Here is a 72,089-nt window from a genome sequence, read left to right as displayed (position 1 = left end):
GAATGAGAGAGATAGAGAGAGAGAGAAAGAGAGATGGCAGACAAATATATTGAGAGAGAGATGGGCAGACTGAAAGAGAGAGGCAGACCGAGAGAGCGAGGCAGAGAGAGAGAGAGGCAGAGAGAGAGAGAAGCAGAGAGAGAGAGAGGCAGAGACAGAGACATCTATCGGCAAACCAAAAGAGGGAGAGAGAGCGAGAGGCAGACTGAAAGCGAGAGGCAGGCCGATAGAGAGATGGGCAGAATTAATTATATTGAGAGAGAGAGAGAGGCAGAGAGAGAGCGAGAGGCAGAGAGTGAGAGGCAGAGAGCGAGAGGCAGACCGAAAGGGAGAGAGTGCGAGGCAGACCAAAAGAGTGAGAGAGAGAGCACGAGGCAGACCGAAAGAGAGAGAGAGAGCGCGAGGCAGACCGAAAGAAAGATGGGCAGACTGATTTTAAATTGAGAGAGCGAGAGCGACCGAAAGAGAGAGAGAGAGAGAGAGAGAGAGAGAGAGAGAGAGAGGCAGACCAAAAGAGAGAGAGAGCGAGAAAGAGCGAGGCAGACAGAAATACAGAAAAAGAGAGAGCGAGTCAGATCAAAAGAGAGATGGGGAGACTGAATTATATTGAGAGAGAGCGAGAGCAACCGAAAGAGAGAGAGAGAGCGAGTGAGGCAGACCAAAAGAGATAGAGAGAGCGCAAGGCAGACCGAAAGAGAGAGAGAAGGCGAGGCAGACCGAAAGAGAGAGAGAGCGAGCAAGGCAGACCAAAAGAGAGAGAGATGGGCAGACTGATTTTATATTGAGAGAGTGAGAGTGACTGAAAGAGAGAGAGAGAGCGAGTGAGGCAGACCGAAAGAGATAGAGAGAGCGCAAGGCAGACCGAAAGAGAGAGAGAAGGCGAGGCAGACCAAAAGAGAGAGAGAGCGAGGTGGACCGAAAGAGAGAGAGAGAGACTGAGGCATATCGAAAGAGAGCGAGAGAGAGCGAGGCAGACAGAAAGAGAGCGAGCAAGGCAGACCGAAAGAGAGCGAGAGAGAGTGAGGTAGACCAAAAGAGAGAGAGAACGAGGCAGACAGAAAGAGAGAGAGAGCAAGGCAGATCGACAGAGAGCGAGAGAGAGTGAGGAAGACCGAAAGAGAACGCAAGGCAGACCGGAAGAGAGAGAGAGAGCGATGCAGACCGAAAGAGAGAGAGCGAGGCAGACCGAAAGAGAGAGAGAGAGCAAGATGCAGACCGAAAGAGAGAGAGCGATGCAGACCGAAAGGGAGAGAGAGTGCGAGGCAGACCTAGAGATAGAGCGATGCAGACCAAAAGAGAGAGAGAGAGAGCACAAGGCAGACCGAAAGAGAGAGAGAGAGAGCGTGAGGCAGACTGAAAGAGAGAGAGATCCAGGCAGACCAAAATAGAGAGAGGCACCCGGCCTCACCCTACTAGAATCTGAAGTCAAATGTCTACAGTTTTCTGATGCTCTGGGGCTTCTGTCCCAACCAAGGAGGGACAAAAGCAGAACCTAAATCTTCTGCACAGATTCTGTCAAACCTGGGTCCTTACAGTAAATCTCAGTAAAACTAAAATAATGGTGCTCCAAAAAAGGTTCAGTTGCCAGGACCACAAATATAAATTCCATCTAGACACCATAGTCCCCCTGGAGCACACAAACAACTATACATACCTCGGCCTAAACTAGAGGTTGACCGATTAATTTGAATTAATTAGGGACGTTTTTTCGGAAATCGTTATTTTTGGACACCGATTTGTCTGTTTTTTTTTTTTTACACCTTTATTGAATCTTTATTTAACTAGGTAAGTCAGTTAAGAACACATTCTTATTTTCAATGACGGCCTAGGAACGGTGGGTTAACTGTCTCGTTCAGGGGCAGAACGACAGATTTTTACCTTGTCAGCTCGGGGGATTCAATCTTGCAACCTTACAGTTAACTAGTCCATCGCTCTAACCACCTGACTACATTGCACTCCACCAGGAGCCTGCCTGTTACCCGAATGCAGTAAGCCAAGGTAAGTTGCTAGCTAGCATTAAACGTATCTTGTAAAAAACAATCAATCAATCAATCATAATCAATAGTTAACTGTCCTGCCTTGCATATAATCGATGCGGTAGGTATCGTTGCTCCAATGTGTACCTAACCATAAACATCAATGCCTTTCTTAAAATCAATACACAGAAGTATATATTTTTAAACCTGCATATTTAGCTAAAATAAATCTGGGTTAGCAGGCAATATTAACCAGGTGAAATTGTGTCACTTCTCTTGCGTTAATTGCACGCAGAGTCAGTGTATATGCAACAGTTTTATTATGTTATAACTAAGTCTATGATTTGATAGAGCAGTCTGACTGAGCTGTGGTAGGCAGCAGCAGGCTCGTAAGCATTCATTCAAACAGCACTTTCGTGCGTTTTGCCAGCAGCTCTTCGTTGTGCTTCAAGCATTGCACTGTTTATGACTTCAAGCCTATCAACTCCCGAGATTAGGCTGGTGTAACCGATGTGAAATGGCTAGCTAGTTAGCGGGGTGCGCCCTAATTACGTTTCAAATGTCACTCGCTCTGAGACTTGGAGTGGTTGTTCCCCTTGCTCTGCATGGGTAACGCTGAGTCGAGGGTGGCTGTTGTCGATGTGTTCCTAGGTCGAGCCCAGGTAGGGGCGAGGAGAGGGACGGAAGCTATACTGTTACACTGGTAATACTAAAGTGCCTATAAGAACATCCAATAGTCAAAGGTTAATGAAATACAAATGGTATAGAGAGAAATAGTCCTATAATTCCTATAATAATTACAACCTAAAACCTCTTACCTGGGAATATTGAAGACTCATGTTAAAAGGAACCACCAGCTTTCATATGTTCTCATGTTCTGAGCAAGGAACTTAAACGTTAGCTTTCTTACAAAATAGAAATAGATTTTATTGATGTATTATATTAAGTTAAAATAAGTGTTCATTTAGTATTGTTGTAATTGTCATTATTACAAATAAATAAAAAATTATCGGTATCGGCTCTTTTTGGTCCTCCAATAATTGGTATCGGCATTGAAAAATCATAATCGGTCGACCTCTAGCCCAAACATCAGCGCCACAGGTAACTTCCACAAAGCTGTGAACAATCTGAGAGACAAGGCAAGAAGGGCCTTATTTGCCACCAAAAGGAACATAAAATTTGACATACCAATTACGATCTTGCAAAAAATACTTGAATCAGTTATAGAACCCATTGTCCTTTATGGTTGTGAGGTCTGGGTTCCGGTCACCAACCAAGAATTCACGAAATGGGACAAACACCAGAGAGAGAAGGAGAGAGAGCTAGAGGCAGACCGAAAGAGGCAGACCGAGAGATAGAGAGAAATGGGCAGACTGAAAGATATTGAGAGAGAGAGAGAGAGAGAGAGAGAGTAAGATGGGCAGACTGAAAGCAAGTGAGATGGGCAGACTGAAAGCGAGTGAGATGGGCAGACTGAAAGGAGTGAGATGGGAAGACCGAAAGAGGGATGGGCAGACTGAATTATATTGAGAGAGAGCTAGAGCAACCGAAAGAGAGAGAGCAAAGAAAAGAGTCCCCTCATCCAACTGGTTCACAGACCTGTTCTACTAACACACTGAATTAGGGCTGGGCGATATGGCCAAAATCTCATATCCCGATATAGGTAATTTCATATCCCGATAACGATACATATCACAATATAGCACATTTTCTGTAAATTCAATGAATAAATAGTTTATATAAAATGACCACATGTAAAGGCCTATTTCTTATTACATTTTGAATTCTACTCAACAAACTTACACTTACTCACACTTGATTATGTCTCCTTTCATTTAGAACCTTTGTGCAAATTTTCAATTAAGCATGTAACAAAATATAAAATATGAATGTTTAAAATCTTAAAAGGTAAATAGAAAACACTTCAACTATAAATAAATATTGGCCTAAAATATATAATATCTTTTTTTAGGGGTTTGCCTGTTTTGCATGTTATTTTGGCATTAATACGTATCACATATCAATTTGCATTTGGCACCTTGGGTCGAGTGTTAGCACCAACTCACGAAACCCCTGTTGCTCGACCTCGTAAATTGGGGCCATGTCTTTGCAGATGAAAGTGGTAATGGCAGCTGTTATCTCCTTCCATCTTCGTGATACTTTGCCATATGGTGTGCCGCGGGCAAAAGCCTCTTGCAACGTATGAGTCGTGGGTTTGTTTTGAGCACTCAACCGTACTTTTTTGGGTCTCATCCGTTGACTCTCTTCGTACTGTTTCACAGGATTCTTGCGTAGGTGGTAAAAGAGGTCAGTGGTGTTTGAGCCTGTTGTCAGGACCGGCCTGCGTTTCTGGTCCGTGTTAGACTTTTCATACCCAAACCACATCCATGTGACCAAAGTAGCCCGTCTTTTAGGTACGGTCTCCGTGCTCTGTGTCGCAGTGTGGAAGAACGCAAAGCGGCATCCAATTGACAGAAAATATTGCCGTAGTGTGTGATTTGCAACACAACAAAATAAACGATAGAGCATAATATGAAACAATAGACGTTTTCCTATCGTCACACGATATATCGTCAAATCGCCCAGCCCTACACTGAATCCTCAGGAACAGAACATCCAATCAATCAGATCAAAACGAATTACAACACAGTCAAAACAAAACTACATTACTTATTGGGAAAAACAAGGACAAGCACAAAGCAAAATGCAGTGCTATCTGGCCCTCAATCGACAGTACACCGTGGCAAACTATTTGACCATGGTTACTGATCAAAACACTAGAAAAACCTTGACAAAGGTGCAGGCTCAGTGAGCACAGCCTTGCCATTGAGAAGGGTAGACAGGAAAACGTGGCTCCCTGTAGAGGAAAGGCTGTGCAACTACTGCAAGACAGAGCTGCATTTCCTGATGAAATGTAAAAAAATATAAAACAATTAAAGAGTGTAATTTCCCCAAATTTGAAACCCTTACTCAAGGTTTCAAGACCTCTCTGATGAGGACGCAGAGAGCTGTGGGTTGGCAGCGCACTACATTGCTGACTGCCATAAGATGAGGGATGGTGTCTGACAGACCAACCAACCTGCACATGTCGTCTATGCTTATTGTTATTGTTCAATGTATGGTTATTTTGACCCTTGGTTATTGTTGTTACTGTTGTCCCGTTGACAATATTGATTATCGTTATTATTTATGTTAATATTTTGAATGTACAAAGTAAGTTTTGGCAATATGTACAATGTTACATCATGCCAATAAAGCAAATTAAATTGAGAGATTGGCAGACTGAAAGAGAGAGAGAGAGATGGGCAGACCAAAAGAGATTGAGAGACAGAGGGAGACAGAGAGACAAAGCACGCCTTTACTACTACTAAGTCCTCATATTTTACACAGAGGTAATTGATAGGGCCATTTGCCGTATCAATAACCCTACATTTCCACAGTAAAAAACATCTGATGCCGAGTGAAAAAGTTTCAGGATATAACCTATTTTTGTTTATGCGGCCTTGTCTGCTGAGTACAGTTAGTGTTCGTCTCATAGGGGATTTATTTCAGGAAATAGGACAATTTAAAGGACTGCATTTCTGGAGTGTAGGTCAAAGCTTTGGACTGCAGTGGCTAGGTTGATTTTGCACAAAGTGGTATGGTGATTTGGACCAGTAATTAGTAGATTTCTCATTAACATCACCCCCCCTTTTTGTTGCCTTACTAACTAGAATTCAAATAGATTTACGGGGGTTTGTATCATTTGATTTAAACATGTCTACTACCACTTTGAAGATGCAAAATACGTTTTCTTGTGAAACAAACAAGAAATAAGACAAAAAACTGAAAACTTGAGTGTGCATAACTATTCACCCCCATAAGTAAATATTTTGTAGAGCCACCTTTTGTAGCAATTACAGCTGTAAGTCTCTTGTGGTATGTCTCTATAAGCTTGGCACATCTAGCCACTGGGAGTTTTGCCCATTCTTCAAGGCAAAACTGCTCCAGCTCCTTCACGTTGGATGGGTTCCGCTAGTGTACAGCAATATTTAAGTCATACCACAGATTCTCAATTCGATTCAGGTCTGGGCTTTGACTAGGCCATTCCAAGACATTTAAATGTTTCCCCTTAAACCACTCGAGTGTTGCTTTAGCAGTATGCTTAGGGTCATTGTCCTGCTGGAAGGTGAACCTCCTTCCCAGTCTCAAATCTCTTGAAGACTGAAACAGGTTTCCCCAAGAATTTCTCTATATTTTGCGCCATCCATCATTCCTTCAATTCTGACCAGTTTTCCAGTCCCTGCTGATAAAAAACATCCCTATAGCATGATGCTGCCACCAGCATGCTTCACTGTGGGGATGGTGTTCTCGGGGTCATGAGAGGTGTTGGTATTAGCATTTCCCTTGATGGCCAAAAAGCTCAAATTCGACAGGAGTACCTTCTTCCATACGTTTGGGGAGTCTCCCACATGTCTTTTGGCGAACACCAGACATGTTTTCTTATTTTTGGCTTTTTTTCTGGCCACTCTTCCTTAAAGCCCAGCTCTGTAGAGTGTACGGCTTAAAGTGGTCCTATGGACAGATACTCCAATCTCCGCTGTGTAGCTTTGCAGCTCCTTCAGGGTTATCTTTGGTCTCTTTGTTGCCTCTCTGATTAATGCCCTCCTCGCCTGGTCCATGGGTATTGGTGGGCGGCCCTCTCTTGGCAGGTTTCCATTTTTTAAATAATGGATTTAATGGTGCTCCATGGGATGTTCAAAGTTTCTGATATTTTTTTATAACCCAACCCTGATCTGTACTTTTCCACAATTTTGTCCCTGACCTGTTTGGAGAGCTGCTTGGTCTTCATGGTGCCACTTGCTTGGTGGTGCCCCTTGCTTACTGGTGTTGCAGACTCTGGGGCCTTTCAGTACAGGTGTATATTGAGATCATGTGACAAATCCTGTGACACTTCAATAAAGTCCACTTGTGTGCAACAAACTAATTATGTGACTTCTAAAGGAAATTGGTTGCACCAGATCGTATTTAGGGGCTTCATAGCAAAGGGGGTGAATACATATGCACACACCACTTTTCCGTCTTTTATTTTGTATAGTTTTTTTAAACAAGTTATTTTTTAAATTTCACTTCACCAATTTGGACTATTTTGTCTGTCCATTACATGAAAATACATTTAAATTACAGGTTGTAATGAAACAAAATAGGATAAACCCCATGTGGACACCCCTTCAAATTCGTGGATTCTGCTATTTCAGCTAATCTCGTTGCTGAACGGTGTAAAAAATTTAGCACACAGCCATGCAATCTCCATAGGAAACATTGGCAGTAGAATAGCCTTACTGAAGAGCTCAGTGACTTTCAATGTAGCACTGTCATAGGATGCCATCTTTCCAACAAATCAGTTGGTCAAATTTCTGCCATGCTAGAGCTGCCCTGGTCAACTGTAAGGGCTGTTATTGTGAAGTGGAAACATCTAGGATCAACAACGGCTCAGCAGTGAAGTGGTAGGCCACACAAGCTCACAGAACAGGACTGCAGAGTGCTGAAGTGCTTACCCTGAAAAATCGTCTGTCCTCAGTTGCAACACTTGCTACTGAGTGAAAAACTGCCTCCGGAAGCAACGTCGTCAGGTGCTTCATCAAATGGCTGAGCAGCCACACACAAGCCTAAGGTCACCATGCACAATGCCAAGCATTGGCTGGAATGGTGTATAACTTGCCGCCATTGGACTCTGGAGCAGTAGATACGCGTTCTCTGGAGTGATGAATCACGCTTCAACATTGACAGTCCGACGGACGAATCTGGGTTTGGCGTATGTCAGGAGAACGCTACCTGCCCGAATGCATAGTGACAGCTAGTAAGTTTAGTGGAGGAGGAATAATGGTCTGGGGCTGTTTTTCATTGTTTGTGCTCGGCCCCTTAGTTCCAGTGAAGGGAAATCTTAACACTACAGCATACAATGACATTCTAGACGATTTTGTGCTTCTAACTTTGTGGTAACAGTTCGGGGAAGGCCCTTTCCTGATTCAGCATGATCATTTATTTAAAAAAAATGTTTTTTAACTTTATTTAACTAGGCAAGTGAGTTAAGAACAAATTCTTATTTTCAATGACGGCCTGGGAACAGTGGGTTAACTGCCTTGTTCAGGGGCAGAACGACAAATTTGTACCTTGTCAGCTTGGGGATTTGATCTTGCAACTTTTCAGTTACAAGTCCAACGCTCTAACCACTAGGCTACCTGCCGCCCCAATGCCCCCGTGCTCAAAGCGAGGTCCATACAGAAATGGTTTGTCGAGATCAGTGTGGAAGAACTTGACTGGCCTCCACAGAGCACTGACCTCAACCCCATCGAACACCTTTGGAATGAATTGGAATGCCGACTGAAAGCCAGGCCTAATCGCCCAACATCACTAATGCTCGTGGCTGAATGGAAGCAAGTTCCACAGCAATGTTTCAACATCTAGTGGAAAGCCTTTACAGAAGAGTGGAAGCTGTCATAGCAGCAAAGGGGGGACCAACTCCATATTAATGCCCATGATTTTGGAATGAGATGTTCGACGTGCAGGTGTCCACATACACTACATGACCAAAATGATCTTGATCTTGGAAAGAGATACAGTTAATAAGCTACTTTAAACACCTTTTCAGAACTAGTTCCCAGATCCAAAGCACGTTTGAGTTCATTTTGTGAAACAAGATTAGGGTTAGGGTAGAGACCGGTCTCAAAAAAGCCCCACTGGGATGTAAATCCATGATTATCTGAAAACAAAACATTTTTTGTCATTCAAACGTCACACACTACAGTATGTAATAGCATGTTCTAAAAGAGCCATCAACATGATTCTAGAAAACATGCTGTTTAGCTATAGTTTGAGTTAATTTTGTAAAACAGGGTTACGGTTATGGTTCGAAAGAGGCAATTTTTTAAATCTTAGTTATTTTCATAGTTAAAAAAAAAATGATAACATATCATAAAGTTTGTAGTTGGAAGGAGACCAAGGTGCAGCGTGGTAGGCATACATCCTTTTTTTAAATGTTCCACCAAGAAAAACAATACACCGACCGAACCGCTTCGTCACGCAATCTGCATGCACTCAAACAAAGACAAGATCCCACACTGAAAGAGGGAAAAAGTGCTGCTTAAGTATGATCTCCAATCAGAGACAGCTGCCTCTGATTGGGAACCACACTCCGCCAAACACAAAGAAATAGAGAACATAGAATGCCCACTCAAATCACACCCTGACCTAACCAAACATAGAGAATAACAAGGATCTCTAAGGTCAGGGCGTGACACATATACAGTTGAAGTCGGAAGTTTATATACACTTAGGTTGGAGTCATTAAAACACGTTTTTCAACCACTCCACAAATTTCTTGTTAACAAACTATAGATTTGGCAAGTCGGTTAGGACATCTACATTGTGCATGACACAAGTAATTGCTCCAAAAATTGTTTACAGACAGATTGTTTCACTTATAATTCACTGTATCACAATTCCAGTGGGTCAGAAGTTTACATACACTAAGTTGACTGTGCCTTTAAACAGCTTGGAAAGTTCCAGAAAATTATGGCATGGCTTTAGAAGCTTCTGATAGGCTAATCGACATAATTTGAGTCAATGAAGGTAACACGTTCATCTGTACAAACAATAGTACGCAAGTATAAACACCATGGGACCATGCAGCCGTCATACCGCTCAGAAAGGAGATGCGTTCTGTCTCCTAGAGATGAGCGTACATTGGTGAGAGAAGTGCAAATCAATCCCAGAACAACAGCAAAGGACCTTGTGATGATGCTGGAGGAAACAGGTACAAAAGTGTCTATATCCACAGTAAAACAAGTCCTATATCGACATAACCTGAAAGGCTGCTCAGCAAGGAAGAAGCCACTGCTCCAAAACCACCATAAAAAAGCCAGACTTCGGTTTACAACTGCACATAGGGACTAAGGTCGTACTTTTTGGAAAAATGTCCTCTGGTCTGATGAAACAAAAATAGAACTGTTTGGCCATAATGACGTTTGAGGAAAAAGGGGGAGGCTTGCAAACTGAATAACACCATCCCAACTGTGAAGCAAGGGGGGAGCAGCATCATGTTGTGGGGGTGCTTTGCTGCAGGAGGGACTGGTGCACTTCACAAAATGGATGGCTTCATGAGGAACGAAAATTACTTGGATATATTGAAGCAACATCTCAAGACATCAGTCAGGAAGTTAAAGCTTGGTCGCAAATGGGTCTTCCAAATGGACAAGGACCCCAAGCATTGGGGCGGCAGGGTAGGTTAGAGCGTTGGACTAGTAACCGGAAGGTTGCAAGTTCAAACCCCTGAGCTGACAAGGTACAAATCTGTCGTTCTGCCCCTGAACAGGCAGTTAACCCACTGTTCCTAGGCTGTCATTGAAAATAAGAATTTGTTCTTAACTGACTTGTCTAGTTAAATAAAGGTAAAATAAAAAATAAATACTTCCAAAGTTGTGGAAAATGGTTTAAAGACAACGAAATCAAGGTATTGGAGTGGCCATTACAAAGCCCTGACCTCATCCTATAGAACATTTGTGGGCAGAACTGAAAAAGCGTGTGCGAGCAAGGAGGCCTACAAACCTGACTCAGTTACACCAGCTCTGTCAGGAGGAATGGGCCAAAATTCACCCAACTTATTGTGGGAAGCTTGTGGAAGGCTACCTGAAACTTTTGACCCAAGTTAAATAAATTAAAAGGCAATGCTACCAAATACTAATTGAGTGGATGTAAACTTCTGACCCACTGGGAACATGATGAAAAAAAGCTGAACAACAATAATTCTCTCTATTATTATTCTGACATTTCACATTCTTAACATAAAGTGGTGATCCCGACTGACCTAAGACAGGGAATTTTTACTAGGATTAAATGTCAGGAATTGTGAAAAACGGAGTTTAAATGTATTTGGCTAGGGTGTATGTAAACTTCAGACATCAACTGTATTCAGTTGTTTGCCATGAACATGGAATGTGCCTAGTAAATTCCTACAACAGATAAAGCATGAGTATGAAAATATATGTATATTTTTGTATATATATATGTATATTAATATATATATATATTTTTTTTGGTACATCTGACCTATGGCCGATGTTTGCTCCAATTATTTTCGGCACTGAGCAAATTTCAGGTCTGCTGAGTAACTTCTGGCATGTTTACTGTGAAAACTTAAAGGGGTACAGCCTCAGTGACCGTTTTAACAGTGGCAAAGTAGGCTACTGTGGCAATTTGATCATAATGTAGGCCTACCAGAGTGGCCTACCATCAAAAACAATGGAGAAAAACGCTTTCCCATAACATTTGAACATGGAAATAGCTGTTCTATCATTCAGCCTACAGTAGCAGCCAACGTGTGGTGTTCAATGCCTACATTCCATTAAACGGGCTTCCATTACACGGGCTTGAGTCGTTCCAGTCCAATGCGTTCTGCTACAAGAAAATCTCTTGCACAGTTAGTTTTGCATACTAAATTTAGCATAGTTCGTTGTGTTTCAGTATATTACAAGTGGCTAATATGGTGTTGATTCGATCACAATTGCCACAGTAGAGTGAAACATTGATAGTGTTAACTAAAGGGGAAAACTGTGGAAAGTTAAGTGAAGTTCAATCTCCTGCTCTGCGTGTGCTCATATTTCTTCTGCGAGGCAGTCCGAGGTGAGCTGTGCAGGCACAGCTAGATGGACCATGGAGAGAATAAGAGGGAACAATCTGATTAGTATCTACCTAGTTTATAGCTTTCAAAAACATGTTATTCTCTCCTTCTCCAGAACTTCTCTCTAATGTAATTTCATATAAAAGTTACATTTTACAATAACAAAATATTTGTTCTAGCTTTGAAAAAATAGGAAAAGAATAATCATGTGTCACATAACCAATATGATTAAATTGATTCATTTATACATCAAGAGAGAAAAGGTAACAAAGAGGCCCTATGATACATCTAAAGAGAGCGAGAGAAGGTAAAAAAAAGAGACCCTGTGATACATCTAAAGAGAGAGCGAGTGTGCGAGAGTGCGAGAGAGAGAGAGAGAGGACCCTCTAATGACTGACATGACCGGAGTCCAGTGCTGCTGAGCTCTCCTACAAGCCAATAGATCAGACACGACAGTCCCTTTATCCAGCATAGCGCCTGTCCACTACGGGCCACGATGGCGGCTGTCCCTGCTACCGACTGTATCACTCACTATCAGAGGTGTAATGGCCATCTGGATGGATTGACACAAACCATATCATTTCACTTAACACTAGCCTACACCTAGTTTAGAATATAACAGATCTAGACTAAAAATTGTTACAATACATGGTACAAAGGTTTGAGAGGTCGGTATACAATGGGATATTGGAAAGAGTAAGCCAAAATACTGTATCTGGGAACAAAATAGGTATTTCAATTAGAATAGACAGACAGAACATATGAGCACAGAGTAGATAGATGGGTCGAGTTCATTAATGGTGACTCATTGCATACATCTTGCATTTTGCCCAAGCTGTGAGGAAGCGAGACTTGCGTTACTGAGTTTTCTTCTCTGGCGCAGCTCGCGGTGGGGGTCCACATGAGACGTGTCCACCCAGGCAACACATACTGGCAGTGTTCAACCGGCCAATATACTCGCAAAGCAATTTTCACCCTTGGCCTACAACAAAAACAAAAAACCCTGGGTTTCGTTTCAAATCGTAACTCCCCCCAACCCATGCACAAAGGAACATTTCGGTCTTTTTGAGAAGAACACAAAAGTCAAAAATAAATCTTCTTCCCCACACCACCTCGTCCTACTCCAGTCGCAATATTGTATCCGTGTGGTGAACGACAGCCTCTGAGTCAACGGATGAGAGACATTAAAACTGTGTGTTAATAGAAAAGATAAGAAAAAGAAAAAGAAAGAAAGAAAGAAAGAAAGAAAGAAAGAAGACCGAAAAATAAATGTGGACGACAAGTGGTTCTGGGGGATTGAAAAACATGACTAAGAAATGTATCTGGCCAACTAATTTGGCCACCCCTGCCTCGAATGACGGATATACCGTAGCACACTTGATGGAAGTCAACTCCATTGGAATTTCATTCCACTCAGATGGGTCCATTTGTATTCATGTGGATGGAATTCCAAAGAGCACAATCATTCACTTTTATGGAGTATTTGGCTGTTAATATGGCATTAATAACTGCTAGGCCTAGCTCATTCACTGGCCTATTCCATTATGTCCCAACTCTCCTTCTCTCATACGTAACCCTACATAGGCACGCACAAGCACAAACATTTTTAAACATGCACATAGCAAACAAGTGGACACACAAGCTCAGGCACAAACACACATGGGCAAATCGTACAGGCACACACCGATTAACACAAACAAACACACACACACACAGATTGGAATCACACGTCATCTACAGTAGCCTAGCCTAAATAGCTTTCCAAAAGCTAACTAAGAGCAGTCAAACCGCAACATATCCTTGTATCACATTATTTTTAGGCCCAGATATACTGTAGGTAGGTCTTGATACCCTTACAGGGTGATGAGGTATTGGAGTTAGGCTATACATTTTGCTGATGTCCTGATGCTGCTGTTTCAAAAATGTTCAGCAAACTCTCACTACTGGTTCTTACCTCGAGCCTCTTCCTAGCCACAGCGCTAATGCCAATATCACTCATTCTTAACGCTGTCCAATCACACACGCTAAAGAAGTTATTAGCCCCATTACAGTTATTACTGGGAGGCTACGCTAACATCGCTAGCATAATCATTGTCATTAATCAAACGTCTCCATCTCATAGACCCACAAAATGAACGTCGGCTGAAACTCATCAGTTCGTCATTTGATGTGTTTTTGTAATCAAACGCGCTTAGAATGTGTAAGGTTACTGAGGCAACAACATCTGGTTAAACCTAGATTTTTACACCTGATTCTCTCCCCTGACGTCTACCTCATATTGTTCTTCACATTTAAAATCTCTGGCTCATTTGGAGCCTCAGCTCTACCACATCATGATTCGTCAAATGGGCATGCAAATCCCCCAAAAACCCTCATTTTTGTACTTTTATTTATTCAGGGAAGCCCAATTGAGACCAGTGTCTCATTTGCAATGGTGCCCTGAGGACAAAAATACCATCAACACAACAACATAAGATAAAAAACTACAAAACATTACCCTCAGGTTATTACAACAAGATATAATAGTCAATAGAAACCATTCCACACTTCAGTAAACTCATTTAACAACATAGTTTAAAATGCCCTATCAGCACAAGGTTAATCCAGGTGTAATCTGTTTTGTAAGGTATGTGATAACTGTGGTATGATAAAGGTAAAAGGTGGATTTACCAAACTTTGTGGAGACAAACTGGACCTCATGAGTCCACCAAACCCTGCAAATGGTATGTCATATTTTTATATTTCAACAAGGAAGTGAGGTATGATGGATGCTTGTGGAGCAGAGCTTTGTAAACAAGAAGGGAGTAATGAAGTGATGTACAGGACTTTAGTGAGGTCTAGCTGACCTGTTTCAGAATGCTGTGATGAGTATTAAAACTGCCACCTGTAACAAAGCAAAGGGCGCAATGGCAGACGGCATTCAACGATATAAAAGTAGTGGCTGCTGCATTCTGGTAAATGGTGTCACTGTAGTCAGGAAATGGCAAGAAAGATGACTGCACAATCTGCTTCCCGCTGTTCATGGAGGAGGCCAGATCCAATTCTAAAAAAGAAGCCCACTTTTTTAAGCTTTGTAACTAGCTCATCGTATGCTTTTTAAACGTTAGCGCTTCATCAATCCAAACGCCCAGATATGCTATTTTTAGGCTGCAACCTCCTTGATGAGAGAGCCATCCAATGAGTGAATATGTAGAAATGAGAAATGTTGTTGTGAATTACAGAACATATTAGGTTTTGCCCCGTATTAAGTACACATTTTAAATCAACAAGGGCTTTCTGTATTGCAGCAAAATCCGATTGTAACTCTAACATACAGTATATATACAAAAGCATGTGAACGCCTTTAAAATAGTGGACTCGGCTATTTCAGCCACACCTGTTGCTGACAGGTGTATAAAATCGAGCACACAGCCATACAATCTCCATAGACAAACACTGGCAGTAGAATGGCCTTACTGAAGAGCTCAGTGACTTTCAGCGGGTCGCCGTCATAGGATGCCTCCTTTGAAACAAGTCAGATCGTCAAATTTCTGCCCTGAAGAGCTGCCCCGGTCAACTGTAAGGGCTGTTGTTGTGAAGTGGAAACGTCTAGGCCACACAATCTCACAGAATGGGACCACTGAGTGCTGAAGCATGTAGCAAGTAATAATGGTTTGTCTCAGTTGCAACACTCACTACCGAGTTCAAAGTACTGTTCGTCGGGAGCTTCATGACATGGGTTTCCATGGACGAGCAGGCCACAAGCCAAAGATCACCATGCACAATGCCAAGTGTCGGCTGGAGTGGTGTAAATCTTGCCGCCAATGGACTCTGGAGCAGTGGAAATGCGTTCTCTGGAGTGATGAATCACACTTCACCATCTCGCAGTCCGTCAGACGAATCTGGGTTTGGCGGATGCCAAAAGAACTGTGCCTGTCTCAATGCATAGTACCAACTGTAAAGTTTGGCGGAGGAGGAATATGGTCTGGAGCTGTTTTTCATGGTTTGGGCCAGGCCCCTTAGTTCGAGTGAAGGGAAATCTTAATGCTACAGCATACAATGACATTCTAGATGATTCTGTGCCCTTTCCTGTTTCAGCATGACAATGCCCCTGTGCACAAAGCTAAGTCCATACAGAAATGGTTATCAAGATCAAAGTGGAAGAACTTTACTGGCCTGCACAGAGCCCTGACATCAACCTTATCGAACACTTTTGGGATGAATTGGAACACCAACTGCAAGCCAGGCCTAATCACCCAACATCAGTGCCCTACCTCACTAATGCTCTTGTGGCTGAATGGAAGCCGGTCCCAGCAGCAACAATTCCATCATCTAGTGGAAAGCCTTCCCATCTAGTGGAAAGCCTTCCCAGAGTGGAATGGCATACATAACCGTAGCGCCTGCATACAGCAGATGAATATTACAGGATTTAATACATACACCAATATTATTTTGGGAAATCGTATGAAAAATGTCACTGTATCTGTTAAGTTTTCTGGCAGAGATAGATGGAAAAAAGAACAGATAGACGGAGGAACACTGTATTGAAGCAGCAGCAGCAACAACAACGTTCGGTGGTTGGGGCTCAGGAAGAATATCTGCCTCCGCCCAGCTTTTATCTGCAGAATATTTGGTATTTGGCAGCCCCTGCCAGGCTCTCCGCAAACAATTCCACTTTTATTGGGCACTTTACAGCCTCACGGCCCACAGGTGCTCAAATGCATTATTGGACAAGAGGCTAGCGGTCCGGATCCCGCTGTCAAAACTTTATTAAAACCGATAGAGAAACACAGTTGGATCAATTGTGGGATAATTTTATTGGATTCCTCAAAGTACCTGGAAGGAAACTGTGTGAGCCATGTTTTTTCATTCATTGAACCTTTAATGCAATGTAGCTAACTCCTGGACTCTGTAGTGGAGTTACGGAAGGAATATATCGACCAGTAGCGAATCAGGTCAAGATGACCCCACTTCTGACCATTTGTTTCTACGTGGACAGATGACATATCATCTAGCCTATGTTATAATATTTTTCTCTAAGCACCCCACCCACTCACACACACCCTTTCTCCCTCCCCCTTTGTAACTATTTAGCATCTTCAATAGCGGATGACCACGTTTAGACATAGGACACAAAACTGTCTGACTCTGCGACTACGTGGGAGGTTAACTGACCTCACGAGGGCAGCGACTAGAGCAACGAGGCAGCATGGGTAATGACTCACAGGTGACATCCTGGCGTTCTCTCAATACCTGCCTGCTTCTCGAACCCCCTCTGTTTTCCTACTCAGTGAGCAAGGACGAAGAAAAGAGCCATTTAAAGCTTGTTTAGCCCTGAATAAGGAGTGTTGTAGACGCCTGGTGTTGCCTCCTACGGATGTGCTAATGTGTTTACTGGGTTATGCCAGTCACTCTGCTCAAGGCTCATACACGTACAAGCGTGCACACACACGTGAACTAGTGATCACCAGCACCCGCCCGCAATTGCTAACAACCCATCCGCAACTAGGCTAGTCAGAGATAGCAGAACAATTTTTATACAGTGGGTGCAGGTTTTTTAGTGTGCCTAATTTAGATAGGTTTCTGATGCTAATTTCAGAAATTTTGGTCAACTATAATTAGATACAGGCAGTTCACTCAGTCAACCCTGCTTCTTTCGCAGAGACGTTCAGGGACTTGCGAGAAAATGCAATAACTTATTAAAAAAAGGGAAACATTTCCGGAAAATGTCCTAATGGCATCAGTTTGACCAGTTGTAAAGGAATAGAAAGCTATGAAAATGACCTAACACGTTTCTGATAGGATTTCAGTTCGGCCTGGATGCATATTTTATGTGGTTGAAATACTATCAATACTATGGAACCACCTGACCTGTTCACGGACGTGCTACTTGTCCCAGACCTGCTGTCTTCAACTCTCTAGAGACAGCAGGAGCGGTAGAGATACTCTCAATGATCGGCTATGAAAAGCCAACTGACTTTTACTCCTGAGGTGCTGACTTGTTGCACCCTGAACAACTACTGTGATTATTATTTGACCATGCTGGTCATTAATGAACATTTGAACATCTTGGCCATGTTCTGTTATAATCTCCACCTGGCACAGCCAGAAGAGGACTGGCCACCCCTCATTGCCTGGTTCCTCTCTAGGTTTCTTCCTAGGTTTTTGGCCTTTCTAGGGAGTTTTTCCTAGCCACCGTGCTTCTACACCTGCATTCCTTGCTGTTTGGGGTTATAAGCTGGGTTTCTGTGCAGCACTTTGATATATCAGCTGATGTAAGAAGGGCTATATAAATACATTTGATTTGATTTGTATGGTGCTGATAACTCAAACTGATGGTATCTAACTGCACATTCACATTCTCTCAAGATGCTGAAAGAAAGAAACAGATCTTTCCACTCCTGTTCCTGAGTCAAAATGTGCATTTTGGTGTATCATTTTACTGCAAGAAATGCCAAATTCTGCAGGAGTTAATATTAGCACTATGTGAGAGGTTATAGACCTACAGTCAGTGTCCAGATTTCAGTTTCCATTTAACCCATCTGAACAGTAGGGTACAGTTCCCTTGACGTGACATAGGCATATTTTAAGTCCCCGTCTTGTGACTGTCGAATTTGTATAGCACCTCACCATTATCACACAACATAGGCACTCCAATCAACTTTCCATTTCGCAGCTTTTCTCTTGTTGAATTAAACTTCGACTGTCCTTTTTGCCTCAGTGGATCAAAGTTAACTTTTTCTGCCCGTTCCCAAAAGTGCTTGACGATTTGGCAAGCGTAAAGTTAGGCCCTAAAGCTTAGGCTTATGCATACATGAATAGCCTAAAAATAATTAAAGAAAAACCTCAATGTTGCCTATAGATATAAATTGCACAAGAATTATACATTTATGGATTTTCATGTATATTCTCTTTATTCATCTCGACCGCCACCCACACGCCCTTCATCCACAGAATATTTAATGACCCTTAACCAGCCCGCCCCGCAGATAACCGCGGAGACTGCAGGTTATGAGTCAACCCGCGCATCACTAACTTTAACACATATTCACACACAAAAATGTTGTGTGCTCAATATCACTACAATGAGATGCAAGTTGTTTTCCAAGATGCATCTTTCTTTCATTTAGAGTAGACTATAGAGCTTGCATAAATCTTTTGGAATCTCATCTCAGCCATGAAAATGAAGTGATTATCATAATGATGTGTCTGCAGTTATGAAAGCTATTTTTTCACTGAAATTGTGTACCGTAAAAAATTATATTAAACATGAGTCTCATATAGCCAACTTATAGTCCCTTTAAATCGCTGGGCGACAGCACACATTTCAGCAAATAAACGTCTGTTTCAAATAAATGCCAGGTTGAAAATTGTTTACAAGGTAATCACGAATTATCATGAATCGTTTACGAGGTTTAATGTTTGACTTGTTACATTAAATATTTCAGTAATGACTCAAACAAATGATGGCAATCATCCGTTTTTATCACCAGTAATAAACTGCTAGGTAACTGGAAAGCACAAAAACAGTCAAAAAATGTGGTAGTACAGACCCCTGGAAATCGTCAGATAGTGGTGAATGTAAGAACTGCGGAAAAAGCAGAGTCAGAAAATAATAATTATGTCAAGGAAGTTATAAGGCATAATAAGACAAAATAAATGTGACAGTGTGTAAATGATAACACAGTGCAGGAAATAAAACAACTGACTAAAATGCTGGAAGTGAATTCTGGGATTAAACAATGAACTACACAAATGCGCAAACACTGTGTGCTTTAAGGAAATTGCCTGTCTCAAATAGAAGCCTGTATCTAATAGGCGTCTGTTATATTCCATGATTTAAGCAAATAAACACCCAGGCTATAAATACAATTTTTACAGTAAGTAAAACTATGTTAACCACATCAATGTGGTTGTGAGAATTTTTATGAAAACGTTGAATGAATACATGTGATACTAATATATTCAAGGTCTCCAAAGATGGATTCTGTACTATTTCAAAGATCGCCACAAGTGACCTAATAGAAAGCTATTAGTAGCTAAGAAAACACTGTCAATCTCAAATAAAATTTAATTTAATTTGTCACATACACATGGTTAGCAGATGTTAATGCGAGTGTAGCGAAATGCTTGTGCTTCTAGTTCCGACCATGCAGTAATATCTAACAAGTAATCTAACCTCATAATTTCACAACAACTACCTTATACACACAAGTGTAAAGGAATAAATAAGAATATGTACATAAAAATGTATGAATGAGTGATGGCTGAACGGCATAGGCAAGATGCAGTAGATGGTATAGAGTACAGTATATACATATGAGATGAGTAATGTAGGGTATGTAAATATTATATAAAGTGGCATTGTTTAAAGTGGCTAGTGATACATTTATTACATACATTTTTCCATTATTAAAGTGGCTAGAGTTGAGTCAGTATGTTGGCAGCAGCCACGCAATGTTAGTGATGGCTGTTTAACAGTCTGATAGCCTTGAGATAGAAGCTGTTTTTCAGTCTCTCTGTCCCCGCTTTGATGCACCTGTACCGACCTCGCCTTCTGGATGATAGCAGCGGGGTGGCAGTGGCTCGGGTGGATGTTGTCCTTGATGATCTTTTTGGCCTTCCTGTGACATCGGGTGGTGTAGGTGTCCCCTTGGGTTGTGCCGTGGCGGAGATCTTTGTGGGCTATACTCGGCCTTGTCTCAGGATGGTAGGTTGGTGGTTGAAGATATCCCTCTAGTGGTGTGGGGGCTGTGCTTTGGCAAAGTGGGTGGGGTGTTATTGGTGACAAGAAGGCGCTGCTGCGCTGACGCTGTCTGTGGGGGTGGACCATTTCAGTTTGTCCGTGATGTGTACGCCGAGGAACTTAAAACTTACCACCTTCTCCACTACTGTCCCGTCGATGTGGATAGGGGGCAGCTCCCTCTGCTGATTCCTGAAGTCCACGATCATCTCCTTTGTTTTGTTGACATTGAGTGTGAGGTTATTTTTCTGACACCACACTCCGAGGGCCCTCACCTCCTCCCTGTAGGCCGTCTCGTCGTTGTTGGTAAAAAGCCTACCACTGTTGTGCCGTCTGCAAACTTGATGATTGAGTTGGAGGCGTGCATGGCCACGCAGTCATGGGTGAACAGGGAGTACAGGAGAGGGCTGAGGCATGGGGCGTGGACACATAGCTCAATTGGTATCAAGGGACCTAATGTGTGCCAGAAAACATTACACACCGTTACACCACTGCCACCAGCCTGTATCGTTTCCATCAGGCAGTATGGGGCCATGGACTCTGTTTACGCCAAATCCTGACTGTGCCATCAGCATGACACAACGGGAAACGGGATACGGTGGACCAGGCAATGTTTTTACACTCAATTGTACAGTGTTTGGTGATCGCATGCCCACTGGAGCCGCTTCTTCTTGTTTTCAGCTGATAGGAGTGGAACTCGGCGTGGTCATCTGCTGCAATATCCCATCTGTGATAAGGACTGACGAGTTGTGCAAACCGAGATGCCGCTCTGTATTGCACTGTTATTTGTCTGTTTGTGGCCCGCCTGTTGACTTGCACGATTCTTGCCATTCTCCTTCGACCTCTAATCAACAAGCTGTTTTTGCCCACAGGACTGCAGCTGACTGGATCTTTTTCGTTTGTAGCACCAAACCCAAGACACTGTCGTGCTTGAAAAGCCCAGGAGGACAGACGTTTCTGAGATACTGTAACTGGCGCACCTGGCACCGACGATCATACCGCGCTCAGTCGCTTAGGTCACTTGTTTTGCTCATTCTAACGTTCAATCGAACAGTAACTGAATGCCTCAATGCCTGTTTTATATAGCAAGACACGGCCACATGATTCACTGTCAATAGGAGCAACCTATTTTAGTAAATGGGTGGTGTCTCTAATAAACGTGCCACAGTGTACATGCAGTGTGACATCACATCACTAAATTGCTGGCAACAGGGCAGCCATCTTGTGCCAGTAGCGGATAGCCTATAGAGCTTTGTGTCACGGCACAGTACGTCAGATATAATTCACTAAACTCTGACATTTCATCTTCATTGACCCAGAATGGTCGAAAGGCTTTGACATCAAGTGCCATTAGTAGCAGCCACTTGTGATGGATTGTCCTGCGGGGTATAATATTAGCGGGAACATTGGAGAGGTAAATCAGATCAATAGTTTATTTCAAAACAAGAGTGCAATGGAAGTCATGGTCATAGACTCGTCACTCACTGACAAAATCCCTTCTCAAGGCTCCGACACGGGCTGGCGGACGACGTCTGGCAAGGACGCGTGCACTTGTGGAAGTGCGCACATGGGCACACACACAAACACAAAATAATAACAGACAGAGATAGAAAAGAGAGAGAACAGAAAGTACAAAAGCAGATTAGTCTACTGGCATTTGTACAAATAGCTATTTTTCATTGTTCTCCCATTAAAAGAAAGGCCTTAAAAGAAAGGTCACATTCGTTTTGGCAAGATGATCCTGCCGTTCCCTACATAAACATCATCCTGCAGGTGCCATCCATCATAATTACATTTAAGCCGACTTATAAAAGACTGCTGCAAATACTACAATGTACTGCTGCAAAGGAACAAGAAAGGGCAGAGAGGAGAAATAATGGAACTTTGAAAGAATGGAAGAAGAGCAAATTTTAAACAGAGGTGTCTAGCGGAAAGACTAGTATCTGACATGACTCACATGAGGAAGGGGCACTTTCAAACCCCCAAAGCCTAGCCCCATAATGTCACACCCTGGTCAAAGTATTTTGTGTTTATCTTTATTTATTTGGTCAGGCCAGGGTGTGGCATGGGTTTTTGTATGTGGTGTGTATGTGTGGGGATTGTAGCTAGTGGGGTGTTCTAGCTAAGTCTATGGCTGTCTGAAGTGGTTCTCAATCAGAGGCAGGTGTTTATCGTTGTCTCTGATTGGGAACCATATTTAGGCAGCCATATTCTTTGAGTTTGTCGTGGGTGATTGTCCTTAGTGTCCTGATGTCATTGTTCTGTGTTAGGATACACAAGTATAGGCTGTTTCGGGTTTTGTTAAGTTTATTGTTTTGGTAGTGTTTGTGTTTAGTGTGTTAATTCATTAAACATGGATTGCAATAGACACGCCGCATTTTGGTCCGACTCTCCTTCTCATACGGAAAACCGTCACAGAATCACCCACCACAAAGGGACCAAGCAGCGTGTCAACAGGCAAGAACAGCCCAAAGTGGAGTACAGTATGGACTATACTTCTTGGGAGGAGATAGACAGGTGGGCGGTCGACCCAGGGAGAGTGCCGGAGCCCGCCTGGGATTCGATGGAGCAGTGCGCGGAAGGATATAGGAGAATGGAGTTTGCGAAGCAAACAAGGCGGCGCGGACGGAGGCCCCATAGTCAGCCCCAAAAATTTCTTGGGGGGGGGCTCAGGGAGAGTGTGGCAGAGTCAGGAGCCAGACCTGAGCCAACTCTCCCTGTTTATCGTGAGGAGCCAAGGAGGAGACCAGAGCCGGTGTTGGAGGTGAGCGAAACAGAGACTGTGAAGGATTTAATGGGGAAATTGGAGGAGAGAGAAATGAGGGAGTTGCTGTGTTGGTGTTTTAAACATGGAATTCGCCCGACGGAGCGTGTCGGGGATTTGATGGCACCTGGGTCAGCGCTCCATACTCGTCCTGAGGTGCGTGTTAGTCGGCTGGTTAAGATGGTGCCAGTTTCACGTACCAGGCCTCCTGTGCACCTCCCTAGCCTTGCACGTTCTGTGCCAGCACCGCTCTCAAGATCTCCAGTACGCCTTCACGGTCTAACCCATCCTGTGCCACCTCCACACCCCAGCCCTCCGGTAGCAGCTCCCCGCACCAGGCTTCCTGTGCGTGTTCTCGGCCCAGTACCACCAGTGCCAGCACCACGCATCAGGCCTACAGTGCGCCTCGCCTGTCCAGCGCTGTCGGAGCCCTCCTCCTCTCCAGCGCTGTCGGAGTCTCCCGCCTGTTTAGCGCTGTTAGAGCCTTCCTTCTCTACAGCGCTGCCGGAGTCTCCCGCCTGTTCAGAACTGCCAGTTAGCATAGAGCTGCCAGTTAGCATAGAGCTGCCAGTTAGCATAGAGCTGCCAGTTAGCATAGAGCTGCCAGTCTGCAAGGAGCTGCCAGTCTGCAAGGAGCTGCCAGTCTGCAAGGAGCCGCCAGAGCTGCCAGTCTGCAGGATGCCGCCAAAGCTGCCAGTCTGCAAGGAGCCGCCAGAGCTGCCTGTCTGCAGGATGCCGCCAAAGCTGCCAGTCTGCAAGGAGCCGCCAGAGCTGCCAGTCTGCAAGGAGCCGCCAGAGCTGCCAGTCTGCAAGGAGCCGCCAGAGCTGCCAGTCAGCATGGAGCAGCCAGGGCCGCCAGTCAGCATGGAGCAGCCAGGGCCGCCAGTCAGCATGGAGCAGCCAGGGCCGCCAGTCAGCATGGAGCAGCCAGTCAGCATGGAGCAGCCAGTCAGCATGGAGCAGCCAGAGCAGCCAGTCAGCATGGAGCAGCCAGAGCTGCCAGTCAGCATGGAGCAGCCAGTCAGCATGGAGCAGCCAGAGCTGCCAGTCATCATGGAGCAGCCAGTCAGCATGGAGCAGCCAGAGCTGCCAGTCGACCAGACTCTTCCAGATCTGCCAGTCGACCAGACTCTTCCAGATCTGCCAGTCGACCAGACTCTTCCAGATCTGCCAGTCGACCAGACTCTCCCAGATCTGCCAGTCGACCAGACTCTCCCAGATCTGCCAGTCGACCAGACTCTCCCAGATCTGCCAGTCGACCAGACTCTCCCAGATCTGCCAGTCGACCAGACTCTCCCAGATCTGCCAGTCGACCAGACTCTCCCAGATCTGCCAGTCGACCAGACTCTTCCAGATCTGCCAGTCGACCAGACTCTCCCAGATCTGCCAGTCGACCAGACTCTCCCAGATCTGCCAGTCGACCAGACTCTCCCAGATCTGCCAGTCGACCAGACTCTCCCAGATCTGCCAGTCGACCAGACTCTTCCAGATCTGCCAGTCGACCAGACTCTTCCAGATCTGCCAGTCGACCAGACTCTTCCAGATCTGCCAGTCGACCAGACTCTTCCAGATCTGCCAGTCGACCAGACTCTTCCAGATCTGCCAGTCGACCAGACTCTTCCAGATCTGCCAGTCGACCAGACTCTTCCAGATCTGCCAGTCAGCCAGGATCTGCCAGTCAGCCAGGATCTGCCGAAACCACCAGCCAGCCAGGTAGATTCATCAACCTGCCTGAGCTTCCTCTCACTCCTGAGCTTCCTCTCACTCCTGAGCTTCCCCTCAGTCCCGAGCTGCCTCAGTCCCGAGCTGCCCCTCAGTCCCGATCTGCTCCTCAGTCCAGTGGGGTTCTGGGTGAGGACTACTAGGCCATGGTCGGCGGCGAGGGTGGACTATCCAGGGACGCGAGGAGAAGGGACTAAGACATTGATTGAGTGGGGTCCACGTCCCGCGCCGGAGCCGCCACCATGGACAGACGCCCACCCGGACCCTCCCTATTGTTTTGAGGTGCGTTCGGGAGTCCGCACCTTAGGGGGGGGGTTCTGTCACACCCTGGTCAAAGTATTTTGTGTTTATCTTTATTTATTTGGTCAGGCCAGGGTGTGGCATGGGTTTTTGTATGTGGTGTGTATGTGTGGGGATTGTAGCTAGTGGGGTGTTCTAGCTAAGTCTATGGCTGTCTGAAGTGGTTCTCAATCAGAGGCAGGTGTTTATCGTTGTCTCTGATTGGGAACCATATTTAGGCAGCCATATTCTTTGAGTTTGTCGTGGGTGATTGTCCTTAGTGTCCTGATGTCATTGTTCTGTGTTAGGATACACAAGTATAGGCTGTTTCGGGTTTTGTTAAGTTTATTGTTTTGGTAGTGTTTGTGTTTAGTGTGTTAATTCATTAAACATGGATTGCAATAGACACGCCGCATTTTGGTCCGACTCTCCTTCTCATACGGAAAACCGTCACACATAAGAAAGATTAGCACACCATGTCTGGTCTCAGGGGCCTGATGTGTTTGAGATAACAAAACACCACCACAGTGGCTGAATTGATGGGAACATAGGGCCAACATTTGCCACACATTATGAATGTGAAGTTTGAAGTGTAAATCTCACGGATAATGACTACAATATAGGGATAATGGCAATATTAGAATATCCTAACATTAGATTGTCAAGTCCTATACTCCACAACCAGACTGGTTTCAAATGCCTTTTGAAGTCATTTTAAATATACTTTTCTGTGCTTGATTGAGCTAGCCTGGTTTAATGGACCAATAGAATAGTTCCAAAAGTGCAAGCCCCACCAGTCTGGCACTGGAGTGAATTAAAACCGTTTTTGAACCCACATCTGAGCTCCATTGAGAGGTTAAGTTGTGTCCTCCTGAGCCGGGGACATTGATCCAAAATGTCTGGCTGAAATGTTTACCTTTATTTAACTCGGCAAGTCAGTTAAAAACAAATTATTATTTTAAATGACAGCCCAGTGGGTTAACTGCCTTGTTCAGGGTTGGAATGACAGATTTGTACCTTGTCAGCTTGGGGATTTGAACTTGCAACCTTTTGGTGACTAGTCCAATGCTCTAACCACTAGGTTACCCTGCCTAGACCCAGCCTGTCTTTTCCCTATACATTACTGCTCTATCTGAAATATCCTGCGATGTTAAATTGTGTTATGTTAAATCCTCTCCCATTGAAAATGGCCCCCTCACTATAGTGCAGATTTACAAATGGGTGTAGCCCTGAAAGCAAACTCATTGAGCTCAGCCACCAGTGAAACATGCACTGTAAGGTGCAGGGCAAAAAACGTTCATGGCATGAATCAATGAACTTTGAATGCACTATCTGACATTATCATGGTTTTAGCAGACAAATTCACACATCCAAGTCAAAGGGTGTCACCATGAGCCCTGGCTATACTATAAACGTGACTTGTTTGTCACATTCACTCAGGTGGCTGGTTATACTGTTGTTAGCCAAAGTGCTCATCAATGACACCCACTGTTTCTCAATGGGGGAAATGGAGTAGCCTAAAATGTTAGCTTGCGCCAAAATGATCTGAAATACATTAGCCTGCATCACAATAAAATGATATTCAAGGTGGGGACACGCTGCCAAGCATGCCGTTATAGGAATGGGAATGTGGTGGTGTGCGTGCTGTTGCTTCACCTGAGTCCAGATATTTAATGCTTCTAACGCCGCCAAATAAAGTGCATTTGGAATTAGGGGACATATTAATAATGCATATATCCTAGATTTACTTTAATATTTACTCCCGGGCATTTTTGGTAACAGTGTGTAAAAGCAAGGATCATGGTGGAGCCGACAAAATAACAAATGGCACAAAAACGCCCAGGTAAGACACGGCTGCCAAAAAAACAATTCAACGTGGTTGATACCCTTGAGGTTAAGAGGAGAGCCAGCAACCTGAGGATTACTGGTTCAAATCCCAGGGCTGATGAGAGAATCTGCCATTCTGCCATTGTACCTCCATTCTGTATGCAGTGTGTCAGGTTGGTTACTGTCTGACAGCAACAGAGATTGTTGATGCAAATGGATGAACAAAGATCTAGCCTCTCCCTTTGAAGCTGGGGAGGTCTGTGGATACAAGGACTAGAGAGCACTTGGGTTGTTCCATGAAAACACCGCCTTTTGCATCCCTTTGATATTTTAAGTAGAAATTGTGCACCAATATTGCATTTTAAAAGCATGTTATATTAAATTAAGTGACCCTTAATGTAGACCACGTGTAGAATTCAATAAATCAGATTTTTATATATGAATAAAAATGTGCTAAAGTCCCAAATTTCATCATTTTGACAAGTCCCTCCATGCACCCTCTGTGACTACTAGCAAGATTTTAACCCACTTTACACAACATTGCTCCAAGTGTTGACCATCATTGTAAAGCCCTAGTTACTTTATTGCTTTGACGAATTCATATCTGACTATTATTTATTTAATGTGATTAATTCACATCTGTTCCCCATTTTAAAGGCAACACTGTTAGGTGAACTGAACTCTCGTTTTAATATGGTGAAACTGTTCTGAGTGGCACAGCAGTCGAAAGCATTGCATTTCAGAGCTAGAGTAGTTACTACAGACCCTGGTTCGATCCCGGGCTGTATCACAACCGGCCGTGATCAGGAGTCACATAGGGCGGCACACAAATGACCTAGTGTCATCTGGGTTAGGGGAGGGTTTGGCCTGGGTAGGCCGTCATTGTAAAATAAGAATTTGTTCTTAACTGACTTGCCTAGTTAAATAAAGGTTAAAAATAAACAAAATAAAACGTTTTCAAAAAGAAACATTGAACATCAAACAGTCAAATCACAGCGTCAAAGCTATAGAAAAATGGCCACGCAGTCATGGGTGAACAGGGAGTACAGAAGGGGGCAGAGCAGGCACCCTTGTGGGGCCGCAGAGTTGAGGATCAGTGAAGTGGAGGTGTTGTTTCCTACCTTCACCACCTGAGGGCGGCCCTTCAGGAAGTCCAGGACCCAAGAAGGCGCAAAAGTGTCTCTTCAACCTTAGTAGGCTGAATACATTTGGCTTAGCACCTAAAACCCCCACAAACTTTTATCACCGCCTGGTACGGCAACTGCACCGCCCGCAACCGCAGGGCTCTCCAGGCTGGTACGGTCTGCCTAATGCATCACCGGGGGCAAACTACCTGCCCTCCAGGACACCGCCAGCACCCGACGTAACAGGAAGGCCAAACAGATCATCAAGGACAACAGCCTGTTCACCCCGCTATCATCCAGAAGGCGAGGTCAGTACAGGTGCATCAAAGATGGGACTGAGAGACTGAATAGCTTCTATCTCAAGGACATCAGATTGTTAAATAGCCATCACTAGCACATTAGAGGCTGCTGCTTATATGCATAGACTTGAAATCACTAGTAACTTGAATAACGTGTATATATTCTTGCATTACTCATCTCAGTATGTATATACTGTATTCTATTCTACTGTATCTTAGTCTATGCCGCTCTGACATTGCTCGTCCATATATTTATATATTCTTATTTCCACTCCTTTACTTAGATTTGTGTGTATCGTTGTGAATTGTTAGATATTACTTGTTAGATATTACTTCACTATTGGAGCTAGAAACACAAGCATTTCGCTACACCCGCAATAATATCTGCTAAACACGTGACCAATAATTTGATTTGATTTTGAAGCAGGTGACCTGGTTCTACTCTTTTTTGCAATTTCTGGTGTTTTGTGGTGGAAAACCAAGGTCGCCCCATAACACGTCATCCCTGTTACCTATAGATAGACAGGCTAGAAATGTTTTAACAATAAAACATTTTTTTTGTGAATGTTAGGGAATAGGTTAGGCAACTTGTTAGGCAATTTAGACAACACACTACAGCTCACTACCACTTCCACACTCCATTCCCCCAGGGGGCAGCAGCAACCTTGTCCAGATGCTGAGCCTGATTGATAAGAACATCAAGTGCTGCCAATTAGGGTGATCAGTCAGACTGCCAGCTTGGAGAGCGGTGAGGCTGCTGGTTGGTTTGGTGGCCGGAGGTCTTTCATTTGGTAGTGAAAATGGTCAAATTAAAAGTTTAATGTTTTACCTAGTTAAACATCTCAAAAGGCACCAAATTGGTTGAACGACCTACTTGGTGAGCAAGTGAATAGCTTAGTCATCCACGTGGCAGAGACACAGACCTGTCATTATAAAACACACTAAAAATATGACTTTACCATGTCGTGTGAGAATTCATGTGTATGCAGCAGGGCCTGCGTGTGTGTGTGTGGTTGAGGGGGTGGGTGGACGTAGTGTGACTCACTCCAACCAAACACAGCCAGCGCGGTGTCACCCCCACATTACCCACCTCATGCCCACCTGCATTGGCTCCCACACTGTGCCTGCTAGAGAGAGGCAGAGAGCCAATAATATTCTCTGCGTCAAAATTGCCATACTTCCTTGGGCACACAAGTTAGAGGTTGTCACGACATGCTTGGTGTGTATACGTACACTTGAGCATCCATATGCGCACGTGTGTGGGAGGCGTGGGCCTTGCCCTCTCCATAAGACTATTGCATCTTCAGGGATATTCAAGCACACACACACACGTGCACACACACGTGCACATACACACAGCTGCTCTATTCTGCTGCTTAGCACTCTCACCAGTGACAGAGCAGTGGGCAGTGCCACCCACACAGCTTCACTTACGCACTTATTTCACACACACACTCACATCTGAACAAAACCACACTGTTTTATGCAGACTTGCAGTTCATTTCAGTGACTGTACAGAAAATAACTGTCTTAACTGTACTAGTCTCTCTTTATAACAAGTAGCTTGAGAAGGCTTGCGAGATGTGGAGTTTTGTTACTTTATTGTATGAATCTTTTATTTTCTTTCTATATTCTTATTGAATAGGCCTGTGGGATGATGTATATATTGTTTTTATACATAAATCGGAAGAGCTCCAAGCATTTCCAAGCAAACATTCTTCTTTGTAGGTCATGGACCAAGTCTTTAATTCCTGCTGGTTATCAGCACAACTGCAAAACACAGGACCTAGGGGAATCAAGGTTAGGTGTTCGATAATATCGTCCACCAGCCATCTCTCTGTTGAACTGTCTGGTTTCACAGCACCTCCGAATGGGAATTGACTGGAAGTCTAAGGTAGGAGCGGATGAAAAAAAACACTTCATAATTGGCTGATCTCTGTCCACCACCGAGCATAACCCTTAGAACCTCCCCATACATTGTGAACTCCAAAGCATGAGCAGAGAAAAATATTTAAACTGAAGTTCACCGAAAGTACACATCTTGGAATTAGTTTTCACATGAACTTCTTATGCCCGAACCCAATCAAAATTGGGCTTCTCAAAAATAATGGTGACTAGAGCTAGGTTTCCATCCAATTTGTGACAGATTTTCATGCGAATATTCAAAAATCTGCATAAAACAATATGCACATTTTCCCACCAGAGATGTATCCATAATACTGCATTTTTGAGGATAAAAGGCTTTTGGGATGCAGTGCACATAAAAATAACTTTTGCCGTTAAATTCCCAGGTACCGAATTTGAGTTCAATTCATGTTAATTTAATTCAAGAACTTGTTGGCTGCTAGCTAGCTAACGTTAGCTAGCTATGTTGGGTTAATTCTAGCTAACGTTATCTAACTAATGGTAGGTAGCTAGATAAACAACTATGTGTTTGTATTCGAAAATAGATTATTGGTTTAGACCAGGAAACAATTGAAACCTCACTACCTAGCTTAAAGAGACTTGAGGTAATTCGAGCTAACGTTAGTTTTGTTGTCCAAGACCAGGTTTGAATAATATTGTAGCCTATATATTAGCTAGTAACAATAGAGCCAGGTATGTTCATTATCTAGTTATGCAGATATGCTATTAGTATGTTCATTAGCTGATTGATATGCAAGTTACACAGAATTGAGAAGTGTCATTTGAGGTCCCAGATTTTAGCCAACTAAGTTCAAAGATTCACCCACCCTTTCTCTCTCTCCCCACTCTCCCTGATTGTCAGTTTACAGAGCTAAACTACAATAATCCCGAGACAGAGGAGAACCTGTGCCAAGGTCCATAACTTAACTTAGCCAGTGTAATTTAACTAAGCCAGTCATGCACATGCCATCTTTCCACTGTATTTTCTCTCTGTCATGTGTGCAGAGCAGACACCAGCCATTTGATTTGTTTCTAAAGCTACAGCTGTGCAGTCCTTCACTAGTTGTCTTCCCTCTGTGTTAGTCTTGTTTTGTGCGTAGACCAGTGTCTTCCATCCTCTGAGGGAACTACTATAATAATATTTCAGCAAGTGTACAGTATATAGCAGTTGCTTCTCTTTACAGAATCCTACAGTACAGCCACATTTACTTGTCTTCGGTCTCTTTCTCTCTCATAGTCTTGACCATCTCAGAGCCGTCACCAACCCTGGTCTCACTGCTCGGATCGGACTCTTCCTCTCTCTGAATGATGGAATCTCCTGGAAACATGTAAGTCCTCCTAAATGAATGGTTCTCAACCACTAAGAGTTATCTTGATGTAGTTGCAAGAGTGTTTTGTGGTGCTTTACAGGGCTCATCCGAAAAAGAGACCTTGGTCTCAGCACTGACTCCCTGTCAAAATAAAGGTTAAATACAAAAATATATATATGGAACCAAAAATTAACCTTTGGATAACCTTACACTAAGTGAATTTGTCCCAAAAAAGCCTAAGTCGGTCTTCCCAAATCAACTTTCTTGAGGGGAGGCATATCTTTGGTGGGTTGAAGAGGTCCTCATGACAGGAGTGGGGCGTTGCAGACCTTTTCAAATAATTTTGTGAGTTATTGTCAAGTCTCCAGATATATAATGTTTGCCAGGACAGGAAGCCAGGAAAGTGGGGTGGATAGTTGTGTGCCAGACAGTGATGTGCATGGTTAAAGTTAATTAAGTAAAGTAGTATGTAAACATCATTAAAGTGACCAGTGATTCCATGTCTATATACATACAGTGGTTTGTCCTTTAAAAGTTGCAGCATACTGCAGCACAGCTTGCATTGTGCCGCAGAATTCTATGGCACGTTATTTAAGTGTCAACCACTGTTACCATTAATGCTAGTTAGTGCTAGTTTGACCAGCAGAGGGCATCTTTGAGAAGCATTTGATAGCCTTCAATAGTGGCTGTACTAGAGAATTGAAAACATTTTTTGTAAGAACAGTATATGGGACTGATTTGAAGAAATTTTGCTTAATTAATTTGATTAACAGTATGGTGTTTCTATTCCAAGAAAAATGAAAAACCCTCTGGGTTTCCGTTAGGATGGAATGGAAAATATGGAGCTGAACAACGTGACGGTCGGGAGTAGGCTACAGTACTGGCCTATTTAGCTAAAGAATCCCTGTGTTGTGCGGGCACACAGGAGACAGTGCAAATAAGAATTTGTCCTTAACTGACTTACCTAGTTAAAGGTTACACTAAGAGCATAACATTTCTACACCCTAATTGTAGTCGAACTAATACCCAAACGGAGATTCAGTGAAAATAAAAATCTAATTGAGTTATCAAGACCAGTCCCCATGCTTGTCTCAGCGCGAAACGGTGCTAAAATAGTTGTAGGCTATTGCTTCAAATCCTACTGCTTCTAACTTCAATATGCTCTTTAAATAAATAAGACCTACACCACTTTTAACAGCACAATACTCAACACTAGTGAGACTCATGTCTCCTACGGCCTGCAGTATATAGAAAAATATGACGTGACACTCCGCCAATAATTACATAGAGAATTGGAGGATTCTCAATTAAAACCAAAAGCCTCCTGCCTCATGGGTCTCCCGGTGGCGGCAGGCACAGGTATCAAACCTGCATCTTCAGCAACGCATTTTGCACTGTGATGCAGTGTCTTAGACAGCTGCGCCACTGGGGAAGCCCCATCCACAAAGCATCAAAATACACAGAGGTGTTGGTAAAGGTATATTGTCCTGCTAATAGCCCATAATGGGCTATTATAATGGTGTCCAGATCAGGATAACCAAAACATTTAGTTATTAAAGACTATCAGAAAGAATGTTGGTACATATTTATTTTGATCCAAAACCATGAATGATTGAGTCACTCAGCTTTATGTAGGTGCCAGGCTATATGACTGTGCCATTAACTTGATAATATAATGATTTGAGGTACAGTGGGGCAAAAAAGTATTTAGTCAGCCACCAATTGTGCAAGTTCTCCCACTTAAAAAGATGAGGCCTGTAATTTTCATCCTAGGTACACTTCAACTATGACAGACAAAATGAGGAAACATTTTCCAGAAAATCACATTGTAATTTTTTTAATGAATTTATTCACAAATTATGGTGGAAAATAAGTATTTGGTCACCTACAAACAAGCAAGATTTCTGGCTCTCACAGACCTGTAACTTCTTCTTTAAGAGGCTCCTCTGTCCTCCACTCGTTACCTGTATTAATGGCACCTGTTTGAACTTGTTATCAGTATAAAAGACACCTGTCCACAACTTCAAACAGCCACACTCCAAACTCCACTATGGCCAAGACCAAAGAGCTGTCAAAGGACACTAGAAACAAAATTGTAGACCTGCACCAGGCTGGGAAGACTGAATCTGCAATAGGTAAGCAGCTTGGTTTGAAGAAATCAACTGTGGGAGCAATTATTAGGAAATGGAAGACATACAAGACCACTGATAATCTCTCTCGATCTGGGGCTCCACGCAAGATCTCACCCCGTGGGGTCAAAATGATCACAAGAACGGTGAGCAAAAATCCCAGAACCACACGGGGGGACCTAGTGAATGACCTGCAGAGAGCTGGGACCAAAGTAACAAAGCCTACCATCAGTAACACACTACGCCGCCAGGGACTCAAATCCTGCAGTGCCAGACGTGTCCCCCTGCTTAAGCCAGTACATGTCCAGGCCCGTCTGAAGTTTGCTAGAGAGCATTTGGATGATCCAGAAGAAGATTGGGAGAATGTCATATGGTCAGATGAAACCAAAATATAACTTTTTGGTAAAAACTCAATTCGTCGTATTTGGAGGACAAAGAATGCTGAGTTGCATCCAAAGAACACCATACCTACTGTGAAGCATGGGGGTGGAAACATCATGCTTTGGGGCTGTTTTTCTGCAAAGGGACCAGGACGACTGATTCGTGTAAAGGAAAGAATTAATGTTTTTCTGGATCAAACGCGCCAAATAAATGGACATTTTGGAAATAGAACGACAGAATTTATAGAACAAAAGGACCATTTGTGATGTTTAATGGACATATTGGCGTTCCAACAGAAGAAGATCTTCAAAGGCATGAATTATATCATTATTTCTGACTTTTGTGTCGCGCCTGGCGGGTTGAAATGTGATTTTCATGTGTTTGTTTGATGGGGTGCTGTCCTCAGATAATAGCATGGTTTGCTTTCGCCGTAAAGCCTTTTGGAAATCTGACACGGTGGCTGGATTAACCAGAAGTTCATCTTTAAACCGATGTATAACACTTGTATGATTCATGAATTATTATTATGAGTATTTCTGTTTTTGAATTTGGTCGAAGGGATCACTAAGAAGTTAACAGTCTGATGGCCTTGAGATAGAAGCTGTTTTTCAGTCTCTCGGTCCCAGCTTTGATACACCTGTACGGACATCACCTTCTGGATGGTAGCGGGGTGAACAGGCCATGGCTCGGGTGGTTGATGTTCTTGATGATCTTTTTGGCCTTCCTGTGACATCGGGTGCTGTACCACCCTCTGGAGAGCCTTGCGGTTGCGGACAGTGCAGTTGCCGTACCAGCCAGTGATACAGCCCGACAGGATGCTCTCAATTGTACACCTGCAAAAGTTTGTGAGAGTCTTAGGGGCCAAGCCAAATTTCTTCACCTTCCTGAGGTTGAAGAGGCACTTTCTTCACCGCACTGTGTGTGGGTGGACCATTTGTCAGTGATGTGTACGCAGAGGAATTTAAAGCTTTTCACATGCTCTCTTGGTTGTCTCCTGAAGTACACAATCAGCTCCTTCATTTTGTTGACATTGAGAGAGAGGTTATTTCCTGGCATTACTCTGCCAGGGTCCTCACCTGCCTGTAGGCTGTCTCATCATTGTTGGTAATCAGGCCTACTACTGTTGTGTAGTCTGCAAACTTTATGATTGAGTTGGAGGCATGCGTGGCCATGCAGTCATGGGTGAACAGGGAGTATAGAAGAGGGCTGAGCACACACACTTGTGGAGCCTCTGTTGAGGGTCAGCATAGTGGAGGTGGTGTTTCCTACCGCCACCACCTGGGGGCGGCCCGTCAGGCTGTCCAGGACCCAGTTGCACAGGGCGGAGTTCAGACCCAGGGCCCCAAGCTTAACAATGAGTTGAGGGTACTATAGTGTTGAAGGCTGAGCTATAGTCAAGAAACATAATTCTTACATAGGTATTCCTCTTGTCCAGATGGGATAGCCTCTCAAAGCACTTCATGATGACATGGGGCAATAGTAATTTAATGCACTTACCTTTGCTTTCTTGGTTACAGGCACAAAGCAAGTGGGGACAGCAGACTGGGATAGGGAGAGATTGAATATGTCCGTAAAATACCAGCCAGCTGGTCTGCACATGCTCGGAGGACACGGCTAGGAATGCCGTCTGGGCCGGCAGCCTTGCGAGGGTTAACACGGTTAAATATCTTATTTCACATCGGCCAAGGAGAACGAGAGTCCACAGTCCTTGGGAGAGGGCCGCGTCGGTGCCACTGTGCTATCCTCAAAGCAGGCGAAGAAGGGGTTTAGCATGTCTGGGAGCAAGACGTCAGTGTCCACGACATGGCTGATTTTCCCTTTGTAATCCGTGATCATCTGTAGACCCTGCCACATATGTCCTGTGTCTGAGTCATTGAATTGCGACTCCACTTTGTCTTTGTGCTGACGTTTTACCTGTTTGATTGCCTTATGGAGGAAATAACTACACTGTTTGCATTTAACCATAATCCCAATCACCTTGTCGTGGTTAAATGCGGTGGTTTGCGCTTACAGTTTTGTGCAAGGTTTTAATAGTCACAGTAGGAACATCCCCTATACACTTCCTTTTGAACTCGGTCACTGTGTTATTCTCAGAGGCAACCTGGAACATGTCCCAGTACCCGTTATCAAAACAATCTTGAAGCATGGATTCCGATTGGTCAGACCAGCGTTGACTAGACCTTAAACAAGAAGTACACATGCTGAGTTTCTGCCTATCGGAAGGCAGGAGCAAGATGGTGTCCCGGAAGCGTTTTCCTCAAATTTGCTATAATAATATTTCAGCAAGTGTATATAGCAGTTGATTCTCTTTACAGAAGCCTACAGTCATTCAGTACAGTTACATTTTGTTGTCCTTTCTCAGTCTCTTTCTCTCTGATAGTCTCAAACATCTCAGAGCGGTAATCAATCCTGGTTTCTGTGCCAAGACCTGCGACTCTCCTCTCTTTCAAAGTGAGTTACTAATATTGATATTACAACTAGTAGTTGTTATGCAGTTGCTTCTCGCCTCAACATGTGAATGACTATACTGTTTTTCCTCTCTCTCCTAGTCTCAATCACCTAGTCTCTGTGCTGTTACTTTTCCTTCCAACTGTTTGAGGTTAGTTTTTCACATAGTTGCTTGAACAAAAATATTTATATTTATAACTCAACAGGCTGAAAGCTTGCTCTTGTGTCTTTGAAAATTCCTTTTTAGAAAATAGAAATGAATAGGAAGACAGCACCAGTGTCTAACTCGACTAAGGCAGAGGGCATGTGTAGACTTAGATAGGTGACTTGGACACATTAGGGATGACTATAGGATGGGTGTAGCAAGTGACGTAGGCCTAGCTGTAGATGATGAATCAGTTGCAGAAGGTGACTGACCCCATAGACAACTCTGATCCCATAGATAATGAGGACATGGATAGAGATCCTGGTGGTTATGAGGATAATGTAGATTGGTAGGAGGAAATCTGATTCAAAATCAGGATTCTGATTAACCATATTTAGATCCACCAAGTAACCTCACTGATAGGCTATCCAACTGGGCCCTCAACTTTGGCATCTCAATGGTTGCTTTGACAGCTCTACCGAGTCTTATGGTTCTACCACCGGGACCTTTCTAAAGATGCTAGGACTGTGCATAGGACCAAAACTCAATACACCATCCTTGAAAAGGCTGGAGGTCAGTATCAGTATTTTGGAATTCTTACATCTCTCTCTAAAAAAAGGCAATCGTTAAAACAGAGGCGCCCACTACAGATGGCTGTACCCTCTTACAAATCAACATACAGTGCCTTGCGAAAGTATTCGGCCCCCTTGAACTTTGCGACTTTTTGCCACATTTCAGGCTTCAAACATAAAGATATAAAACTGTATTTTTTTGTGAAGAATCAACAACAAGTGGGACACAATCATGAAGTGGAACGACATTTATTGGATATTTCAAACTTTTTTAACAAATCAAAAACTGAAAAATTTGGCGTGCAAAATTATTCAGCCCCCTTAAGTTAATACATTGTAGCGCCACCTTTTGCTGCGATTACAGCTGTAAGTCGCTTGGGGTATGTCTCTATCAGTTTTGCACATCGAGAGACTGACATTTTTTCCCATTCCTCCTTGCAAAACAGCTCGAGCTCAGTGAGGTTGGATGGAGAGCATTTGTGAACAGCACTTTTCAGTTCTTTCCACAGATTCTCGATTGGATTCAGGTCTGGACTTTGACTTGGCCATTCTAACACCTGGATATGTTTATTATTGAACCATTCCATTGTAGATTTTGCTTTATGTTTTGGATCATTGTCTTGTTGGAAGACAAATCTCCGTCCCAGTCTCAGGTCTTTTGCAGACTCCATCAGGTTTTCTTCCAGAATGGTCGTGTATTTGGCTCCATCCATCTTCCCATCAATTTTAACCATCTTCCCTGTCCCTGCTGAAGAAAAGCTGGCCCAAACCATGATGCTGCCACCACCATGTTTGACAGTGGGGATGGTGTGTTCAGGGTGATGAGCTGTGTTGCTTTTACGCCAAACATAACGTTTTGCATTGTTGCCAAAAAGTGAAATTTTGGTTTGGCTGGTGGCTTGTGGCAAACTTTAAACAACACTTTTTATGGATATCTTTAAGAAATGGCTTTCTTCTTGCCACTCTTCCATAAAGGCCAGATTTGTGCAATATACAACTGATTGTTGTCCTATGGACAGAGTCTCCCACCTCAGCTGTAGATCTCTGCAGTTCATCCAGAGTGATCATGGGCCTCTTGGCTGCATCTCTGATCAGTCTTCTCCTTGTATGAGCTGAAAGTTTAGAGGGACGGCCAGGTCTTGGTAGATTTGCAGTGGTCTGATACTTCTTCCATTTCAATATTATCGCTTGCACAGTGCTCCTTGGGATGTTTAAAGCTTGGGAAATCTTTTTGTATCCAAATCCGGCTTTAAACTTCTTCACAACAGTATCTCGGACCTGCCTGGTGTGTTCCTTGTTCTTCATGATGCTCTCTGCGCTTTTAACGGACCTCTGAGACTATCACAGTGCAGGTGCATTTATACGGAGACTTGATTACACACAGGTGGATTGTATTTATCATCATTAGTCATTTAGGATCAACATTGGATCATTCAGAGATCCTCACTGAACTTCTGGAGAGAGTTTGCTGCACTGAAAGTAAAGGGGCTGAATAATTTTGCACGCCCAATTTTTCAGTTTTTGATTTGTTAAAAAAGTTTGAAATATTCAATAAATGTCGTTCCACTTCATGATTGTGTCCCACTTGTTGTTGATTCTTCACAAAAAAATACAGTTTTATATCTTTATGTTTGAAGCCTGAAATGTGGCAAAAGGTCGCAAAGTTCAAGGGGGCCGAATACTTTCGCAAGGCACTGTATTTAGGAATAAAGCCAAAGGAGTAGTGGGGTGGGTGTCACTTTTCAATAATTTTTATATTTTTTATGAAGTTTAATTGATATAAAAAAAAGAAATTCTAAAAAAAACACAAAAAAAACACTGCCCCTTAAGTATTATTTTGAGTGTGGTTAGAAGGGTTGACTTAATTAGAATGTTACTGACTTTCACAGCGTTCATCACTTGCTTCTGGACAAAAAAATAGACATATGTACACTTTGATAGAGTATGACTAACACTAGCTGTATTTGTATCACTGTATTTATGGAATGCTTATTTCCTGTTCTGTCTTTTCAGAGGTTTTTGTTAGTACAATTCATTTTAAGCAAGGACGCCAATTGTGCCAGAGGAATGATTTCAAGACGGTGTGACCTTCTAGCCTAGTTGTAAGAAAGATGACTGAATTGTCACTGCACATTTGAGTCTATAGTAAAGCTGGTATGTTGACAATGCATTCTTTGTTGTGTGCTCTGTTTTTGAAGATCTGTTTTGTAAGTGCAGCTGCCCTTAGAAGCATCACCTAGTAAGGGAAGTTGAAGCTGATGTACACAGTACATCACTATGGTCAATCATTTTGCTTGACTGTTTAAGGTCATAATAGTTTATATTCCAATAACATGCTATTCAACAAATGTTCCTTTTGGGCAAAGTTGACAATTCAATTGAAGTGGCTACTGGTTAGTTATTTTGCAATCTTCCTTGTGTCCTGCTAATAGGTATTTAACAGAATACACATTTATTTTTAGACAATGACTTGCGAGCCAGGCAGAAATTGAAGGCTTTGTTGACCTGTGAGTTGTCAGATTTACAGTCCGAAGCTGAGGTGGGTGGAGGCAGGGGGGAAAGGAAAAAGCAAAAAAAATCTTGCCACATTTACTCAAATCACCATCACCCACAGATTAATTTGGACTTGTTGGTGATTTGCTGAGCTTGTAATGCATCTTTAAACGATTAGCTACAACATAGCCAATTCATGTTAACCATATTTCTCCTTAGTCAGTGTGATGTACTGTATCTGTACTTGTCATGTACTGTGTGAATGTTACTGTTATACACCCGATGTTCCCACTGGGAAGTTACTCTGATAAAAGTCTGTGTTGTCTACCATTTTAGACATACGGAGATACTGACAGAGCGACTCCCAATGGAGGGAACAGTTATATTCATATACAGTATTAGACTAGCTAATAATCATATCCCCTCGATCTCACTATGTAGAAACATGGTATGGAACTCAAATTCTATCAATCTTGTTTTTTTTGCAGCAGCAGCAGCTGAACTCCACATCCTAACACTGATGGAGCACATGAAACCTCGGCAGTCGCAACTTGCTGCAACGGTCAACAGCCTAGATGGGAGGATGGAGAACAACTTGCCCCAACCCGATGATGACCTAGAACAGTGGCTACAGGACGGCACAAATGCCAGGATCAAAACACAACATGGTATGATTCTTAACACATTAGGACTATGTATGTGTACATGTAGTAGTACACCACATGATCAAAAGTATGTGGACAACTGCTCGTCAAACATCATCCCAAAATCATGGGCATTAATATGGAGTTGGTCCCCCATTTGTTATAGCAGCAGCCTCCACTCTTCTGGGAAGGCTTTCCACTAGATGTTGGAACATTGCTGCGCGAACTTGCTTCCATTCAGCCACAAGAGCATTAGTGAGCTCGGGCACTTAGGATTAGGCCTGGCTCGCAGTCGGCATTCCAATTCATCCCAAAGGTGTTCGATGGGGTTCAGGTCAGTGCTCTGTACAGGCCAGTCAAGTTCTTTCACACAGATCTTGACAAACCCTTTCTGTAAGGACCTCGCTTTGTGCATGGGGGCATTGTCATGCTGAAACAGGAAAGGGCCTTCCCCAAACTGTTGGAAAGTTGGAAACACAGAATCATCGAATGTCATTGTATGCTGTAGTGTTAAGATTTGCCTTCACTGCAACTAAGGGGCCTAGCCCGAAACCATGAAAAACAGCCCCAGACCATTTTCCCTCCTCCAAACTTTACAGTTGGTACTACGTATTGGGGCAAGTAGTGTTCTCCCGGCATCCTCCAAACCCAGATTGGTCCGTCGACTGCCAGATGGTGAAGCGTGATTCATCACTCCAGAGAACGCATTTCCACTGCTCAAGTGTCCAATGGCGGCGAGCTTTATACAACTCCAGCCGACGCTTGGCATTGCACATGGTGATCTTAGGCTTGTGTGTGGCTGCTCATCTACGGAAACCCATATCATGAAGCTCCCGACGAACAGTTATTGTGCTGACGCTGCTTCCAGAGGCAGTTTGGAACTCAGTAGTGAGTGTTGCAACCAAGGACAGACAATTTTTACACACTACAGCACTTGGTGGTCCCGTTCTGTGAGCTTGTGTGGCCTACCACCTCTCGGCTGTGCAGTTGTTGCTCCTAGAAATTTCCACTTCACAATAACAGCACTTACAGTTGACCGGGGGCAGCTCTAACAGGGCAGAAATTTGATGAACAGACTTGTTGGAAAGGTGGCATCTTATAACATTGCCACGTTGAAAGTCACTAAGCTCTTCAGTAAGGCCATACTACTGCCAATGTTTGTCTATGGAGATTGCATGGCTGTGTGCTCAATTTTATACACCTGTCAGCAACGGATGTGGCTGAAATAGCAGAATCCACTAATTTGATGGGGTGACCACATACTTGTGTATATGGTGATTCCTCCTTTAAATGTTGCGAGCTTACACCGCGAGACTTAGAGGTACCCAGCATCAGGGCTTCATTGCTCCAGGCAACCACAAGGGGGAGTTAGAGCACTCATTATGCATTTGGGTCCCAAAGTTTTTATATGACCAATTATATCGAGTGGTTCCAATGGCGAATTTGACGCGAGCCACCCCTCCCTTGTGGCTTTCTTCAGCAAAGATGGCTGACAAAACATTATGGGGGAAGCAAATGTAAGTAATTATAACATCATAACGAGTCAAGCTAAAAATGTACAATTGAGAGGAATATGTTCGTTAATGTAGAGGCAAACAATTGTGCATATTTGTCATAAAGTTAATTTATGAAAATCGCTATTTAGCAAGTTATCTGACTAGCTAACATTAGCCCGCTTGCTAGTGTTAGGAGAATGAATTTGTCATTCTTGTTGTTTAATGTTTTAGGGACTCCTGAGAAAAGCAGCAAACCAGGCTGTTGTCTTGTGAAACAGTGGATGTAAAGAATCTAGCTAGATAAAACATTTACTGCAAATTGAATGTACAATGGTGTAAACTTGCCTTGCAATGCAGCTCAAGTAACATAGCTAGCTAACTACTTGCTTATTGTGTAGTGCAGGATAAAAATAACTGTATGCCTATGGATGTGTAGCTAGCGACAGTATGTAGCCAATCTGTGTAAGGACCCTAAAACGTTTGGTATGAGTATTAGTTCAGAACCCATCTATCTATGAACCTCAGCTATCATAGTGGTTGTATCAACTTCAAGTCTGAATGGCATTAATGAAGCCTATGGATAGAGTAGAATATAATAACTTTATTGTGCCAAGGATGCAAGTCCTATATACATGTACTGTAGTTATTACCACACATGAGATCACCCACATTGTAGCCTGTACATTGAGTATATTCACTGATCATGTACTCTTCCTTGGCAAATAAAGGTGCGGTTCAGGTGAGATTCTTTTTCAGTCGTATCCAATACCAGGTGTATCAAACTCCATTATTTGAATGATGCTGTGTCTGCATGTATGTATTACAAGTATTACACTTCAACAGTGTTTACCACTCCTGCTCCTGGGACATCAATGATTACACATTGTAACTATTGCAATAGACTAGAAACATGATTTAAAAGCTGATTTGTAATTCATGTATACAAAAAAAACCCGATGCATATCTAACTCCCTTCATCTGCATTAATCTGAGTATTTCAATGAGATACCTAATTTCAACCAGTGGAGAATGTGAAATGATTTATTGAAAGTTCATCATCCAGGTGTTATAAATACATAATACATGCTTTATAATAATTGTAATATTAGAAATACAAGTTAAATCTGTATTTGTATCTGTATTTGTAAACAAGTATTTGATACACTGCCGATTTTACAGGTTTTCCTACTTACAAAGCATGTAGAGGTCTGTAATTTTTATCATAGGTACACAGGAGGGCTTCTTAAAGAAAAACTAACAGGTCTGTGAGAGCTGTAATTCTTACTGGTTTGTAGGTGATCAAATTCTTATGTCATGCAATAAAATGCAAATTAATTACTTAAAAATCATACAATGTGATTTTCTGGATTTTTTGTTTTAGATTCCGTCTCTCACAGTTGAAGTGTACCTATGATACAAATTACAGACCTCTACATGCTTTGTAAGTAGGAAACCCTGCAAAATCGGCAGTGTATCAAATACTTGTTCTCCCCACTGTATGGTGTGCACTATAAAAAAAAGAGGAACAAAGATGAGGTGGGGAGAGAGGTGTAGAAGACAGAAAGGGAAAGGTAAGAACAGAGGCAGACAGCATATGATTAATGAATTACAGTGCTACCCTAATATTCTCTCAGTTCATCACAATTACATAGTGTCTCTAGCGGTATCTCCTAACCAGCCTTGGGCTCCCAGTTGGCCCGAAGGTTATCTTATCTTAAGAGCGGGTGAGGAGGCGATGACGAGACTGGCTTTCTCTCTCACATCAAAACCTACCTGCAGGCGAGAGACAGATGGATAGAGAGAGAGCATGATTAAGCATTGTTTAAAAAAAAATCTAACTCAGTCGGTCAGTCAATCATTTCATCAACACAGCTGATATAACCTAGAGGATTTAGGGAGAAAGGGGAGAGGGATGAAGTGAAAGAGAGAGACTTATTGTGTGTGTGTGTGTGTGTGTGGTCTCACCTGGTGTCCACACTAAGTGGTTACAGAGTACTGTATGCTGAAAAACAGACACGAGGTCGAAAAATAGAAGATAATGTCATTACTAGACAAATTCTACTTGAAACTTGTAAAAAAAGCTAACCGTAACTGTCATGAAATATGATTATATATCGACTATGAAACAAATATGACATGGCCTGCTTATGAGTTGCCATGAAAATAAGTTAGATTAATGCAACTGAAAATGGCAAGAACAGGTGTTCGTAGCTCAATGGTTTTGGTTAGCTTGAGAATAATAATTGCATGATTTATCATTCTACAGTATGTTTGTATGTACAGTGAGGCAAAAAAGTATTTAGTCAGTCACCAGTTGTGCAAGTTCTCCCACTTAAAAAGATGAGAGGCCTGTAATTTTCTTCATTCGTACACAACAACTATGACAGACAAAATGAGAAAAAAAAATCCAGAAAATCACATTGTAGGATTTTTAATGAATTTATTTGCAAATTATGGTGGAAAATAAGTATTTGGTCAATAACCAAAGTTTATCTCAATACTTTGTTATATACCCTTTGTTGGCAATGACAGAGGTCAAACGTTTTCTGTAAGTCTTCACAAGGTTTTCACACACTGTTGCTGGTATTTTGGCCCATTCCTCCATGCAGATCTCCTCTAGAGCAGTGATGTTTTGGGGCTGTTGCTGGGCAACAGAGACTTTCAACTCCCTCCAAAGATTTTCTATGGGGTTGAGATCTGGAGACTGGCTAGGCCACTCCAGGACCTTGAAATGCTTCTTACGAAGCCACTCCTTCGTTGTGTTTGGGATCATTGTCATGCTGAAAGACCCAGCCACGTTTCATCTTCAATGCCCTTGCTGATGGAAGGAGGTTTTCACTCAAAATCTCATGATACATGGCCCTATTCATTCTTTCCTTTACACGGATCAGTCGTCCTGGTCCCTTTGCAGAAAAACAGCCCCAAAGCATGATGTTTCCACCCCCATGCTTCACAGTAGGTATGGTGTTCTTTGGATGCAACTCAACATTCTTTGTCCTCCAAACACGACGAGTTGAGTTTTTACCAAAAAGTTATATTTTGGTTTCATCTGACCATATGACATTCTCCCAATCTTCTTCTGGATCATCCAAATGCTCTCTAGCAAACTTCAGACGGGCCTGGACATGTACTGGCTTAAGCAGGGGGACACGTCTGGCACTGCAGGATTTGAGTCCCTGGCGGCGTAGTGTGTTACTGATGGTAGGCTTTGTTACTTTGGTCCCAGCTCTCTGCAGGTCATTCACTAGGTCCCCCCGTGTGGTTCTGGGATTTTTGCTCACCGTTCTTGTGATCATTTTGACCCCACGGGGTGAGATCTTGCGTGGAGCCCCAGATCGAGGGAGATTATCAATGGTCTAGTATGTCTTCTATTTCCTAATAATTGCTCCCACAGTTGATTTCTTCAAACCAAGCTGCTTACCTACTGCAGATTCACTATTCCCAGCCGGGTGCAGGTCTACAATTTTGTTTCTGGTGTCCTTTGACAGCTCTTTGGTCTTGGCCATAGTGGAGTTTGGAGTGTGACTGTTTGAGTTTGAGGACAGGTGTATTTTATACTGATAACAAGTTCAAACAGGTGCCATTAATACAGGTAACGAGTGGAGGACAGAGGAGCCTCTTAAAGAAGAAGTTACAGGTCTGTGAGAGCCAGAAATCTTGCTTGTTTGTAGGTGACCAAATACTTATTTTCCACCATCATTTGCAAATAAATTCATAAAAAATCCTACAATGTGATTTTCTGTATTTTTTTCTCATTTTGTCTGTCATAGTTGAAGTGTACCTATGATGAAAATTACAGGCCTCTCATCTTTTTAAGTGGGAGAACTTGCACAATTGGTGACTGACTAAATACTTTTTTGCCCCACTGTATATATGTATGTAATATAGTAGAATGTTATGAACCAACACTTAATCGTAGGAGCTAACTACTATCTAAGTAGAAGTTGGACGGAAGAACGCCCCGTGCTGCTTACCTGAGATGCTATCATCACACAGTCCTTCGTAGGTGCCCGCTATGACTTCCTTTGTGTCGGAAAAAAGTTGCTTTCAGACCAGATTTTTGGATTATTTTATTTTAATTTTGCTCTCGACAAAAATACACAAATGTACCTCCATAGCATATAACAATTTGCCTGTGAATAACCACACCTTCATACAAACGTGCTACTGTATGCAGAATTCTTGACGCACAACCGAAAGGTGCTGCCATATCCTGCCCACAAGCGAGCCACTCTGTGGAAGAGGGCGAGGAACGAGATGGGAGTAACAATTTGTTGTAAATTGGGGAGGGGGATTAATAGCTGAACAATAGACTATTCTTTAGTAAAGGCTGCAAATTCTAATAGCAGATCTAGGTATGAACCCCCCCCCCCCCCCCCTATCACAGACCAGATTTGCCCTAATGACCAAGGGGTAGCTTGCTACTCAATGTAATGACTTTCAAATAAGTTACCTTACACGTTATATTAGCTGACAATTTGTTATCTACGCTGTCCATACGAACCACATAGCATATAACAACCGGTATGTTAGCTAGCTACTTAACGTTAGTAGTTATACATCAAACTTGCCAGTATATTAACTATAGGCTAACTACCCAATGTTTTTTGACTTGATTATTCCCTTCATTCTTAGCTTAGCTTAGCGGCATAGTCGTTGTGCGTTCTCAATGGACATTCAGGTGCTTTCGTAAATTCGCTCTGGCTATCTACACGGATTTCAGAGCACTCTCGTCTGACTGTACCAGAGCGCAGAATAATGAATTTGAGCGCTCAACACCCGTTGAATATGGCCGGTATCAGTAAACTTCGGCAAAAAAACATAATTGAAATTGTTTCACACCTACTCATTTCAGGATTTTTCTATATTTTTACTATTTTCTACATTGTAGAATAATAATGAACACATCACAACTATGAAATAACACATATGGGATCAGTTAAGAACAAATACTTATTTACAAGGACAGCCTACTCCTTACTCCCCGTTGGGGGATTGAACCCCGGTCTCCCGCGTGCTTGTAATATGGAAAAGATGCCCTCTGGTGGTCAAAATAGCAATAACTTTCATTAACAGAAAAAATGTCTGACATAACGTGCCACAGAATGCTGCAACAGCCCGCAAGGTGTGACGTAGTATGACGCAACTTTTAAAGGAAGAACAACTGTATATAGTCAAAATCAAATCAAATCAAATCAAATCAAATTTTATTTGTCACATACACATGGTTAGCAGATGTTAATGCGAGTGTAGCGAAATGCTTGTGCTTCTAGTTCCGACAATGCAGTAATAACAAGTAATCTAACTAACAATTCCAAAACTACTGTCTTGTACACAGTGTAAGGGGATAAAGAATATGTACATAAGGATATATGAATGAGTGATGGTACAGAGCAGCATAGGCAAGATACAGTAGATGGTATCGGGTACAGTATGTACAAATGAGATGAGTATGTAAACAAAGTGGCATAGTATAGTATAAAGTGGCTAGTGATACATGTATTACATAAGGATACCGTCGATGATATAGAGTACAGTATATACGTCTGCATATGAGATGAATAATGTAGGGTAAGTAACATTTATATAAGGTAGCATTGTTTAAAGTGGCTAGTGATATATTTACATCATTTCCCATCAATTCCCATTATTAAAGTGGCTGGAGTTGAGTCAGTGTCAGTGTGTTGGCAGCAGCCACTCAGTGTTAGTGGTGGCTGTTTAACAGTCTGATGGCCTTGAGATAGAAGCTGTTTTTCAGTCTCTCGGTCCCAGCTTTGATGCACCTGTACTGACCTCGCCTTCTGGATGATAGCGGGGTGAACAGGCAGTGGCTCGGGTGGTTGATGTCCTTGATGATCTTTATGGCCTTCCTGTGACATCGGGTGGTGTAGGTGTCCTGGAGGGCAGGTAGTTTGCCCCCGGTGATGCGTTGTGCAGACCTCACTACCCTCTGGAGAGCCTTACGGTTGAGGGCGGTGCAGTTGCCATACCAGGCGGTGATACAGCCCGCCAGGATGCTCTCGATTGTGCATCTGTAGAAGTTTGTGAGTGCTTTTGGTGACAAGCCGAATTTCTTCAGCCTCCTGAGGTTGAAGAGGCGCTGCTGCGCCTTCTTCACGATGCTGTCTGTGTGAGTGGACCAATTCAGTTTGTCTGTGATGTGTATGCCGAGGAACTTAAAACTTGCTACCCTCTCCACTACTGTTCCATCGATGTGGATAGGGGGGTGTTCCCTCTGCTGTTTCCTGAAGTCCACAATCATCTCCTTAGTTTTGTTGACGTTGAGTGTGAGGTTGTTTTCCTGACACCACACTCCGAGGGCCCTCACCTCCTCCCTGTAGGCCGTCTCATCGTTGTTGGTAATCAAGCCTACCACTGTTGTGTCGTCCGCAAACTTGATGATTGAGTTGGAGGCGTGCGTGGCCACGCAGTCGTGGGTGAACAGGGAGTACAGGAGAGGGCTCAGAACGCAACCTTGTGGGGCCCCAGTGTTGAGGATCAGCGGGGAGGAGATGTTGTTGCCTACCCTCACCACCTGGGGGCGGCCCGTCAGGAAGTCCAGTACCCAGTTGCACAGGGCGGGGTCGAGACCCAGGGTCTCGAGCTTGATGACGAGCTTGGAGGGTACTATGGTGTTGAATGCCGAGCTGTAGTCGATGAACAGCATTCTCACATAGGTATTCCTCTTGTCCAGATGGGTTAGGGCAGTGTGCAGTGTGGTTGAGATTGCATCGTCTGTGGACCTATTTGGGCGGTAAGCAAATTGGAGTGGGTCTAGGGTGTCAGGTAGGGTGGAGGTGATATGGTCCTTGACTAGTCTCTCAAAGCACTTCATGATGACGGATGTGAGTGCTACGGGGCGGTAGTCATTTAGCTCAGTTACCTTAGCTTTCTTGGGAACAGGAACAATGGTGGCCCTCTTGAAGCATGTGGGAACAGCAGACTGGTATAGGGATTGATTGAATATGTCCGTAAACACACCGGCCAGCTGGTCTGCGCATGCTCTGAGGGCGCGGCTGGGGATGCCATCTGGGCCTGCAGCCTTGCGAGGGTTAACACGTTTAAATGTCTTACTCACCTCGGCTGCAGTGAAGGAGAGACCGCATGTTTTCGTTGCAGGCCGTGTCAGTGGCACTGTATTGTCCTCAAAGCGGGCAAAAAAGTTATTTAGTCTGCCTGGGAGCAAGACATCCTGGTCCGTGACTGGGCTGGGTTTCTTCCTGTAGTCCGTGATTGACTGTAGACCCTGCCACATGCCTCTTGTGTCTGAGCCGTTGAATTGAGATTCTACTTTGTCTCTGTACTGGCGCTTAGCTTGTTTGATAGCCTTGCGGAGGGAATAGCTGCACTGTTTGTATTCGGTCATGTTACCAGACACCTTGCCCTGATTAAAAGCAGTGGTTCGCGCTTTCAGTTTCACACGAATGCTGCCATCAATCCACGGTTTCTGGTTAGGGAATGTTTTAATCGTTGCTATGGGAACGATTGTATATCTAGGGATGCTTCTTCACTTGCTTCAATGACTGTTGCTTTGGCCAGAAGCTGATGACATCAGACATGGTCTAGCTTTCCTCAGGTGTTTCGACCCTGAACTGTAACACCCTCCCATTGGCGGGTCAGAAGTGGTGGCCAGATCACTGCTCATCTCTTTTGAACTCCTCAGGTGTTGGATCTCCCCTCTGTTGACTGGTGTGCAGTTCGGTTCTCCTTTTCCACTGTGCCAGAGCATTCTTTCGCCAGATAAGTGATTTGCGAAGGAGTCAACTTTCCATTAAGCTGTCCCGCTAGTGGCTCTAGGACTTTGTTGAGGTCTTGGTCTAGTTGGTTCCATTCCTTGGTTTTTGCTCATCTTGGGCTATTTAATTATCTTGTTGCTTGGGTTTCTGGGGTGGCATCAGATGGGTCCCTCTTGCGGCCTTGAGGTGACAAAGGTGCTGTGAGATTTCCAGTGCTGTGGAGTGCTTCCTGACTGGAGTTCTTGTGTCTTACGAGGTGTTACTACTTTGTGCTGCACGTGCATCTCCCCTCTTCAATACTTGGTCCTGGCTTGTTGTATTTTCAGCCCCTATCAGTTCTTGGTCTTTCCGCAGTGCCACTTTACTTCTATTACCGGATTATACCGGGAAATTGTTAATTATTTGTAATGTCATAATGCAACATATGGAATTCCGTTGCATTTTAATATGGCAGTTGTGCGAGAGCTCTGACGAAGGCCTTGAGGCACCTACGTAAAGCTCCATCTTATTAAACTTTTACCATGCACCTACAACAAAGACAGCTCAGATGTGCGAGTGCCTTTTGAAATGTGATTCTCGTCAATTATAGAAAAATAATATATCTCAACGTGTTTGTGTCCATATGACCGATTCGGTAGGACCAAACCTCAAATGCAAATAGTAAGTTGAAACCACTTGTTGTCAAAGAGGAAGTGATCTTTCATCTTTGTTGTTGTGAGTAGCAGGAACTTGGTGTGTGTGTGTGTGTGTAAATGGGAAGGTGTACAGTCACAGCAGAAGAAGCAAAAGGAGATGAGACGAAAAACATGACAACAAGCGGACGGACGTAAGTGCTCATAAAAAAAAAACAAGTCGATGCTTGTGACAGACATTTGGAATAACGTGATAAAACAACCTCAAATTAATTCGATATAAATCGCCCAGCTCTATGATACGTATTGCGAATTGATGTTCCAAACTTATTGCTCACTATGTCTGCTGCAGAGAGACGAGAGAGCCTGAGAACGAGTTTTGATCATTGAGGGAAATAAAACTGCCGAGAGGATTATCACTATATAGAAGATGGAGAACAAGCTAAAGGATGAAACATACTAGCCTTTTGGCACAGGTACAGCAGACTAGCACTACCCCACAGTATGTATGCATGTATGTATATATTTTTTAAACTCATCGTTCAAAGATAATATTGCGATATGTAACTCGATTCCCCCGCCCCCCCCCCCATCACTACAACAGAGGCATGACAATGGCTGGCCGTTTTAATTATGGCGTGTGAGCCCGTCTGTGTAGATTATCGACCACGTGGCCGTTTTACTAACGGCATATTTTAATGCGTGTTAGCCGTCACTCAAACTACAGTGAAAGTGAAACTACCTTGATGGTTAAAGGGATACTTTGGGATTTTGGCATCTACTTCCCCAGAATCAGATGAACTCGTGGATACCATGTTAAGGTCTCTGTGTCCAGTATGAAGGACGTTACAGGTAGAGAAAGAGTGAATGATATGCAAAAAGAGAAAGCGAGATAGAAGACAGACCGATGGAGATATACCTAAGAGAGAGCCTTCGCCATGATCCCCTGGGAATGGGTATGGAGGTTGGAGTGCATTATGGGGACAAAGCAGCCAACAGCAGGGCATCAGCTGTGATTAGCACTCTGTTGCAGCGGCACTGCGGGAGAGTCGACAGGTAGACACTTAACAGGTGCTCATCTACATGCATCTGGACATGTTTGTGTAGAGGGGTTACCCGAGGGGGAGTGAGCAACGTAGGAGGATGGGTAATAAGAACCCCCACTGTATAAACTACAGTACAGAGAAATGCTGGCCAGGGGACATTTTTGTGGGTGATTAACAGAAAACATTTCTTTGGATGAATGGGGGAAAAGATGATGCTGTGAGCATCACAATCCTCGCTGGAATAACTCTGTTCTTTCATGAACCAGTGTGTGTGTGTGTGTGTGTGTGTGTGTGTGTGTGTTGCTTAGCCTACCTGTCTTTGGTTGATGTCTAGGTTATCCCTGCCCTGGTTTAAGAGCTGCTCAACCGTCTTAGGGTCTTCTACACTCCGGTTCGCCCTGATAGAATTCTGCACCCGGGCGCAAGGTATACATCCTGAATGAAAACACACAAATTATCAATCTACACATACAACTCTGGAGGAAAACATATCCGACATTCAGTATACAAATCAATAACAAATCTGAAGCAATTGATTAACGTGGCATTTGTCAAAGTGGGGCGATTTTTTCAAATTATTTTTAAATCGCTATTTAACGCCTCTAACGTTGCAATGTAGGCAACACACAATGAAAATTTGTAAACCCCTGCCAAATCCGGTTCAGTGCACATTGAGTCCCATTATAAAATCCCCAAATCCCATTGACAGGACTCATTTATACAGAGTTTGGCGGCGCAAATAACCCGTTTAATTTGATAAGGAAAAATGCTGTTAGCCAAGGGGCTGTGTCATGTGAATGCCACAAGATGCTAAATCAGCTTTCTAGTTAAGGGGTTACGGATAATGGGGGTGGGGTTCATTGTTTACTGGGAAACAAGAGGCTGGAAATGAGTGGCTGTTATACCCTTTATCTGGTATCCCGAGCTCTGTGTGAAGCGGGCAGGAAGTGCAGTGCCATGAGAAGATCAAAGAGGCTTCCTGGCACCCAGGGATGCTCTTCTGCTGAGAGATGAACAGCTCCTATTGACAGCCAGGACCCAGCTTTTTTCTCAAAACAAGGTGGAAGATGAGGAGAGAGTGAACCGGCGAGTGTGAAAGAGGGGTAGCTCAAAACCGGTTGAGGAGCAGTTGAAAAACTGGTTGACAAAATAAAACAGTTGCTCACTGAAGAAAAAGTAGCATTGTTGTTCTGACTGACAGGAATCTCAAAAGGCCTTGAAGCGAACAAATAACATGTTCATTTGTCTGACGTGCACTTGCATTATCTAATTATTAGTTGCTTAGGAAGTAAAATTGTATCTGCTAAAACATTGCAAAATATGTTTTTAACATGACTGCGCAATATATTTTATTTTCAGTTCACCAAGTAGAAAAAGTAGGCCAAGGGCTTTTAAAGGCTAACCACCAACAGAACACTACAGGAAAAATCTAAAATCTAAAAGATGCATGGAACTCGTTCTTCGGAGAAAAACTTAGTACATCGAAGCCATGATTCATTAGAAATTGTAATTCGACGTAAATTAAGATTAAGATCACTTTATTGGACACAAGGGCCAATTGAAATTTGACCTCTGCTAACAACGCAACAACCCTGAAAGATAGATATGTCATATATAAACAGTGGGGCAAAAAAAGTATTTAGTCAGCCACCAATTGTGCAAGTTCTCCCACTTAAACAGATGAGAGAGGCCTGTAATTTTCATCATAGGTACAGTTCAACTATGACAGACAAAATGAGGAAAAAAATCCAGAAAATCACATTGTAGGATTTTTAATGAATTTATTTGCAAATTATGGTGGAAAATAAGTATTTGGTCACCTACAAACAAGCAAGATTTCTGGCTCTCACAGACCTGTAACTTCTTCTTTAAGAGGCTCCTCTGTCCTCCACTCGTTACCTGTATTAATGGCACCTGTTTGAACTTGTTATCAGTATAAAAGACACCTGTCCACAAATTCAAACAGTCACACTCCAAACTCCACTATGGCCAAGACCAAAGAGCTGTCAAAGGACACCAGAAACAAAATTGTAGACCTGCACCAGGCTGGGAAGACTGAATCTGCAATAGGTAAGCAGCTTGGTTTGAAGAAATCAACTGTGGGAGCAATTATTAGGAAATGGAAGACATACAAGACCACTGATAATCTCCATCAATCTGGGGCTCCACGCAAGATCTCACCCCGTGGGGTCAAAATGATCACAAGAACGGTGAGCAAAAATCCCAGAACCACACGGGGGGACCTAGTGAATGACCTGCAGAGAGCTGGGACCAAAGTTACAAAGCCTATCATCAGTAACACACTACGCCGCCAGGGAATCAAATCCTACAGTGCCAGACGTGTCCCCCTGCTTAAGCCAGTACATGTCCAGGCCCGTCTGAAGTTTGCTAGAGAGCATTTGGATGATCCAGAAGAAGATTGGGAGAACGTCATATGTTCAGATGAAACCAAAATATAACTTTTTGGTAAAAACTTAACTGTTTGGAGGACAAAGAATGCTGAGTTGCATCTTTCAGCATGACAATGATCCCAAACACAACGAAGGAGTGGCTTCGTAAGAAGCATTTCAAGGTCCTGGAGTGGAACCCATAGAAAAATCTGCATGGAGGAATGGGCCAAAATACCAGCAACAGTGTGTGAAAACCTTGTGAAGACTTACAGAAAACGTTTGACCTCTGTCATTGCCAACAAAGGGTATATAACAAAGTATTGAGAAACTTTTGTTATTGACCAAATACTTATTTTCCACCATAATTTGCAAATAAACTCATAAAAAATCCTACAATGTGATTTTCTGGATTTTTTTTCTCATTTTGTCTGTCATAGTTGACGTGTACCCATGATGAAAATTATAGGCCTCTCATCTTTTTAAGTGGGAGAACTTGCACAATTGGTGGCTGACTACTTTTTTTGCCCCACTGTGTGTGTGTGTGTGTGTGTGTGTGTGTGTGTGTGTGTGTGTGTGTGTGTGATATATATGACAGATTTGTTTGGAGCTGTGCGGGGAGGCTTACACACTGGGCGCCCGGGGAAATGTTGTGGGGGTTAAGTGCCTTGCTCAAGGGCACAATGGCTCTAAATCTTTTTATAAACTGGGTGGTTCGGATGATTGCTATTATAAACTGGTTAGCAACTGAAATAGTGACGGAAAAATGTATATATTTTGTCATAACCATGGTGGGGGGGGGGGGGGGGGAATCGATACAGTATATCGTATTGTTAAGACAAAACTGCATTACTTTTGACCTAGTTGGCTGTACCTGCACCAAAACTTCTGAATTTTCCCTTCATAGCTTGTTCTCCTTCTTAAATTATTAGTGCAGCAATTTTATTAACATGACTAATTAAAATTAGTTTCGCATGGCTCTCTTGTCCCTCTGCAGCAGACATATGGTGAGCAATATGTTTGAAACATCGAATCGCAATAAAAATCACAGACTTAAAAGGGAAACATGTACATGTACAAGGAATTTCTCAAAGCTACTAATCAGAACCTTCATGACCTTGTACCTAGCCAGTGGGAATTACAGCAGAGTGGCCCCACCCAGCTAGTGGCAGTGCTGGCAACACTAGCTGCAGTAACCCATGGCGAGGTGGTCACACTCAGACAATCAAATAAAATGTTATTAGTCACATGCGCCAAATGCAACAGGGAAATGCTTATTCAAGAGCCCCTAACCAACAATGCAGTTAAAAAAACAACAACAAATAAGTAATTAAAGAGCAGCAGTAAAATAACAATAGCGAGACTATATACAGGGGGGTACCGGTACAGAGTCAATGTGCGGGGGCACCGGTTAGTTGAGGTAATATGTACATGTAGGTAGAGTTAAAGTTATAATCAAAGTAGGCTGTGATTCAATGATAAATTAACAGGCACCGACGTGCAGTAATGAGTGAACAGGAGGTACAGGAGGGGACTGAGTACACACGCTGAGGGGCCCCGTGTTGAGGATCAGTGTGGCAGATGTGGTGTTACCCATCTTTAGCACCTGGGGGCTGCCCGTCAGGAAGTTCAGAATCTAGTTGCAGAAGGTGGTTTTTAGTCCCAGGGTTCTTAGCTTAGTGATGAGATTTGAGGGCACTATGGTGTTGAACGCCGAGCTGTAGTCAATGAATAGCATTCTCACGTGTTCCTTGTCCAGGTGGGAAAGGGCCGCGTGGAACGCATTAGAGATTGCAACATCTGGATCTGTTAGGGCAGTATGCAAATTGGAGTGGGTCTAGGGTTTCTGGGATAATGGTGTTGATGTGAGCTTTCAAAGCACTTCATGGCTACAGATGTGAGTCCTACGGGTCGGTAGTCATTTACCTTCGTGTTCTTGGACACAAGCACTATGGTGGTCTGCTTAAAACATGTTAGTATTACAGACTCGGACAGGGAGAGGTTGAAAATGTCAGTGAAGACACTTGCCAGTTGGTCATGCTCGGAGTACACGTCCTGGTAATCCATCTGGCCCTGTGAATGTTGACCAGTTTTCCAGTCTTCCAGAACAGCTGCTGCTCTCATGCATGTTGTTTCAGTGATAGTTGCCTCGAAGCGAGCATAGACGTAGTTTAGCTCGTCTGGTAGGCTCGGCTGTGCTTCCCATGCCCTGCCACATCCAACGAACGTCAGAGGCGATGTAGTACGGTTCGATCTTAGTCCTGTATTGAAGCTTTGCCTGTTTGATGGTTCGTCGGAGGGCATAGCGGGATTTCTTATAAGCTTCCGGGTTAGAGTCCCACTCCTTGAAAGTGGCAGCTTTACCCCTTTAGCTCAGTGTGGATGTTGCCTGTAATCCATGGCTTCTGGTATGTACTTATGGTCACTGTGGGGACGACATCGTTGATGCACATATTGATGAATCCAATGACTGATGTGGTGTACTCCTCAATGCCATCGGAGGAATCCCGGAACTTATTCCAGTCTGTGCAAGCAAAACAGTCCTGTAGCTTAGCATCAGCTTCATCTGACCACTTTTTATTGATCTTGTCGCTTGTGCTTCCTGCTTAAATTCTTTGCTTGTAAGCAGGAATCAGGAGGATAGAATTATGGTCAGATTTTCCAAATGGAGGGCGAGGGAGAGCTTTTTATGAGTCTCTGTGTGTGGAGTAAAGGTGGTCCAGAGTTTTTTTCCTCCTCTGGTTGAACATTTAACATGATGAGAGAAAATGGGTCAAACAGATTAGAGTCTCCCTGCATTAAAGTCCCCGGCTACTACGAGTGCCACCTCTGGGTGAGCGTTTTCTTGTTTGCTTTTGGAGGTATACAGCTCATTCAATGTCGTCTTCGTGGCAGCCTCAGTCTGTTGTGGTATGTAAACAGCTGCAAAAAATACATATGAAAACTCTAGGAAGATAATGTGGTCTACAGCTTATCATGAGATACTCTACCTCAGGCGAGCAATAGCTTAAGTCTTCCTTAGATATGGTGCACCAGCTGTTATTTACAAATATACAGTCCACCGCCCCTCGTCTTACCAGATGCCGCTGTTCTATCCTGCCGGTACAGCGTCTAACCAGCCAGCTGAACAGTTGATGTTTACATACCCCCTTAGCCAAATATATTTAAACTCAGTTTCACAATACCTGATATTTAATCCTGTAAAAATTGCCTGTCTTAGGTCATGTAGGATCACCACTTTATTTTAAGAATAAGGAATGTCAGAATAATTGTAGAGATAATTATTTTTTTCAGCTTTTTATTTCTTTCATCACATTCCCAGTGGGTCAGAAGTTTACATACCAAATACTAATTGAGTGTGGCATTGCCTTTAAATTGTTTAACTTGGGTCAAACGTTTCAGGTAGCCTTCCACAAGCTTCCCACAATAAGTTGGCTGAATTTTGGCCCATTCCTCCTGACAGAGCTGGTGAAACTGAGTCAGGTTTGTAGGCCTCCTTGCTCGCACATGCTTTTTCAGTTCTGCCAACATATTTTCTACAGGATTGAGGTCAGAGCTTTGTGATGGCGACTCCAATACCTTGACTTTGGTTGTCCTTAAGCCATTTTGCCACACAACTTTGGAAGTATGCTTGGGGTCATTGTCCATTTGGAAGACCCATTTGCAACCAAGCTTTAACTTCCTGATTTATGTCTTGAGATGTTGCTTCAATATATCCATATAATTTCTCCCTAATGACACCATTTATTTTGTGAAGTGCACCCGTCCCTCCTGCAGCAAAGCACCTTCACAACATGATGCTGCCACCCCCGTGATTCACGTTTGGGATGGTGTTCTTCGGCTTGCAAGACTCCTCCTTTTTCCTCCAAACATAACAATGGTCTTTATGGCCAAACATTTCTATTTTTGTTTCATCAGACCAGAGGACATTTCTCCAAAAAGTACGATCTTTGTCCCCATGTGCAGTTGCAAACCGAAGTCTGGCTTTTTTATGCAGTTTTGGAGCAGTGGCTTCTTCCTTGCTGAGCGACCTTTCAGGTTATTTTGCTATAGGACTTGTTCTACTGTGGATATAGATCAATTTTCCAAGCTGTTTTCAAAAGGTACACAAGTTGACTGTATGTAAACTTCTTACCCACTGGAATTGTAATACAGTGAATAGGTTAAATAATCTGTCTGTAAACAACTGTTTGTGTCATGCAAAGTATATGTTCTAACTGACTTGCCAAAACTAGTTTGTTAACAAGAAATTTGTGGAGAGGTAATAAAACAATAAAAGTTTTAATGATTACAACATAAGTGCATGTAAACTTTCGACTTCAACTGTATGTTGATAGTGTCGTCGTTCAGCCACTACTCCGTGAAGCAGAATGTCCCGTTGGTAATTTAATCTTCCGTGTAGGTCATCTATTTTATTCTCCAAAGATTGCACATTTGCTAGCAGGATGGAAGGAAGTGGAGGTTTATTCGATCGCCTACAAATTCTCAGAAGGCAGCCTGCCCTCTGGTCCCTTTTCTCCACCTCTTCATGCAAATCACGGGGATCTGGGCCTGTTCCCAAGAAAGCAGTAGATAATTTGCGGTGGGGGTCGCCAGACTCGTTAAAGGAGAAAAAGGATTCTGCCAGTCCGTGGTGAGTAATCGCAGTCCTGATGTCCTGAAGTTATTTTCGGTCATAAGAGATGTAGCGGCAACATTACGTACAAAATAAGTAATAAAATATGAAGTTACATATAACGCAAAAAACAAAACAAAAAAAAAATCATTTGGGGACAAGCAAAACGTCAGCCTTCTTCTCCGGCGCCATTGTTACTGGGGGAAATGATTTTGGGCCTGGTGGCACAAAATAATTAAAGTCTGACTGCACAGAGATGCTTGGTAAAATGGTCACAATGGGGGGCCAGCATGTGTGTTTCAGGGTAGGGGGTTGTATCTGAGCTCCATCAGCTAGAACTTGACATTGGTGAATCAAATTGCCCCATTCTTGCTCAATTGTGCATGCCTTCACAAACAGCTACAACTGTATATGCATTCGCACATCAAGTCTTCATGAGTTGGGCTCGAGTATGGAACAACTATTTAATATTTGAGCTTGTGGTTGTTTGTGGGGGAAGGGTGGGGATTGTGTACGTGTCCCACATCTACAGGATTCACCCTGTAGTGTCCCTAACATTACCCCACATTGCCTAATGTTAGGGACACTACAGGTTGAATCCCAATAATTGTTTGCCCAATTATTGTTTTTGAATGCCAATCCTGGTTATACAGCTAGATCTCTGAAGTTGTTATTTTGCAAAGAGGCGGAGCCAGGAAACACAAAATAATCACCTATCCCGTGCAACTGAGTCAGCGGTAATCTGTGTCCTGATGATAAAAGCATTTGCTTGATAAAAGGCATCTGCCCATTGACTCTCAAATTAATAGATAGTAGTTATTTACATAAACATTTTTTCAGTATTAGCTGCTTGATGTGCTATCAACAACAAAAAAGACACCCTTATCCTACAAAATGGTGTGTTTTTACTTAAAAGCAGAAAATGATGCATGTGTGTACAAAAAGAAAAACATGACTAAAAACAAAGACAAATTGACATTCAGTACAACCGTTTAGTCATATGGTGTAACAAGTATGTATCTTGAGTATTTAAATTAAATAAGCTTTTCAGATAATTATATTTCTATTGGATTTTACCGTTCACAACGCATGATCAGATTTTTGGGAATAAAACCCGACAGGAAGTATAAACTTAAACATTTACGAGAGAGACTTGCTAATCTTTATTCTTAACCAAAACAGGCATCTTAATGGATGTCACGTGAGTACCATGTGATTTGATCCAAAATGATGAATGTGTCGGTCGCGGCGAATGACAACAGGACAAAAGTATTTAAAATCTTTCTGCCTAAACGGTCTTACCCATTCAGACGTATAGTGAAATAGTCCATTTAAAAAATTTTAAAAAATAAATTAAAAAAGTGTATATATATATATATTTTTTTTTTAAATGGACTATTTCACTATATATATATATATATATATATATATATATATATATGTGTGCGATATATATACACGCCAAAATATGCATGTCATGTCATTGACCCAAGTGCTGTTATTGTGAAGTGGAAACGTCTAGGAGCAAAAGCTCTCAGAACGGGACCGCCGAGTGCTGAATCATGTAAAAATCGCCTGTCCTCGGTTTGCAACACTCACTGAGTTCAAACTGTGTTTGGAAGCAACATTAGCACGAGAAATGTTCGTCAGGAGCTTCATGAAATGGTTTTCCATTGCCCAGCAGTCGCACACAAGCCCAAGATCACAATGCGCGATGCCAAGCGTCGGCTGGAGTGGTGTAAAGCTCGCCGCAACTGGACTCTGGAGCAGTGAAAAAATGTTCTCTGGAGTTATAAATGTCGTGGAAATTATCTTAATTTAATATTGATTATTTATTGCAATAATGAAACCATCAGCCCAAAAGTCTTGACTGTTAGGCTGAGAGCCTACCCTTTACAGACCATGCTGTTCCTTATATACAGTGGGGCAAAAAAGTATTTAGTCAGCCACCAATTGTGCAAGTTCTCCCACTTAAAAAGATGAGAGGCCTGTAATTTTCATCATAGGTACACTTCAACTATGACAGACAAAATTAGAAAAACAAATTCCAGAAAATCACATTGTAGGATTTTTTATGAATTTATTTGCTAATTATGGTGGAATATAAGTATTTGGTCAATAATAAAAGTTTCTCAATACTTTGTTATATACCCTTTGTTGGCAATGACAGAGGTCAAACGTTTTCTGTAAGTCTTCACAACGTTTTCACACACTGTTGCTGGTATTTTGGTCCATTCCTCCATGCATATCTCCTCTAAAGCAGGCTGTTGCTGGGCAACATGGACTTTCAACTCCCTCCAAAGATTTTCTATGGGTTGAGATCTGGAGACTGGCTAGGCCACTCCAGGACCTTGAAATGCTTCTTACGAAGCCACCTCCTTCATTGCCCGGGCGGTGGGTTTGGGATCATTGTCATGCTGAAAGACGCAGCCACGTTTCATCTTCAATGCCCTTGCTGATGGAAGGAGGTTTTCACTCAAAATCTCACGATACATGGCCCCATTCATTCTTTCCTTTACACGGATCAGTCGTCCTGGTCCCTTTGATTTTCTGGATTTTTTTTTCTAATTTTGTCTGTCATAGTTGAAGTGTACCTATGATGAAAATTACAGGCCTCATCTTTTTAAGTGGGAGAACTTGCACAATTGGTGGCTCACTAAATACTTTTTTGCACCACTGTATGTATGTATGTATGTATGTATGTATGTATGTATGTATGTATGTATGTATGTGTGTATGTATGTATGTATGTATGTATGTATGTATGTATACACTGCTAAAAAAAATAAAGGGAACACTAAAATAACACATCCTAGATCTGAATGAATGAAATATTTTTATTGAATGCTTTCCTTTACATAGTTGAATGTGCTGACAACAAAATCACACAAAAAATTATCAATGGAAATCAAATTTATCAAAATTAAAATGGAAAACCACACTACAGGCTGATCCAACTTTGATGTAATGTCCTTAAAACAAGTCAAAATGAGGCTCAGTAGTGTGTGTGGCCTCCACGTGCCTGTATGACCTCCCTACACCACCTGGGCATGCTCCTGATGAGTTGGCGGATGGTCTCCTGAGGGATCTCCTCCCAGACCTGGACTAAAGCATCCGCCAACTCCTGGACAGTCTGTGGTGCAACGTGGCGTTGGTGGATGGAGCGAGACATGATGTCCCAGATGTGCTCAATTGGATTCAGGTCTGGGGAGACTAGAATATGGCCTCACAAGGGGTCTGAGGATCTCATCTCGGTACCTAATGGCAGTCAGGCTACCTCTGGCGAGCACATGGAGGGCTGTGCGTCCCCCCAAAGAAATGCCACCGCACACTATGACTGACCCACCGCCAAACCGGTCATGCTGGAGGATGTTGCAGGCAGCAGAACGTTCTCCACGGTGTCTCCAGACTATGTCACATGTGCTCAGTGTGAACCTGCTTTCATCTGTGAAGAGCACACGGCGCCAGTGGCAAATTTGCCAATCTTGGTGTTCTCTGGCAAATGCCAAACGCCCTGCACGGTGTTGGGCTGTAAGCACAACCCCCACCCGTGGACGTCGGGCCCTCATTCCACCCTCATGGAGTCTGTTTCTGACCGTTTGAGCAGACACATGCACATTTGTGGCCTGCTGGAGGTAATTTTGCAGTGCTCTGGCAGTGCTCCTCCTGCTCCTCCTTGCACAAAGGCATAGGTAGCGGTCCTGCTGCTGGGTTGTTGCCCTCCTACGGCCTCCTCCACGTCTCCTGAAGTACTGGCCTGTCTCCTGGTAGCGCCTCCATGCGCCGGACACTACGCTTACAGACACAGCAAACCTTCTTGCCACAGCTCGCATTGATGTGCCATCCTGGATGAGCCACTTGTGTGGGTTGTAGACTCCGTCTCATGCTACCACTAGAGTGAAAGCACCGCCAGCATTCAAAAGTGACCAAAACATCAGCCAGGAAGCATAGGAACTGAGAAGTGGTCTGTGGTCACCACCTGCAGAACCACTCCTTAATTGGGGGTGTCTTGCTAATTGCTTATAATGTCCACCTGTTGTCTATTCCATTTGCACAACAGCATGTGAAATGTATTGTCAATCAGTGTTGCTTCCTAAGTGGACAGTTTGATTTCACAAGTGTGATTGACTTGGAGTTACATTGTGTTGTTTAAGTGTTCCCTTTATTTTTTTGAGCAGTATATATATTATATTATATATATATATATATATATATAAAAGTGAGTACACCCCTCACATTTTTGTAAATATGAGTATATCTTTACATGTGACAACACTGAAGAAATAACACGTTGCTACAATGTAAAGTAGTGAGTGGACAGCTTGTATAACAGTGCAAATTTGCTGTCCCCTCAAAACAACTCACACAGCCATTACTGTCTAAACCACTGGCAACAAAAGTGAGTACACCCCTAAGTGAAAATGTCACTGCACCTGCGATAACTTTTCTGTGCACGACCAACTAACTTTGATTTGACACAAGGATCATTCCAAGATTGAGTTTAGCCTAAGTGATCATAATAGCAAATAAATTATGGATGATACTTTAAACCATGCTGCATTATTTATTTATAAAGGCTTATTTTCCCCCTACATTCCATATGTCGGTTTTCTTATGAAAAAGAATTCAGACCATGGCCCAAATTTCTCAAAAGAGGCCTATATCTATAGGCCTAGTAACCTATTACAAGAGTTGATGGATCAGATGTGCCATTTCTTACCAGAAGGCCATTTCTATGATCATTTGATAAATGAGGGCCATTGGTTATTATGAGTGAGTGAGAGCCATAGTCATTCAAACATGAGAACGGCAGAGTGGGTTGTTGGAAGTGAAAAGTGGCGTAATTTGTGGCCAATACTTTTGCTCACAATTTAAAATGTTTCCTGTTGTGTGCCTTAATGAACAACACCCACATGAGCATGTAGGTACACAAATGGCAGGCTTTTCTGTTGACATTGGTGTCTAACTTGCAAAGAATTTATATTTAAAACAGTTTGTCCGGCTCAAAATGAGCATCAGTCAATTAACATTTACTTGGACGTGACAGCGTGCTAAATTGTAGCTGGTCCCATCAGATAAAATGCCGCATGTTAGCCATAAACTAACATCACCAGGTGGCAGTGATTATATAATGGAACAAGTTCATCAGCCAATTAAAAATCATTGCAGTAGTTGGACGTGTTCCAACACTTGTTCATGGAAGCGTCCTTAACATACTTCAGATGAACAGCATGTTCTGATCATCAAAGCAACTATCACATGTATTTGACTGACAGGTCAAATTACTTTTTGTAAAGTTTCTAATCCATGTAATTGTTGCAGATTGTGGCAAGGGTTCGAATCTCACATGAGTTTTTCCGCACTTTGACATTTACATGTATTGTGTTAATGGGTTGAAAAAAGGTCATAACCTTAATTTTCAAGCTGTAAGTGAAGAATGAATTTAATAAGGAGAAAACTCTAATCCTTGCACAGAAACATACTGCTATTGCCTAGGCTATATTCAATGGTGTAAAGTAAAAATACTTCAAAGTAGTACTTATCTGTACTTTACATTAAAGAACCTTTACTTCACTACATTCCTAAAGAAAATTTACTTTTTACTCCATACATTTTCCCTGACACCCAAAAGTACTCGTTACATTTTGAATGCTTAACAGGACAGAACTGTCAAATTTGCACACTTATCAAGAGAACATCCCTGGTCATCCCTACATCCTCTGGTCTGGCGGACTAACAAAACATCATTTACAAACAAGGAATTTATGTCTGAGTGTTGGAGTGGGACCCTGGCTATCCATAATTAAAAATATATATATATTGTGCAGTCTGGTTTGTTTAATAAGGAATTTTAAAATATTAATATTTTAGGTATATTTTTGCAACTACATTTATTTTTGATACTTAAGTATATTTAAAACCAAATACTTTTACTCAAGTAGTTTTTTACTTTTCACTTTTACTTGAGAAATGTTCTATTAAAGGCATCTTTACTTTTACTCAAGTATGAGAATGTAGTACTTTTTCCACCACTGGCTATATTACAAGGATGTGTACATTGTAGGCCTACATTGTTTTATAATTGTCTGCTTTGTTACATATGCATTATAAAGTATACCTGTACATTGTGTTGAAATTGTATTTTATGTCTGAGAAATATAGCTAATTGTCTACTCACTTTATATGTACATATGTATTCTCGACCTGGCTCATCCTATACAACTACTGCCATTTACTGGTTCCAGTCTGCCGTGAAGCGTTCATCCATGTAGTAAGAGTCTAGCTGCATTTTCAGATATAAAAAGTTGAATTATCAAAGTCATTTTCATTGCAAGTTAAAGCATACCGTTAACTGGCGAACGTTAGCTTGCTGGCTCTCTAGTAATATTATTCAGATCAGAAACCCATTTGCATTACTAGTTATAGCCTAATGTTAGCTAGCTGACATTGAACCTAGTTGCTAAGCTTTAGCTACCTGCAGATTAATATTGCAGCTATGCTATTGTAACAGTATAACTTTAGACCGTCCCCTCGCCCATACCCGGGCGCAAACCAGGGACCCTCTGCACACATCAACAACAGTCACCCACAAAGCATCGTTACCCATCGCTCCACAAAAGCCGCTGCCATTGCAGAGTAAGGGGGACCACTACTTCAAGGTCTCAGAGCAAGTGACGTCACCGATTGAAAAGCTATTTAGCGCGCACCACCGCTAACTAGCTAGCCGTTTCACATCCGTTACACTATCTGTTTGTATTGGTAGTAGTAGTGGTACGAGTTGGGATTATGCTGGTTCATTGTTTAGCTAGCTACATGTCTAACCAAAATACTCCACTTCACCAGATGATTACATCACCCATCAAGTTAGCCAGGTGTCTGGGGGTGTTTACGGCAAAATATTTGATTTCAAGAATATGTGCACATGCCTAGTGATAATAGTGCAAATATGCAAGTAACCATTTCACTGTACCGTTTACACCTTCCGTATCCTGTGCATGTGACAAATACACGATATCTAATAAAATCTAAGTTTGTGTTCAGAGACGGTAATGTGAAGAACATGACCTGCAAAGTCAGATTAGGATATAGGCCAAGGACTAGATCAAGTGTATTTTTACCTGGAGTTTTTCCCTCATTGTAGGCTAGTACTTTTAGTCTTGAGAATGGTGGGGCTAAGGCTTAAGAGGGTGTGAACAATGCTGCATTTGCATAGTAGACAAAGAAGCACTCTCCAGTAGGTGTACCAAAACATTCAATGGACATTTTCTCAAAAGTGGATTTACAAGTTTATCAACTTTCAAAGCAGAATTACTTACCCATTGTTCTTCACCAGCTTTGTATGACATTCAATATTCTAGCTCTGATTTTCTACTTTTATCCAATGTAAAAAAAAAATATATATATATAATTTTGCATCATAGGACCGAATCAAGATGGTGGCTCACATTTGACAAATCCATAAGGCTTTATTATATATATTTTTTATTGAGTACGATAAACTTACATGTTGTAAAGTCCTCATCTTTTTTTCCATAAAGTACATGGATGTGTGAGAAACAGAAACAAAAAACGGGAGATTGTCATATGCGAAAATGTTTAACATGAGTAATAGTGAGTAGCCTAGTCAAGGATGCATCAGCGTAATATTGGCACACATTTTGTTACAGACCAAAGGAACAAAAGTAAACCTTGAACTTGGATGTGGCAGGTAGCCTAGTGGTTAGAGCGTTGGGCAAGTAACTGAAACGATTGCTGGATCAAATCCTCGAGCTGACAAGGTAAAAATCTGTCATTCTGAGCGAGGCAGTTAACCCACTGTTCCCTGGGTGCTGAAGACATGGATGTTGATTAAAGCAGCCCCCCACTCCTCTCTGATTCAGAGGGGTTGGGTTAAATGAGGAAGCTATATTTCAGTTGAATAACTGACTTGGTATCCCCTTTCTCCTTTATAATATTCCTCTAGTGGCTAGTACTGGAAGAAATGCCATTAGTTGGTGAAGATCATTGATAGACTAAATTCTTCATCAATCAATGCCGCATGGTGAGATTAGCATAGGGATAATGTGTGCCATGTTATCTGATGGGATCAGATACAATTTAGCATTCTGTTACGTGCAAGTAAATCTACCATTTTAACTGGCAAATAGGCATTTGAGCTGTAGAATGTTAATGTAAATGGTTGCTTATGTATGGCCTCACAGTTGTCTTTAGCACTGATGTGCGGTATTCTTGATGTTAAGAGTTCACAGAAATGGCCCCTTTGAAACCAAAATGACTGACACCCCTATTGAGGGAGGCTCCACTCTACAGCATGAGACAGTGATTAGTGATCTCCTGATGAATCTCTCCGAACAAGGAATGGGAAAGAAATCAAGAAGTAGACAGAAAAAAAAGAAAAAGAGGCTGCTTTGAACTGACAAATACTAAAATATGAATCAATGACAATACAGTCTAAGGTGTGAAGGCCAAACATCAAGGCATACATAATTCTGTACTGTTTGAAGACAAAACATCGTCTGCGCTGCACCCTATAGCTGTGAACATGGCTGAATATGGACACACTCCAATCCCTCAAACGCGACAACATGCCTGCAGGGAAACGCTCAGATGGATATGGAGAGATTTCACAGGGAATACTCCATGTGGTGGGAGGATGGATTGCCGTAATCACTTATTTTTCAAGTTAACACTTGACAGTCTGCTTTATGACTAAGAGCCGGCGCAGAGCCGCACATGACTCATCGCAGACTTCACGCTTACGTAGTGTTACCGCCAGAAGCCACGGGGGAAAATGTTATTTTTAATAGGCTAGACACTTTTCTTTACATATGCAAGAGATGGCCTACTTCTGCCAGTCCACTCATTGTGATATGGTTCATCTTCTGCAATAAACTCTGCATCTCTCCCTCACAAGTTGATTTTTTTTCCACAGTCTCGATCTACCTGATCTTCTCCCTCAGTGCAGCACCTCTGCTATTCCTCCACTCCCTCTCCCACTCTCGTCTGCCACCTCAGTCTTATTCTATGGCTATCACACGGCATGCCTTACATCCCCTTCTGAATTGTGAACATGCACACTCCCCATCATGGCTTGAAATGGGGTAAGCTTCAGCTGGAGGGAGTTTCAACCATTGCTAATCCATAAGAGGGAGTGAGAGTTGGAAGGGCCTCAAGCGCTTTCTTGTTCCTCTTCTACATTTGCAGGTGAATGCAGTGTTACTGCTACCTACAATTTAGTGCAATGTCTGGGGACACAGCGCATTTGGAAAGTATTCAGACCCATTCCCCTTTTCCACATTATAATAAACTCTAAAACAGATACACCCCCCCCCCCCCCCCTCAATCTACACACAATACACCATAATGACAGAGAAAACAGGTTTAGAATTTTTTGCAAATTTACAGTATCAGTCAAAACACCTACTCATCCCCCTTTATAGCCTCGCTATTGTTATTTTACTGCTGCTGTTTAATTACTTGTTACTTTTATTTCTTATTCTTATCTGTATTATTTTTTTAAACTGCATTGTTGGTTAGGGGCTCGTAAGTATGCACTTCACTGTTGTATTCGGGACATTAACTAATACAATTTGACTTGAAAAGGTTCTTTATTTTTACCATTTGCTACATTGCAGAATAGTGAAGACATCCAAACTATGAAACAAAATACACTACCGTTAAAAAGTTTGGGATCACTTAGAAATGTCCTTGTTCTTGAAACAAAAGAAAATAACATCAAATTGAAGAGAAATACAGTGTAGACATTGTTAATGTTGTAAATGACCATTGTACCTGGATCATCGCAACTAGCTAGCTGCTACCGAGTGGCAAATGCCCTTGTCCCAAAGCTAGCACCAGTTAGCCTTGAGACAGGCGCATCTCCCGGCTAGCAAACTAAATTACTCCAGCTACAATACCTCTTTTGCCAATTGGCTTGGACACTTTGTCGTTACGGAGCACTGTCGATCCATCACGACTGGTCTGCCAACGTAATTCCGTCTGATGTGCCCTCAACCGGCCTTTGTCAGACGGTGAAAACGCTTCTGCTAGCCCCGGCCTGCTAACTTTATGAACGCAGTGTCTCCCACTTGCTAGCGTAGTAACGACTTCCCTGCTTCATCTATTGCTGTTCACTGGATCCTACATAGCGGATGCCTGCTGGACTGTTCATTAATCATGGTACTCCATTTTGTTTATCTGTCGGCCCCAGCCTCGAACTCAAGCCCTGTGTGTAGTTAACCTACCCTCTCTGCACATTTATCGCCATTTTACCAGTAGTTGTCTTAGCAGATTAGCTGTTGCGGTCTTACCTGTTGTGGTCTTAGCTAGCTCTATCAATCAACACCTATGATTGCTATAGGACTCTCATTATACCTTGTATAATGTTTAGGGTAGTTGTTTTAGTTTACTGCAGAGCCCCTAGCCCCACTCAACATGCCTCAGATATTTATTTTGTCTCACCTCCCACACATGGGGTGACCTCACCTAGCATAACTAGAGACTCCAGAGATGCAACCGCTTATCGTCACTCAATGCCTAGGTTTACCTCCACTGTACCCGCACTCTACCATACCCATGTCTGTACATTATGCCCTGAATCTATTCTACCATTCCCAGAAATCTGCTGCTTTTATTCTATCTCCCCAACGCACTAGACGACCAGTTTTGATAGCCTTTAGCCGTACCCTCATCCTACTCCTCCTCTGTTCCTCGGGTGATGTAGAGGTTAACCCAGGCCCTGTGTGTCCCCAGGTGCTCTCATTTGCTGACTTTTGTAACCGTAAAAGCCTTGGTTTCATGCATGTTAAACCACCCATCCCGGATACGGGAGAATTGTCATCAACTGACACTAATTAGCATAACGCAACGGACAAAAAATATTACTAGAAAATATTCATATTCATGAAATCACAAGTGAAATATAGTGAAACACAGCTTAGCCTTTTGTTAATCACCCTGTCATCTTAGATTTTGAAATTATGCTTTACAGCCAAAGCAAGACAAGCATTTGTGTAAGTTTATCGATAGCCTAGCATATCATTATGTCCAGGTAGCAGCAGGAAGCTTGGTCACGAAAATCAGAAAAGCAATCAAATTAACCGTTTACCTTTGATGATCTTCGGATGTTTTCACTGACGAGACTCCCAGTTAGACAGCAAATGTTCATTTTGTTCCAAAGATTATTTTTATAGCCGAAATACCTCCGTTTGTTCTTCACGTTCGGTTGAGAAATCCACCGGAAATTGCTGTCACGACAACACCGAAAAATATTCCAAATTAGATCCATAATAAAATTGACAGAAACATGGCAAAAGTTTTTTATAATCAATCCTCAAGGTGTTTTTCAAATATCTATTCGATAATACACTGCTCAAAAAAATAAAGGGAACACTAAAATAACACATCCTATATCTGAATTTTATTAAATACTTTTTTCTTTACATAGTTGAATGTGCTGACAACAAAATCACACAAAAATGATCAATGGAAATCAAATTTATCAACCCATGGAGGTCTGGATTTGGAGTCACACTCAAAATTAAAATGGAAAACCACACTACAGGCTGATCCAACTTTGATGTAATGTCCTTAAAACAAGTCAAAATGAGGCTCAGTAGTGTGTGTGTGGCCTCCACGTGCCTGTATGACCTCCCTACAACGCCTGGACATGCTCCTGATGAGGTCGCGGATGGTCTCCTGAGGGATCTCCTCCAAGACCTGGACTAAAGCATCCACCAACTCCTGGACAGTCTGTGGTGCAACGTGGCATTGGTGGATGGAGCGAGACATGATGTCCCAGATGTGCTCAATTGGATTCAGGTCTGGGGAACGGGCGGACCAGTCCATAGTATCAATGCCTTCCTCTTGCAGGAACTGCTGACACACTCCAGCCACATGAGGTCTAGCATTGTCTTGCATTAGGAGGAACCCAGGGTCTGAGGATCTCATCTCGGTACCTAATGGCAGTCAGGCTACCTCTGGCGAGCACATGGAGGGCTGTGCGGCCCCCCAAAGAAATGCCACCCCACACCATGACTGACCCACTGCCAAACCTGTCATGCTGGAGGATGTTGCAGGCAGCAGAACGTTCTCCACGGCATCTCCAGACTCTGTCACGTCTGTCACGTGCTCAGTGTGAACCTGCTTTCATCTGTGAAGAGCACAGGGCGCCAGTGGCGAATTTGCCAATCTTGGTGTTCGCTGGCAAATGCCAAACGTCCTGCACAGTGTTGGGCTGTAAGCACAACCCCCATCTGTGGACGTCGGGCCCTCATACCACCCTCATGGAGTCTGTTTCTGACCGTTTGAGCAGACACATGCACATTTGTGACCTGCTGGAGGTCATTTTGCAGGGCTCTGGCAGTGCTCCTCCTTGCACAAAGGCGGAGGTAGCGGTCCTGCTGCTGGGTTGTTGCCCTCCTACGTTCTCCTCCACGTCCCCTGATGTACTGGCTGTCTCCTGGTAGCGCCTCCATGCTCTGGACACTACGCTTACAGACACAGCAAACCTTCTTGCCACAGCTCGCATTGATGTACTATCCTGGATGAGCTGCACTACCTGAGCCACTTGTGTGGGTTGTAGACTCCGTCTCATGCTACCACTAGAGTGAAAGCACCGCCAGCATTCAAAAGTGACCAAAACATCAGCCAGGAAGCATAGGAACTGAGAAGTGGTGTTACATTGTGTTGTTTAAGTGTTCCCTTTGTTTTTTTGAGCAGTATATACAGTGCCTTGCGAAAGTATTCGGCCCCCTTGAACTTTGCGACCTTTTGCCACATTTCAGGCTTCAAACATAAAGATATAAAACTGTATCTTTTTGTGAAGAATCAACAACAAGTGGGACACAATCATGAAGTGGAACGACATTTATTGGATATTTCAAACTTTTTTAACAAATCAAAAACTGAAAAATTGGGCGTGCAAAATTATTCAGCCCCTTTACTTTCAGTGCAGCAAACTCTCTCCAGAAGTTCAGTGAGGATCTCTGAATGATCCAATGTTGACCTAAATGACTAATGATGATAAATACAATCCACCTGTGTGTAATCAAGTCTCCGTATAAATGCAAACTAAAATATATTTAGACCTGTGTAACACTTTTGTTTATGACATGATTCCATAGCTGTATAGTAGTTTGTCTTAACTACTTTTCTACAATGTAGAAAATAAAGAAACACCCTTGAATGAGTAGGTGCCTTGTCATTATGTGTAGATTGTTGAAATTATTTTTTGTCCTCATCAATTTTAGAATAAGGCTGTAACGTAACAAATTGTGTCAAAAGTCAAGGGGTCTGAATACTTTCCAAAAGCACTGTACTTGCTTGAGGTTCTGTGACCATGAGGTCTATTACACTTTACAGCACTAGGTGCAACACATTGTTTCTTTAAGCAGTGAGAAAAACAGTATTTTCTTTAAGCCTTCAATTATTAATCAAGGCTGTTTTTTGTCGCAGACAGCATCATCCTTTGTTGCACAATGTAACATTATTCAAAAATGACTTGAGTGGAAACACTGCGCACAGCTTATTTTGTTATTGTCAAATATAATTTGTTCTCAATTACTCACCTGTCTAAATAAGGCGCTGCATAAATAGACCTATGCCTTAAGAAACAACGCATTGAGCGGTGTCATTGAGCTAAGCAACTAGATTCAGCCTCGAGATGTTTTTTGTAGTAGAGAATTGTAGAATAATGTACTGTTGGAAACGACATAGTTTAGATTAAAAATGTTGTCCGATCTGTGTGGAGCAGACATGGAGGGAGCCAAGAGGAGAGCC

Source organism: Oncorhynchus mykiss, chromosome 15 (assembly GCF_013265735.2).
Source record: "Oncorhynchus mykiss isolate Arlee chromosome 15, USDA_OmykA_1.1, whole genome shotgun sequence".
Lineage (NCBI taxonomy): Eukaryota > Metazoa > Chordata > Actinopteri > Salmoniformes > Salmonidae > Oncorhynchus > Oncorhynchus mykiss.
This window is presented reverse-complemented; position numbering follows the sequence as displayed.